General features: G+C 46.1%; 3 protein-coding genes across 3 annotated transcripts; 1 reads left to right on the top strand and 2 right to left on the bottom strand.

The window, feature by feature from the left end:
* The first annotated feature begins 5,789 nt into the window (after positions 1–5,789).
* Positions 5,790–11,089, top strand: LOC122378759. Its single transcript, XM_043360224.1, has 4 exons — positions 5,790–5,969; positions 6,354–6,429; positions 10,594–10,731; positions 11,082–11,089. Exons 1-4 carry the CDS (start codon positions 5,790–5,792, stop codon positions 11,087–11,089), a joined length of 402 nt encoding a protein of 133 aa, XP_043216159.1.
* Positions 11,090–16,812: 5,723 nt separating this feature from the next.
* Positions 16,813–49,715, bottom strand: LOC122378718. Its single transcript, XM_043360155.1, has 3 exons — positions 49,509–49,715; positions 17,612–19,516; positions 16,813–17,261 (listed from the first exon to the last, which is right to left on the bottom strand). Exons 1-3 carry the CDS (start codon positions 49,552–49,554, stop codon positions 17,245–17,247), a joined length of 1,968 nt encoding a protein of 655 aa, XP_043216090.1. The 5' UTR covers positions 49,555–49,715; the 3' UTR covers positions 16,813–17,244.
* LOC122378717 (mediator of RNA polymerase II transcription subunit 15-like) lies at positions 21,213–47,581 on the bottom strand. Its single transcript, XM_043360154.1, has 3 exons — positions 47,494–47,581; positions 23,242–25,398; positions 21,213–23,023 (listed from the first exon to the last, which is right to left on the bottom strand). Exons 1-3 carry the CDS (start codon positions 47,558–47,560, stop codon positions 23,007–23,009), a joined length of 2,241 nt encoding a protein of 746 aa, XP_043216089.1. The 5' UTR covers positions 47,561–47,581; the 3' UTR covers positions 21,213–23,006.
* Positions 49,716–60,948: the final 11,233 nt, after the last annotated feature.

The following is a 60,948-nucleotide window of genomic DNA, read 5'->3' as shown; positions in this document are numbered from 1 at the left end:
TGGCAGTAGGTATACGAGTTTCGTGCAAAAGGCGTATGCTCGTATATAGGTCCTAGTTCAGAAGCCATGTAGAACCGTTTTTCACATTCATTATTCGAGAATAAACTGTGCCGAAAGAATATTGCTAACATGTCTGTGAGTATCGGAATCGAACATATTCTTATTAGAAATGCTTCTTTTTTCCTACAGCAGCAAAAATATTTTCACCATTACAGACCCATTGGATTCATAGTTGCCCGTCTTACCCCAAACTCAATGTCAGAAGTTCAGCATGATTTTTCTCTGTGGACAATTTGATGCAGACAAAGCAAATCCGCGGTAAATGAACAGTGGTTTCCGCATGCGATAGGATGAGCGATAAACGATACCTAAACGATAATTATCGCTGTTAAGTAAATCGGTTATCGTTATCGTTTATCGCTAAATTTTCAAAATTATCGCTCATCCACTTATCGCAAGTTACAAAAGTTATGAACGATAAACGATAAAATATAAAACGAGATGATGGAAAAATGGAAGACGATCGACAGTGTATGCCGCGCGACAGTATTTGTGCGCAACCTGTTGCCATCTGCTAAGTGTATAGATCTGCAAATAAACTTTAAGTACACTTATTTAGCCTGTGTTTCTTATCGCTTTTGTTATCGCTGTTAAAAAACAATTATCGTTATCGTTGTATCGTTTATCGTCTCGTTATCGCTGTTAAAAAACAATTACCGTTATCGTTTTATCGTTTTATCGCTATCGCTGTTAATTTTTTGCAAATTTCTATCGTTTATCGTTTATCGTTATCGCAAACCTTACTTATCGTTTTATCGTTATCGCAGGTCCGAAAATTAGTTATCGCGGAAAGCACTGTAAATGGACACTGGTGGTATATGAGTGTATCACAAGTGATTGCGAGTTTTTAACTCTATAGTGCTGCACACAAAAGCTTGCACAATACATTATGGATGTTTTCAATGAAATGAGTGTTTTAAAGAAATCAAAATAAAAGATTATCGACTGAACACAAATTCACCAGACTTCAATGGTGGTGTGTAGTAGGAAAGCCAATTCTGGTCCCAATTTTTCTCGCTCGTAGTGCTATTGGTTTGGTCTGCAGAAGGGGTGCCCGTCTTACCTACCCTGACCGTCTTACCCCACTTTCCCCTAGGTAGTCGCCATTCGCCAGCCCTACTTAGTAGGGCTGGCGAATGGCGATCATCTCCAACAGGCCTTCCTAGGTATTTAGAGCAAAATGGATGTGGACGGCTTCGTCCTGATGATAAAAAGGACGGATGCGGGCATTCTCTCTTCTGCTCGGCGTCTCCTATGCTTGCCAGATGCTCGCGGTGTGGAATTAGATGCTCGTTGATTTTATTCCTCGGGAGCAGGCTCATTTTTTTTTCGAGTAAGCTAGCCGAAAAGTCAGGAAGAAGAGCAGCCCCACTTCTACCAGGGTCCCCACCTATGAGAATTGGACATTCCTTGTAAGTGAGTTGGGCCATGTATCGTTAAAATCCGAGAGATGAGGGTGTCAAATTGGAAAAAAAGTGGTACGATCTATCGTGGAATGCCCCATTCCACGATAGATCGTACCACTTTTTTCCAATTTGACACCCTCATCTCTCGGATTTTAACAATAATTGGTCTAAGGGGTAATCAGGGGCTCTGAATCCTCCTGTGACAATTTCAGGCTAATCCGATGAATAGTTTTTGAGTTATAATGTATAACGTGTTTTGGATCTTGCGTTGCAGCGCCAAGTTTGGCGGGCTGTAACTCTAAGACGGATAATCCAAATGCCAAATGCTATACGGCATTGAACTTGCATTGAAACAAATAATAATATGCATTTTTAAAATTTTGAAATACAAACTATTTTTGATATATAACACATCGAGTTTCCTTCATTTGCATTTTAATGGCTTTGGGACCAAATTTTTTTGAATTTTTATTTACTTAAAAACATTTTGGGTCATTATTAAGTAGTATGCAAAAAATTAGGAAGGTGTTCTTTCTATAAATGTACTTATTTTGCGTCACCGTAATGGTCTCGAATTGTGATTTTGGGAAGAGAGCCTACAAATGGCGTATAAGCGTACAAATGGCGGTAAAGCTGCCTAGTGACATCATTGTTACTGAAAGTCCAATTGAAGTCATTTTTGCCTCACGTTTGCATTGTTGACCTTGCGTGACGTCATTCGTACGTCACTAGGGTCACAAGAGTTTTCCGTCAATAACTTTCGATCAAATTGAGCTAGAGAGACGGGAAAGCTACCAATGGACTCGGGAAGACCTTGCGAATCGAATGATGTGCAATATGATCTCATTCACCCAGCTTCGTGGCCTGACCCGACTGTTAACCATCTCTGTGGCGGCGCTGTTTGTCCAGCGCCGCGCTGGTTGGCTTTGCCGCGGACTCGGGGCGGTCACGTGATGCCCGGGGGCTGGCTGCCGGCTGGGCCGCCCGGTCGGGGAGCGGAGCCAAATACACCGCAGTGTGCTGACCCGAGGTCAACGACTTAAGCTGACCTCACCAGAACAAACAGTATACCATTCGACGCGCCGGAGCTAGGCAAACACAAAGATGCTAAAATCGGGGCTCTGCGACCATTTGTTGCGAAGTTATCTACCAAAAACCGGACCCGTAATTTGGGTCACTTGAAATGACCTCAGGGGTCACCAATGAACCCGAGACATTAAAATTTGGTATCATTCGATGCATCTTGTAACGGCGCACATGCTCGTTTTTTCCGCAAGGTTCTAGCTCCATTAGAGGCGAAACGGCGAGCTGGGGTCGTACCGACCCCCCGGAAACCCATTTGTATGCATTAAAATGAGGACTTGACAGAAAGAACACCTTTCTAATTTTTTGCATGTCGATTTTAAATGACCTGAACTTTATTTTGAAGAAATAAAAATGCCAAAAAGTTTGGTCCCAAGGGCCGTTATAGACAATTTAAAAAAATATTACGACTTTTTTCAATATGTAAAGCTTATCTTTCCAATTTTAAAATAGCTGTATTAAACTTTGATTCATCGTTAGTTCAAAGCGGTTTACCGTTTGTTGCTTGCTTAGCTCGTTTTTGAGTTATAGCTCATCAAACTCACCCTTACAATCTGAAGTTTAGAAAATATTATGCAATGTAGCTCAAAAAGTTTTCATCTGAGAAGTCTGAAATTTTGACCGGTGTTTTTGGAGCCTATGATTACCCCTAGTACCAATTTTCATTCAAATCTGAGAGATGAGGGTGACGGGCCTGGTACGATCTATCGTGGAATGCCCCAACCGTTAAACCTCCGCCCGTCATGCTCTCCTGTTTGCTGCAAGGTCGTATATTATACACCTTTTTGCAATTGAATTCAACCATTGGCCATAACTGTTTGAAGAGCCATTTCGACAATCGGCATTGAGCACAACTATTCCGGCGTCGTGTGTTTCATTTCAGCCATTCGACAAAACAGATTGAACGCTGAAATGAGCGATCTGCAAAACAGTTTGACACTTCACCATGACTTCGGCAATGAGCACAACTCCTCGGCATTTGGTGATATCACTTCAGCAATGTTCAAAACATAATAAATGGATATCCAGGCTGATTTTTTTAATGGATTTAACACACCTCGACCATTCACCACTTGAGCGTGAACATTATGGGCATTTCTAAGCAAGAAGTCAGCCGTTCCTTAGCTTCTTTCTAAGTGGAACAGTACGGTAATTGTCAGTCAAGCCATGCAGTACGTTTATCTTACCGGTGAGCATTGCCAATCAATGCCACCGACATTTCTTTTTAAATGACCTTTGACGTCATTTAGTCAAGTGTCAACAAGACAAAACAATGTCTCCCTTCGGGTTTTTGTTTCTGCTTGCAATGCTACACATACAGCTGAATTCAATAGGTATGTGAAATGCATGCATTGAAGTCATTTTCGTAAATGCATCATACCATTCCAACCTAGCACGCCTACGTTGGTCGATGGGCACTTACTTAACTACAAAAGTTATAATTATGTAAATAGCCTATTCAAAGACGAGCTCTTTATTGGCACATCGAATAAACAAACTGTCCTCATGGCGGAAGCTGACGAACACCATGCACATCTGCCATGGCGGTCACCTTGCAGGAACTCTCTCACGAGGGCAAGGTTTCGCCAATTTATGAGGCCTATCTAATTTCGAGCCCCAAGGCAATACCGTTCAGCTGACTTAGAATGAGCGCAAGGTGTTGTTTATCTGTTAGTGTTGGACTCATGCGCACAAAGAAATATAGTGAGCTCCCGGGCTCAGCCGAACGTATATGCTGGGTGTGCCGGCTGAGGTCGGTCTCGTCCAGTGAACAATTACATACTGGCCGGCCCGGTGTGGGGTGTGCTTGTTCCATCATCCACTCGGTTAAAGGGGAAGGTGGGGTAAGACGGCCCAGAGGGGCAAGACGGACCACCAGCCCTCCCGGCTGAACCGCTGCTGGTATCTTCTGCTTTATGCACTCACTATGTTTGTTTTCCTTCATTAAATGGCCACCTTGAGCTCATGCTGCTAGGATGCATAGCTTTTGAGTTATTGAGAAAAATCTTGTTTTTCGTCAAACCGATCTAATATAAGAGGTCTACCGGTGATTCAATTACGGCGCCTTTCTTGCATGATTAGTTTCTATTTTGCACTTTTCTGTGAAGAACAAAGTTATAAACTTAGTTATAGTCACACTTTAGGAAAGGCAAGGTTTTGCAATGTTGGGCTTTTGACATATACGTCATGATAATGACAGAATTTAGATTTGGGGCAAGACGGACTACTGTGGTCCATCTTACCCTGTGGTGGTCCATTGTACCCTGCATATGGAAAGTTCTTTTCCAAAACATTGACACAAGTTTAAGTAAGCTAATTTTTCAGGAAGGAGTCTTTGTTGCATGTGAGCCATGCATGCAAGTGCTCAGTTAGCATGCATTCATGCCAAACGACAATCGACACACATGTTCCCAGCTTTCAGCTGTTCTTCCATCACACATGAGTAAAGAATAAAGGCTCATTTTGTTATTTTACCATTCTGGTTACTTTTTCTTACAAGAGTACAGAGCAGAAGTGTAACACACATGAACGGATAGCAGGCACTGCTGGGTGGTCCGTCTTACCCCACGTTTTTTCTTGTCTGAATTTTTGACATGTCCCTCTTTAAGAGCACCCACCACCTAGATGTCTTTAATTTGAAATTTAGTCTTTACACATATCAACAGAGGAAGGATTGAGCATTCCGAAGACTATAAATAATATGAATTACGAGAGCAGTGTAGCAAGATATGCGGCCTCAAACCTTAGCTGGTCCGTCTTACCCCACCTTCCCCTATGAGGGAAATGTCAAGGATTGGGCCCCATGAGCTGCTGCTCCGCCTGCTCCATACCCCCTGCGGCTGTCAGTGCACACGATCATTTGTTTTGATCATTGCTGATCTGTTTTTCTGAATGCTGAAATTTCCATAGACGGTTTTGGCCAATCATGAATTTCCGCCTGCTCAATGACGAATAGTTTCGACCATTGACGATTTGTTTCGCACAATGTTGAACCATTCGCTCAATGTCGAGTTGTAGAGGAGGATCGCCGAACAGTTTTGCACAATGGAGATTCTTTTTGACCAGCCGCCCATTTGTAGCGCCATCTATATGGCGAATGTGTACAAATGTTTTGCCCAATGGTCAAAAGCTAACGCAAAAAGGTGTAGTAGGTGTGCAGGTGCTGTGTGTCCTCCAGTCCTGCCACCTCCCCCAGTGGCGGCCGTTTGTTACAACTCCAGTGTTTACCTTTACCACCAGATGGCTATACCTGCCCGCGGCCGGACCCTGCCGCCGCTGAAGGGCAGCTCTCGGCAGCTCCTCTCGCCGACCGGCCAGGAGATCACGGTTCCACCGAGCTCTGCACGAGGCTCTGCAACAAACGGGACCAGTGGCGAGCAGCAGTCGGCGTCCCCGCCAACCGACCAGAAAGATGAACAGGTATCGGCGCCTGGGCAGCTGCGGAGGAGCCCTGCAGTGTCCTGGGCTTAACTTCGGCTTAGAGAGGACCTATAATTCTAAGACTTATATTTCAGCAACCGCTGAGGCAGTTGACTTGCGTTTTTTGTAGTAGAATAGCTCTTTTATGTTAAGTATCGGTCTATTCTCGATGCACGAAAGAGACAATTAAGCAGTGGGCACCCATGACCCACCGGGCGATTTATTTCCAGCTATCAATGTGGGAGTGCATCCCATATCATGAAAAGCTGGGCGTATTGTGATCAAATTTGTTGCACCGTTGATGACAGATTAGGAGGGATAATAATAGAAAAGGAATGACAACAATACGGATGTTGTCTGCATTTAACGGTGCTTCTTTTTCAGTCGGTTCCGTCGTCGAACAACACCCAGGAAGAGGCGCAGGATGTCGATGATGTCAAAACTGCAGACAATAAGAAAGGTGGGTGATACTGATTTCTGACCTTGATTACTTGCTAGTGAGAGCGCATGTCTTGAAATGCGCTATTTTTTCTTTAACCCTATTAGTGGCAGGGGGGGGTTGTTTTTATCCACCCCTCAGGTTTTTCGGGAATATCTCCGAAACCGCTGAAGCTACGATGCTGAAATTTTCTGACTTTTCCTAAAACTAAATTGGGCACATTCCCTGAAAATTTCAAGTTCATAACTTTACCAGGGGCGGCTCCAGAGCACTGGGAATTGGGGGTCCTATTCGTGAAGCGAGTCATTTGGGCGAAGATCACGATGCTGCACCAGTTTTACGAACAGTGAATGAAAGGTATCATGTGATAACATGTACAAAGTTATTGTGCATCCTCTTTTGACACGTTTTTGCTATAATAGGCGGATCCAGGCGTCCAAAAAGGGGGGTTATTTTTTACCTCCCAACATAGGTGCCCTGACACCGCCTATGCATGACCAATACAATTTTAGTCGTTCTCTCATAAGAAAATTGTAACATAACAAGACCATTGCCACCCTTTTTAGAAACAGTACCAACAAAAACCTTATTTACTATACTTTTTGTGTACCCCCAATCTCAATGATCTGTATCCGCCTATGATTTTTGAAAATGCATATTTTTAGGATCCATGTGAATTCCTGGTTCATTCTCTATCGATCGGCAAAAGTTGCGTTAAGATTGGTTCAGAAACCTGGCCGTGATAAACAGTCTAAAATGTATCTGCAATTTGCCCGTTTTTACCCCCCTCTACCCCCCTATTGACATTTTTTAATTTTATTTTTTTTAGAAATGTAGATCACGTTGAGCCAAATCGAATGCCGTTTGAATTTTGAAAATCGGCCGGTTAGATCTCGAGATATCAAGGGGGGGTCGTAAACAGCCCCCCCCCCCTGCCACTAATATGGGGTAGCCAGGAGCCTGCCACTAATAGGGTTAAAGGGACTATCCCACCTTCTAAAATGTTGTTAAAACCAGTTAAATTGTGCCCGACTTTATAGATTGGATGACCAGGAACACGGTTCTGGCATTTATTTTTCATTAAACATCTTAGGCTTCCCATATTCCAAACACAAACTTTCAAATATGTGACGTCACAGCTCAAAATTACCTCCTTCCCCAGGCCACATTACTGTCATAAAGCTGATTCTTTTTTTTCTGTAGGCACCACAACAAAGTTCAGACCAAGTTTTAAGCGATTTTTCAACGAACAAACCCATTTAAATCAGAATGACTAAACGAGGTGACGTCACACTAACGGTCGCTCCATGTTGAAGATAGGGCCTTGCGCAAGGCCCATTTTCAAATGAAGGGAACGGAACGAATTTCTTCAACACCAAGAGGCCGCGGGGGTTGCAACCTAGATAGATAGTGGTTTCTGAACCTCGCCGCAAACTTGGCTATTTCAACTCAAACCCCATGTTAACCCGCGCCCCGTAGGGCTACCGGCGGACCCTACCACCCGTAGGGGGGGGGGGCCGTTTCGGCCCTCCCCCTAAGATCTCGGAAAGTTACCGGCCGATTTTCAAAATTCAAACGGCGTTCGATAGCCCCACCCGGGAACTACCTTGTGACCAAATTTCATTGACCTAGGTCAAACCGATGACGTCACAGGTCAGGTCAAAGGTCAGATTTTCACCGTTCACAGGCAATTCAAGAAATGTGCTGTGAAAGCGAGTAAATTGGTAATTTATTGAAAACCATCGATGGTACATTGTTCGTCAAACACATACTTTGCTATCTGAGGTCACTGATACCAGGTCAGGTCACAGCGAGGTCAGGTCACCGGGGGTCACAATATGAATGTGTCGTGTGATACATGTTTTATGGTCCATTTTACATGACAAATGCGATTATGTGGGTTAGGCAGCCTTTGGGGCCAGCCTAGGTCACGTTTTTGTGAAGGTCAGGTCAAGGTCAGGTCAAATTAGGTCAAATTTCAAAGTTGATATTTTTGCATAAAATGGACATCGATTCGATGCAGCTCGTCACGGGGAGTCTAATGGTGGTCTTCGTTTTGCTCTACGAGTTCTAGAATTGCTAAAAATTGAGTTTGAAAATTTGACGTCATCATTTTTGAACAGTTTTTTCGCTATAACTTGGCCAAAAAACGAGATATCGATCTGAAATTTGGTATGTAGATAGAAGACGGTAGGCACTATCACATATATTCCGTTTTTTTTAAACTCAAAAAACTTTTTGGATTTTTTGGCGAATATATCCAAAAAATGCTTTTTTGATTTTTGGGGGTCAAAACTCAAAAATTTCAAAAATTCGAGATTGCAGTTTTGTAGCCCTGTCAATTCTACACCTTTTATGTCTTGATCATTTTTCTGTATCTTCAAAGCTGTAGTCCTGACAGGTCTTCTCGCGAAGGTCTTTTTTCGGTCGAAAATGACAGAACATGACGTCACTCTGACGTCATTTGTGGCCAACCTATCATAGCCTCTGGAAAAATTTTTGGTCACAATGTGTAAAATTGATGCCCGGAGGGGTCTTGAAAGTTTGGTGGCGATATCTCCAGCCGTTTAGGAGATATCGACCGAAAAGGACAGGGGGGGCCGTTTCGACCCCCCCCCCCTACGGGGCGCGGGTTAAAGGTGGGATAGTCCCTTTAATACGCGTTTAAAACGGGAAAGCGTTAGGTTAGGTGATTTAGATTAAAAAGGTGGAATTTTGCATCGTTTCGATTAATTTCTTTGTGGTTCTGCGTTTGAGTTCACTTTACATGGTTGCAGTAGATTAATTTAACCCGCGCCCCACTGGGGGGGACTATTCATAGCCCCTCTCCCGTTTTTCTGCAATAACTTCCAAACCGCTTGATGTATCGACGCCAAACTTTCAGTACCTTAAGCTGCATCAATTTGACACCTTGTGTCAAAATTTGAACTTTGTAGCTACCATAGGTCGGCCGGAAAGACGTCAGAGTGACGTCATGTTCGGCCGATTTCGACGCAAAACATTGAACCATGGCAATCGCTCCCAAGAGCTCAGTTTTTTAGCTAGATCCAATTTCTTTGCATGAAAGGACTTATAATTGACTGCTCTATCAAACTGACATCTCGGATTTTCAAAACTTTGAAAATTTCGAAAATTTTATATAATAAAATTCAAAATTTATATTGTTATATTTTTTCAAAAAGTTTTTGACTTTTCGAAAAAAAACGGAATATATGTGACAGAACGCATGCTTACGACTACCTCTAGCAAGTTTTAGCTAAATATCTTCAAAAATGGCCAAGTTATACGCATTATTGCAAAAAATCACAATTATTAATTTTTCAAATCAATTTTTCAGTGCGTATTTGACATCGTACACCAATATAAATAGCACCATCGTGTTCCTGAGCTCAAACTGCATCCCATAGACACCTTTTTTGTTGAAAATTTTTAACTTTAAAATTTGACCTTTTTTGACCTGAAAGTGACCTGACCTAAGCTAAATTCGACTCAAAATGACCGCGAATGACACAGACGACATCAAATTCGAAATCTATGGCCTAAATGGACCATAAAACATGTGTCACGTGACCGACGCATGATATAATATTTCCGTGACCTGTGATGACCTGACCCTGACCTGAAAATCAAAGTACAAGTTTGGTACCCTCAGGGTATCTAGAGCATCTGTTCACGAGTGTGTAAACCAAAAATGAGCCTGATCTGACTCGTAAGACGGCGGCCAGAGCCCAAAATGTGAACAAGCCAAAATGCTAATAATTTTTTCTTTGACCTGACCTGTGACGTCATCGGTGACCTCGAGGTCAATGAAATTAGGTTTCGCTTGACAGGTTTTCCGGGGCTATCAGACGACGCCGTTTGAATTTTGACGATCGGCCCAGTAGTTTCGGAGTTAGGAGGGGGGGGGGGCTATGAAGAGCCCCCCCCCCCCCCCAGTAGGGCGTGTTATACGCAGACCCCAGTGGGGCGCGGGCTAATGAATACGAGTATCGGACTATTTGTATGCGAGACATGCTCATTTTAAGCTGGCTATTTTTTTCGCCAGATGTATAAACTATAAGGAGCCTAAACCTGCTGCAATCTGTGACAGTGAAATTATTTTTATGGTGGCAGGTCATTAGGTGCTTTTCCAAATCGTCCATATTTTTATAGCCATGTGCGGCTCATTTTTGTGTACTCCAACAGGCAGTGCATTGAGCAAGCTTATGAGCAGATTCAAGAGAAAAAAGCTTGAGACAACCAAAAAGGGAAAAGGAGACGAAAAGACTGCGGAAAAGGATTCAACGGAAGCCGAAAATCAGCCCGAGGGAATAGTGCAGCGAGGTGAGATGAGATATAAATCACCCCACTTCATTTCATTAAACTTGCAGGCGCTTGTTAAATACTTGTTTTTTATGTGTGTGCTTTTAGTGCACTTTGACTGTCTGGTGACCTGGTGACCCGTCTGGTGTCCTGGTGACCTGTCTGGTGACCTGGTGCTTTGTGGTGATCTGGCTGGCCCGTCTGGTGACTTGGTAACCTGCATGTGGTGACCTGGTGTCCTGTCTGGTGACCTGGTGACCCGTCTGGTGACCTGGGGCTTTGTGGTGATCTGGCTGGCCCGTCTGTTGACTTGGTAACCTGCATGTGGTGACCTGGTGTCCTGTCTGGTGACCTGGTGACCTGGTGACCAGTCTGGTGACCTGGTGACCCGTCTGGTGACCTGGTGTTGTGCCGCAGTGGTGGCGGTGGCCAGTGCCGACCCTGACACTGAGGACAGTCGGCCGGCCAACCCGTCACCGGCCTCTGAGCCGCGGCGGCCGTCTGCCAGCGCCGACACGCCGCCGCCGCCGCCGCCGCCCCCGCCGCCGCCCCCGCCCCCGCCCCCGCCCGCCGCCGCCGACAGCCCGGCCGACCAGCCGCCACCGGCCGAACGGCCCAACGCTGAGGAGGAGGCGACCAAGAAGAAAAGGAAAAGGAAGGCGATGGTAAGTATCACTATCGCGAGTTGGTGTTATACGTATACCGACCATGCTTTTTCATCGTCTTCGTTCCATATTTCTTGAATAAGAGAGCTTTATAAGCTTAGAGACCAAAAAGTATTAAAAACTTTCTTATTCCTACAGCATAACCACATTTATGTAGATAAATATACGCTTAGGCACTAGTTTGCTTGCAGGAGCTGAATTTCAGGCTTAAATATCTATTATTAATAAGTATCGAGTCAAAATCATTTTGCTTTGCGTTGGTTGTCTGTGGTAACAACTAACAATATTGAATAACCTATCAGAAACGGACAGATTAAACGTTCCACCTGATCGAAAGTACAGTGAGAGTCTTACTCCAATGCCAAACTTACTACTATTGCACACCTGATGACACTTTTTACTGCACATTGGTGCAACAGATTGTATAACCCACCCAAAATGTTTTCAGTCGAAAACTTGTGAAATCGTCTAGCGCATGTATCAAGTGTTTGCAAGACGGCAATTCTGCAAACCAATTGTTACGGTAATGTTGAGAATCACTGAATCCATCCAACGGATAATAACCCTCCCAAGGAAGAAACAAGATGCAGCGCTCATCCGTCCTCGAAATCAATGAAGCCCACCTCCCAGCATCATGTCACAAGCACAACATCATAGTTACAGAACTAAATCACAACATTATTAATAACATCACAGTATCACATTATAGTGATCCATTGCGTTCGTTGTGTTCCGCTTTTGTATGAAGTTGATAGTATCTATGTGTATTTTGTACTGTACATTTATACGTGCAAGTCTTGAATATTCATTAGAAAGGGTCTGGGCAAAGACATGTAACTATACCTGCCATTTAAAATATTGTATCATTTTACTTATTTGGGAGTATTTGTACGTACGTTTTTGAATTAAGATGTTGTGGATGTTGTGTAGTAAGTGTATGTGGTTTTCATGTAATCCATTGTGTGACGAATAGATGGATTAAAATTGCTTAGGCACATAGACCTCGCTACATCTATCAAGAGAACGTAGCTGAGAAGTAAAATGACGCACGAAGAGCTTCCTATGGTAGCTTGGGGACTTTGAAATCTAAATCGACGCCTTAGAAGCATTGAATGTATTCATCGGTGCAGGAATAGCTCTCGTCGAATCACTCAAAATGCCTTATCACCTCTCTGCCTGAGCTGAATCATCATTACGACGGTGGCCTTCCATTACAGTCCTGTACCTGTCCCTGCATCTATTTATTTGAAAGCACACCGATATGGCATTGGCAGCGCTTTGGAAGTGGGTAAATATCGATATCAACTTTTTTTTTTCCGATTATATACATTTATTACACTCAGATCACCTTATCACATTCACAGTCATCCGACATCATCCACTCCAATGATGCGCCACCAGTGGCTCATCAGTTGTTGCATCACGACGCGCAACGACAACTCTCTCCAACAGCACACACGCGCCACACTATCACTGCACCGCTGCAATGGTTGCACTACACATGTCAAGGCACACATGGCACCACCGCGGGACCGGTCTTTGCGGCACTGCTCCAACAGCGCAAGGCAGCCAAACAAGTCAGAGTGAGCAAAACAGCGAGGCAAGGTCCGGGTGAAACGTTCAACACAAGATAAGGATAACAATACTGCAAAAAATACAAATTGTTTAACAAAGCCCAAAGGAATCATTTATCAATACAGAACAGTTTTTATATCAACTTTTATCAACTATCAATGACTATCAACCATCAATGACACCGGCGATGCAGCGGGCGACGCCGGCGGAAGACGCGCCGGCGGCGACTCGGCCAGCCCGGTCACCGGGACGGGCGATCGAGGCGGCGGCGGCGTGACTGGAATCCCTACTTTTTTCTGCTTTGTTTTGCTCCTTTCACACATCACATGCACGACAAAACAGCCGCTAGTCCCTCCCCGCGACCGGCGAGCTCGTGACCTTGGGGATCATCCGGGTGTTTGTGGCATGTTTGTTTTATAAATATCATGTTTATATTTATGTATAATATGTATTTATTGTATGTATTTTATGTATGTATTTTTAAGTGTTTTTACGTATTTCTATTCCTCATGCAGATCAGTTTACATCATGCAATGATGCAAACCGATCTCACATGAGATGTAAATTGCATGAAGGTACAATTCACATGCCCACAAATGCATGCAAATGTATGCATTTGCAGGCAAGAGTGCTGCAAGTGTGCAACTGTGTTATGGATTGACGTACAAAGATTTGGGTAAAAAATTCTCTACGCCAGTTAATGTGCATCGTTTTGTACGACGATGCTTTTTAGTCTTCCCCACTTTTTCTCGAATTCTTTTTGCTTGTTTATGCGATTAGCTGCTTGTTGTTCTATTTCTACAACAATTTTCAGTTTGTTTATTAGGTGTGTCACCTCTGGTGTGATATTTCGTAACCTTGCTTCATATATGACCATTTTTGCTAAAGCCAGTATGTATGTCTGTTGTGGATTTGCATCGATTAGGAAGAACCAAGTTTTGCTGTCTATAGGGAGACGGATTTCGTACGGATCTAGAATTCTGAGTTTGATATCTGCTATAAAGGATTTTACTTTATTACAATGCCAGAACATATGAACCAGCGTTTCCGGTTCTACTTTACAGAACGTGCAAGTGTCTTCGTCTTTAATGTGTATAGTCTTAAGGTAGGTATTCGTTGCTACTATGCGATTTATGAGTTTATATTGAAACATTATCAGTTTTGCTGACTTTGTGACCTTTTTTAAGATTGCAAGGCTATTTTCCTCAAAACCCCCAATATCTCTGATCCACTTTGCTTTTTGGCGTTCATTAGCATTCCGTATTTCTAACTGCTTATGTTTTACATTTGCTTCGTACGCTTGACGTGAAAATTTTTCATTGTTTAACACCACGCACATTCTATGTGGCATTATCGGCCCAAGTGTTTTATCTAATTGTTGGTTTTTTATATAATCAGGTAAGCTCCTGATTAAGCTCGAATAACATAAAAATGTCATCTTCACGTCGTAAGCATTTTCGAGGCTCTCTTTGGTATGCAAGGTTCCTGTATTTTCGTTAAACAAATCATTTATGAGCCGAATTCCTTTTTTGTACCAACTACGTATTATTGAACATTGGAATTTCGTGTAATCTGAAAACCATATGCTTTCGAAAAGTACGTTAGCCTCATCAGGTACGTATACTCTGCTAAAGTTTGCAAAACTTTTTAGTACGTCGCTCCAAAATTTGTTTTCAACCTTCTTCATCAATTTCTCTAGTTGTTTACTGCCAAATTGAAGCACGTTTTCAATTGGTGGTAGTTCAATTTCGACTATACGTGACCATGATGCGTTTGATGTCATTATTCTTTTGAGCCATGTCAGCTTCATGCTGGCGCAGAAGGATTGGACATCTATCATGCGAAGACCACCTGCGGTAAAGTTTTGTATAAGTTTCGCGCGTTTTATTGGATCTCGCTTACCACCCCAAACAAATTCAAATAAGATTCTCTCAAGACTTTTAAATTCTTTTCTGGAGGGGTCAGGTAGGGCCATAAATAGATGAACTAATTTTGACATCAACAGGGACTTGACGACTGTTATTCGCCCTAGCGTTGTAATGTTTCTTCTACGCCAATGTTGAATTTCTGTTTGAATCTGAGTGACTTTTGGTTCGAAATTGACCTGAGTAATGTTTTTGTTATTTTCATTGAACGTTATTCCTAGTATTTTCAATTGGTCAACAAACTTGATTTGGCTGCAACCAACGTTGTTGAACTGCTTTGCGCAGCCAATCTGCAGACAACATGTTTTGTCAATATTTAAGTTAAGTCCTGATGCTTCTGAGAATCTTTGCAATTCTTGTATAGCTCCTTTAACGCATTCTGTTTCATTCTTTAGGAATAAGATGGTATCGTCGGCATATTGAGAAATTCTTACTTCCGCACTGTCTGAAATTTTGATGCCGGTAACTTTTCTTGATTTCTTGATCTGTTGCGTAAGCAGGTTCACTGCGAGGTTGAAAAGGTAGCCCGAAGTCGGGTCTCCTTGTCGGATTCCGCAATTCAGGTATATTTTATCCCCCAAATGCCCGTTTAATATTATTCGGGAGAAGTTATCGTTGTTTAAATATAGAAGTTTAATGATTTCTATGAAATTTGGTCACGACGACGGCAACACGATATCAACTGTTATTTGATTTATGATTCCTTGATTAGCATAATTTAAACATACATATTATTAATCACCACATTTTGTGCTAAATTGCGTCATTGCAATATGCAGATTAATTTCGATGCGTGTCCCTTCTCCCCACATCTCAAAATTGCCTTGTTTTACAATATTTATTGTGATTCAAACTCTTACATTCAATACGAGACCAGATGACGTGGTCAAATTTTAGTTTTCCTCCATTTTTCTTCATGTTTTAGCCAAAGCAAGTGTTGTAAAGCAAATTGTTTTCACAATTCCAAAACGTAACTATTTTACCCATTCCTGTTTTTGGCAATTATGCATTTGTGTGCCATTTATTATACATGCAGCAGATAGTTGTGATTGAATATTAATATTTATTCCTCTTTATTGTCCTACATTATTTTATTCTTCATTCACAGCTGACAATGTGGAGTGTAAAGCTGAATGCAAGGGATATAGAACCAGTGCAGTGGTGAGATAATTATGCTGAAGTGAAATAAGCACGTACGTAAAAAGCAGGACCACTCTGCGTTCAATGTTGCGGTGCTGGAAGCAATGTTACGTCGCTGTTGCCGCCTGCTCGTGAATTAGGTGTGTTGATGCTTATATGTGTGGTGTTATTACCGTCGCTCGTTGTTTCCTGTGTTCAGGTCTTGGATAGTCCTCAGCGGCTAACTTATTGAGCAGTTGTGGTCAAATGCACAATTTATAATGAGCGAAGTGTCGCTCCGTTTCACATAGCTCGTCTATACGTCTCATGTTCTCGACCAAATGTTGGTTGTCAGTTTAATAACAAGCTTTACATGGAAAATCCTAGATCAATGTTTTGCTTTCAAATACATGCGTATGTGAATTGTGTACTAGATAAGTAGGTACCTATTTATGTTACGTAAATTTCTTCACAAAAAAATGTTTTACGTGGTGGAATCATATAAAGCCTTCTTTGTTTTTAAAGCGTTAAGTCTAAGTGTATCGATTACATAATTTGTACTTGGTAAATTTTGCAGAATAGCTTAAAAGCTAGAGGTTGATTATGCAATGAATTTCGTGTGCCGCAAATAACTTATCAGCTGAGGCGCTAAACGCCCTCCTCTTATCCCATCCCCGTCAGGTAATGGTGGGCTAACGACTCATGTTGTGACATTTGTATAAGCGCAAACATGCATACAGATGCACGCGACGACCTATGCATTTAGGTAGTACTTTTCTCAATCAGAAACAAACGTAATCACATACCGAAACGATTAATTTAATCAGGTCAGAAATGTATTTCTAAAAAAAAAACAGACCATCACTTTTACATATGTTCTCCTATATCCCAGTGAGCACGGTTATACAGGGGATAAGGAGAAAAGCCATGACACCTTTTCATTAACGGTTACGCATTACATATTTAACGGCACAAAAAGGAATGTCAAGAGTCAGCGTCAAGATATGTTTATGTAGCTCTTCGAGGCCCTGCACGGGGGCAGTGAACTATACCAATTAACCATCATTAATGTGCAAGTAAATGTCATGCCGGAGGTGGTCCGGTCATGAGGCGAGCTCTGGCTATCACAACCTCAGGCTGGTACAGGCGGCCGTCAAATGCACTGGTTCAACAACGCTAGGGGCACCTGAGCTCCAAACATCGGACGCAGCAACAGTCTCTTGCCCTTTTGACGCTGCGTGCAATGCTCCCTAGACGACGATGTAATCTGAAAGGGAAGGGAATGTCTAGTCAGATAAGCTGTTCACAGCGTGCAGTGTTTACCTATGCATGAAACATGAATGCGTTTATTTTTGTGAAAGCCACTGCAGTTATTTCTTACAGGAGGGGGGCAAGTATGTGGTTGAGGCTTGGCGGAGTTTTATTGTTTTCATAATACTCTCGTATACCATAAGCGAGTCCGTAAACGTACGTCATCTCGTCGTAATCAAAAATATCAGTTCCTCAGATCCGTACAAAAAAAAAACAATAAAAAGTTTTTCTTTCATTAAAAGTGGAAGTCACCAAAACGAAGGAAATTATTTAAAGACGTCTTTCAACCACTTCGAGGTTTCTTACCTTGTCTGCGGAATTTGCCGATCCTCATCTTGTGGGCGGTGACGACGCCCATTATGACCAGGATGACGGCTGCCGTGCCCACCACTATGAGCGTGACTCCCATCATCGTGAGGCTGTTGCTGCGTCCACCGCCAGCACCCGAAACGTCGGCCGATGCGCGCATACGCCCGCCGTCGCCGTGGCCCTGGACGGCACTCTTGTTGGTTTCACCGTCGTCATGTCCGTGAACAGAAGAGGAATCACCATGGCCGTGTACGGGACTGTTGTTGGTTTGTCCGTCGTCGTGCCCGCGGACGGGACTGTTGTTGGTCTCACCGTCGTCCTGCGCTGAAGACGAATCGTCGTGGCCGTGGACTGGACTGTTGTTAGTTTGACCATCGTCGTGTCCATGGACGGGACTGTTGTTGGTTTCACCGTCTTCGTGTCCATGGAAGATATCCCAGATGGATTTGAGGATAGCTCGACTGCCTCCGCCGTTGTTGTGGCCGTGCATGTCACCGGCATACGTGTTTCCATCATCATGGCCGTGAACGATGCCACTTCCTGACGTGCTGCCGTCATCGTGGCCATTGACCTCTCCATTGTACGTGTTGCCGTCGTCGTGACCATGCAGGTCTTGTGCCGAAAGTCTCATGATGCGTCGTAGTCCCCTGGTGTCTCCATCTCGTTTGCTTGACTGTAATTTTTTGTTTCCTGAAGAGTCGTCCAGCTCCAGGCCGGAGTCGTTTCCGTTTGGCTCGATAGTGCGAACACGTACAGGAAGCTTGCCGTACTGATACGTGTTGCGGAAGGTTCCCACGTCATTGATATAGGTGTTGCCGGACATGACGATCATCGGCACCGCCTTTGGGATGTTGTCGAATCCTCCGTGCTTGTCCTCAGAGTCCTTCCAATCGTCGTGCGCTTTAGTACTGGGATCGGCTTTGTCCATAGGGGCACCAAGAAGATGAGTCAAGGCTTTATGGGCCAGCTTCGGTGGCTGAGGCTGGCCTCCGATCAGCGTGCTGTTCTGGTAGCGGAAGTCGCGGATATATGAAGCAAATTTGGCAATGACCCCAGGAGAGGGGGCAGGCGCCTTAGTACTGGTATCCGCCTTGTCCATAGGAGCACTGAGAAGATGACTTAAGGCTTTAGGGACCACCTGTGGTGGCTGCGGCTGGCCTCCGATAATTGTGCTGTTCTGATAACGGAAGTCGCGTATGAATGAAGCGAATTTGGCGATGGCCCCAGGCCCAGGCTTTGAAGCCCTGAGGACATGGTCCCCAGTCGGCTTTCCATCCATCTGTCCGGGGCGCTCATTCAGAGCCGTGTCGTCGGCGACGCTGCCGTCTTCGGCCAACTTGTCGTGGAGCTTCTTCAAGACGTCCTCCAGCCAGGTGAAGTAGTCTGTGCCGTTGCCGAACACGTCAGGCCCGCCGCCTTGCGGGAGAGACGGATCGCCGTCGCTGGGAGAAGGCGCTGAAAGCTGCATCAGACCGCTGAATTTCTCATTCGGTCCAGCGTTTCCCTGGTCGTCGCCTGTCGTTTTCGCGTCGTCGTCCTCTGTCTTATCATCGTCCTTGGGGAACTGCTCGTCTCCGCTGTCCTGGCTGGTGTGGTTGGCAATGAACTGGTCGAGGTCGTCACCATTGACGCCAGCGTTCTTCATCTCCTTGGCGATGATGTCGGCGATCATGTCGGCCAGCTTGTCGAGCGGCACCTTCTCGCTGTTGTCGCCCTGGCTGCTGCTCAGGAGGCGCTGCTTTGCGAAGGGCGACTCGCCGCGGAAGCTAGAGTTCTCCATGATCTGCATGTTGACGCCGTCCATGTTGATTACCGTGCTCATGAGCTGCCAGGGGTTGAAACCGAAGCCTCCCGCATCGTCTGCTCGCCGGCTGCTCTTTTCGGCAGCCACCACACGAGGACCTGTAAAGGCAGTAAATATTAGAATATGTAACTACGAGGAAGCCACATTGAGGAGCAAAGGTGGTACCAAAAGTATGCGAACAGGTCACACCATTTTTATCATGCGTCTTTAATGTACATAGTTTGTATTTAAGTACCTGAGTAGTTTATGTCGCCATGCCTTATGTGGTAGGTAAAATAAGACTTGAAATGCAACGTGAAAGTCTACTTGTACACCATCAACTTACAGCAAAAATGCCTTATCAGATCATCACTTGTGAGGTCAGGCTCATGCAATCTGCATGTGAGTGACGGAAAGAATGCGCCTTGAGCCCTTGAACACCCAAAGTCGCGGGTTTTTGTGCTTAATCATATTTGGCTGGTGCTGGTCACTGTTGTATCGAAGGGAATTTGGGCATTTAACCCGCGACCGCCTGGGGGGGGGGTCGGATCCGACCCCCCCTCCGTTTTTCTTGAATAACTCACGAACCGCTTACGCTATCTACTTGAAACTTGGCATACCTTCTTCCCCATCGATTTGACGTCTCCTGTGCAATTTTGAAGAAAAAATTTCCATTTTTTTTAGATATATCGATTTTAGTGATGTAACTACATGGCGTTTTCAGTCAAAAAATGGTAAATGTTTAAAAAATCGCCAAAAATCGAGGTTTTAAGCAAATTGCAAATTAAGGACATGAATAGACGCAGCTTAACGAGTTCTTTAAAATGGCTATCTCGGATTTTCCATAAAGTGCGTTTTTCACCCCTAAAAATTCAAAAAACTATATTTTTAGGAAAACAGCTAATAAAATCCAAAATTTTGGGAACTTCCAAAAAACCGGAATATATGTTATAGAGCTCTATTAGAACATTAGATGTCCCAAATTTCAACTTTCTATCTTGGTTTTTGACCCCCAAATTGTAAAAAATAGCTCCAACATGCATAGGGCATGGTGACGTCATAAGCATTTTCGTGAATTAGAGGCACTTCTGAACATCGCATGTGAAAACAAATGGCACCACTAGATTCCTGGGACAAAGCCCGTCTAGAAAAGTGCATTTTTATGTCAAAAATAAAAAGTTGAAAAATTGATTTTTTTCTTGGCCCTCCTTTAGTTATGTATGGTATAAACGATTTTTTATGCTTTCAATGCACACTTATCACCAGCACAGTGACTTGGGGTCACATATAACCATTACCATCGGATTCGGCGTGAAAAATAAGCCATAAAACATGTGTCGCACGCCCATGTAGCAGAAAGTGAAAACCGTGACCTTTCGTGACCTGACCTGACCTTGACCCGTACTTAGTATGATTCCTATACGCACATGGTACCTTCACTAGGCCTTTGAGGTCATTTTTGGTGAGTTTCGAGCAGCAGCTATCGATTCCGCTGTCCGTAAGCCTAATCATGCAAAACCCCTGAATTTGACCTTTGACCTCACCTTGACCCGAAAGTTGACCTCAATCTTAAAATCTTAAGGGTGCTTTGGAAAGGTCTCGTAGAGACCTTTCGAACGCCGCCTCGCGGGGCTCGATACGACCATTGGTTCTCGAGATAACAGGGGAGTTGGATCCGACCCCCCCCCCCTCCCCCAGGCTGTCGTGGGTACGGAAATAGCCCAGGCGGTGCCGGGTTAAAGCATTTACCCTCCAGCAGCGTCCAAAAATCGCTTAGATTTGTCGATTTCCAAGCCTGGATAGAAAACGTACAAATTTGATCATATTTTTTCTTTATTTGCATACTTGCATTCATACAGCAATACAAACATCATTATTTCCTGAACGTGTCGGCTTTAACCCTCGCCGGCCGAGGGGGGGGGCGGGTGCCGCCCCCCCCCATAGGGTTTTTTCGCGATAGCTCCGAACACGCTGGCGATAGAGAGCTGAAACTTGGCATACCTAACCTTTGATTCAAGCCGGATCTTTTGACACCAACCGCATTTTTGGGTCAGGTCAGGTCACTGACCTATGACGTCATAAGTAAACCTCTGCACGGCCTTCAGATGTCGCAACTTCACAACGCCCTCACTGCCAGAGGAGATGTCACAGGGAAATGAAACTTGCAGGATCTAGTATCCATTATGAGTCTCACAACTTGTATATCTCGGATTTTTCCTAAAGGTCATATGAGGTCAGGTCATTTTCGTGACCTCACCATTATAAGTCAATGGGGAAAAATTCAAACTGCTATTCTGGCGCCGGGAACGATCTCCAACTATCTCAAGCACACGGAATCGTGATTTGATGCACTCCTTGCAAGGTTAGATGCGTCACTTTTGCAATGTTGACCTTGCGTGACGTCATTTATGACGTCATCAAGGTCATATTAGTTTTTCGTCAATAACTCTTGATCAAATTGAGCTAGCGAGACGGGGAAGCCACCATTGGACTCAGGAAGACCTCCCAAATCGAATGATATGCGACATGACCTCTTTCGACCAACTTCGTGACCTAGGGGTGCTGACCTGACCTTGACCTGAGGTCAACACCCCAAGTTGACCTGACCCGAACAAAAAGTATATCATTCGACGCGCCTGAGCGAGACGAACACGATGCGGCCAAAATCGCGGCTCTGCGGCCGTTTTTTGCGAAGTTATTCACCAAAAACTGAACCGTACCTTGGGGCACTTGACCTGACCTCAGAGGTCACCGGTTGACCTAGGACCTTAAAATCGGGTACCAACCTCTGCGTCTCGTAACGGCGCACACGCTCGTTTTTTCCGCGACGCGCTAGCTCCACCAGGGGCGAAACGGCGAGGGGGGGGGTCGTACCCGCCCCCCCCCCCCCCCTCGGCCGGCGCGTATGTAGAAAACCAATAGGTCCGGCGAGGGTTAAAGAGCTTTTACTTTATGAATAGGAAGTAATCCAGTGAATAACGGGTGACGGTATCACACCTTTCTAAAATGCTTCTCTGGTTTTCATATTGTGTGGTACCCTTCGTTTAATAATAAGCGGAAGACAAGGGTGGTGAAATATGTCAGGCCAGTCTTTCGAATGAGCAAGATAACGTTCTTCAGACCGGCTTGGACTTCATAAATAATGAGCCATAGAACTCTTTGCAGAAGCATATTTAGTTTCAGGATACGGTTAGATAGATTAGCTACAAAATATATTTCATGTACCAATAAACATTCCATAGCGTATACATTTTCCGGGCATCCAACCAATCAGAGCATACCACGTGCTTCATGGCAAATTAAATGGAACGTCCCTGCCAAGATTTACATAAATTGCTCTATGATACACACAAGCGGTTAGCGCTACTCTTCCGCATCGCGTTTCTCAGTTCATTTAGGCTGCAGACTGACTCAAGCATGCGGCCGTAATGTGACGCTGGACATAGCTTATTAACTAAAGCCTCATGGAAACCTGAGCCCGGCACGGCTCGGACGATTATCACAAACACATGTCGATAGCTGGCAGCACAGCGATCCGCTCCCAGCTTTCGTTTCCTGACGTCCAATCCCACAGAGGATTCTCTTCTGCTTATGCCCTCACATCGTCTCTTAGACGACGATGTAGCCTGCAGGCAAAGAACATGTTATCAGTCAATGTGTACATGGTAACAGCAATTTCCGATCATACGCTACCAGTCAAGTTTTGCCAAGCTCAAAATCGTTATCGTTCAAATTGTGTCATTTTATCATGCATAGTTCCTCCCACATCATAAAAGAAGTGTGATTTTATATGTAAATGTAGAAGAGACAGCGAGCATCTTTTCTATCGTTTGTCATATCTCACCTTGTCTACGGAAGTTTCCGACCCTCTTCTTCTTTGCGACGAGGAGGCCAACAGCTACGCTCATCACCACTGCCGAGCCGAGAGCTAGCAGCGTGACGTGTAGCATCGTGAGACTGCTGCTGTCTTCGCCGCCACCTCCTGCAGCGTCTGTCGGTGCTCGCAGACGTCCGCCGTCGTCATGGCCGTGAACGGAGGAGCTGTCATCATGTCCATGCACTGAGGAGGAATCGTCGTGACCATGGACGCTGCCACTGTAAGTGCTCCCGTCGTCATGTCCGCGAAGCGCTTGGGACAAGAGTTTCATGATCTGTTCACTTTCCTTGATATCTCCATCGCGTTTACTTGACTGGAAGCTGCTCTTAAAAGAGTCGGCCAGCTCCAGGCCGGATTCGAGTCCACTGGGCTCAGTTGCAGGCACATTTCCGTACTCGTGTATGTTGCGAAAGTTTCCGAGATCCTTGATATAGGTGTTGCCGGACAGGACGAACATCGCCTTTGGGATGCCTTGCCTGTCCTCAGAGTTCCTCCAGTCCTCGTACGCTCTAGCACCAGGGTCTTTTGTGTCCCTAGGTGCACCAAGAAGATGGGCGATAGTTGCCGGGTCGAACTGAGGCTGCTGGGGCTGCTGAGGCTGCTGAGGCTGTTGGCCGCCAGGTCTGGACGCTCCTAGAAGTTTCAAGAATATGTTGGGGTCGAGCTGCGGCTGTTCAGGCTGCTCGCCAGCAACGGTGGTGTTTTCCCTGTAATTGGTCTGGTTTTGGAACGCCTTGATGGCATCGATCAGCTCTGCAACAAATGATGGGCCGGGACCGAGGATGACCTTATTCTGAGGGGGACCGAACAACTTGTCAATCCACTTGGGATCGAGCTGCGGCTGTTGCGGCTGCTGCGGCTGCTCTGGTTGGGCTGGCTGCTGGGGCTGCTGCGGCTGCTCTGGCTGGGCTGGCTGCTGCGGCTGTTGTGGCTGAGCTGGCTGCTGCGGCTGCTCTGGCTGCTCTGGCTGCTGCGGCTGTTTTGGTTGTTGCGGCTGCTCTCCTGATTTTGATGCACCAAAGAGGCGTGCGATGATAACAGCAGGATCGATCTGCGGCTGCTGTGGCTGCTGCGGCTGCTGTGGTTGCTGTGGCTGGGCTGGTTGCTGCGGCTGTTGTGGCTGCTGCGGCTGGGCTGGCTGCTGTGGTTGCTGTGGCTGGGCTGGTTGCTGCGGCTGTTGTGGCTGCTGCGGCTGGGCTGGCTGCTGTGGCTGCTGCGGCTGGGCTGGCTGCTGTGGCTGCTGCGGCTGCTGTCCTGGCCTTGTCGCGCCGAAGAGGTGTATAAATGCAGCAGGATCGATCTGAGGCTGCTGTGGCTGCTCTCCTGGCGATCTTGGTGCCCCGAGGAGGCGGGTGATCATGGCTGGATCAAACTGAGGCTGCTGAGGCTGCAGCGGTTGCTGAGGCTGGCCTCCGATAACCGTGCTGTTCTGATAGCGGAAATCGCGGATGAATGAAGCAAATTTGGCAATGAGTCCAGGGGAGCCCGGCTCAGACCCCGACTTTGAAGCGCTAAGGACATGGTCCCCAGTCGGCTTTCCAGGGCGCTCATTCATAGCTGTACCTTCGGCGACACTATGGTCTTCGTCCAACTTGTCGTGGAGCTTCTTCAAGACGTCGTCAAGCCAGGTATAGTAGTCTGTGCCATTGTCGAAGACATCAAATCCGCCGTCTTTCTGCGGGGATGACAGAAGTCCGGTGGGAGACGAGAGCCGCAGGAGATTTTCACCCTTTGCCTGCGATTCGCCTGCTGCTCTTTTACCTTCATCGTCCCTCTCGTCAGCGCTTTCAGGGTACTGTTCGTCTCCGCTGTCCTGGAGGGTCCGGTTGGCGAGGATCTTATCCAGATCATCGCCATTGATTTCGGCTTTCTTTAATTCATTTGCGATGAGCTCAGCAACCATCTCGGTCATTTTGTCGTAGGACGACATTTTGCTGTCCACGTTGAGGCTGCTGATGACACGGTGGTCACTCTGATCCTCGGAAGGCGACTGCCCGATGAAGGAAGAGTTTTCCATGATCTGCATGTTGATGCCGTGCATGTTGATGACGTTCGTCATGCCGCTCGGATACGTCGCGTCATCATTCCGCGGGCTATTGTGTTCGGCAGCTACAGCTTGTGGACCTGAAACAGAGAAGAAATGTGAGGGAGCTTGGTGCCATCAGACAGCACCGGTATATCAACGATGTAGACGCTGGTCAGCAGTGACTAAGACTTTGAATGGCAGTGGTGAAACATTGGAGGACAAATATTAACTTTTTCCATTATTTTCATATGGCTATTGAACAATAACGTACACACACGTACGTACACAAAAAGAAAACGCATGCGACCAGCATGCAGGGAACATTTTCCCAACACGCCACGAATTCGATTGCCTACTGGCAGTTTAGTGCGGTCAGATTAGTTTGGTACCAAAATGTGCCTGCCGTGCCAAAAATGTGCCAGTACTCGGCAGCATCAGTCACCCAGGGAACCTGAGAACCGCTCAGAGCAGTCCCGACGAACCGATATCTCTGTTTATAGCAACTGCAACAGAACCGCATTCGCATCCGAATGGTTTCGCAATAGCTGGCTCTTCTGGCATGGAAATTAGTGGCCCAGTGTCACCAAATCTGCACATCCAGCATCCATGCCTTGCATATCCAGCTTTGCTTTGCATGAATCATACGTGTGTCCGGGACCCAAGGCAGTGGCGCAGGAACAACTCAGGCAGGGGGGGGGGGCACACCATAAAAATGATCAACCTAGGGTACCCGGCAATCTAGTTTTCTTACCGGTTTTAGGCCCCTTATTTTTCATCCCTTGGCTTTTCAACAAAAAAAGAAAACATTTGAAAAAGTGCACTATTCCGTTTCAAGGTTGTGGGGCACCGGCCCCCACGACCCCAGAGTTGGGGCGGGGGGGGGGGGCAATCTGCCCCCACTGCCCCCCCCCCCCGGTTCCCGCGCCTATGGCCCAAGGCAGCACGGTCGCGTTACGTCCAGATGAACTTGGCAGCCGGAATGAGTCAAGGAATGGGTCAGCCGGAATGGGTCAATTGTATCGATTGCGGAAACACGGCGAGAACTGATGTTTCCCGTAATAGGTTCTGTTAGGTGTATGGGAAAATCGCGTCGCGTAACTTGACATGGGCAATAGGCATTGCGTATGGCACAATAACCCAATGTCATTTAAGGTCAGGTCACCACACCCAATGAAATGGCTCTGCTTTTATCTTTCTTTTTAATCACAGAGAAATTAAGTTCATGATTGAATAAATTGACTATCTGATCCAGAAAACTGTTCGACGATTGCTTGACGGGTTGCTGAGATATTTAATTGGGGCTATGAAAACCGTAACTGGGCAAGACTGGGCCATACCGAACATTTTCCCTCACCACAGACACAGCAAAATCGCAAGCCATTGTCGCACAAGTCGCACACTCGCAATCTTGATTAAAACTTTGCTGAAAAAGCATTTTTGTGATATCCGGTGCCATTTTTTACCTGCATTTATGTTGCCGTTTTTGTCATATACCTACCTATTTACCTATTTGTGAAAGTTATTTGCTTACTGGCATTTCTCAGCCTCTCGTAACAAAACTGCACAACCCACATGGGTTTCATCAATTAGAAGCCCCGGCAACGTCAGCAGGCTGACAGCATTACGATACAAAAACGGCGTCCGAGCAGCGCTCCGGAAACCGCCGCCCCCAGGCTCGCCCGGCCCTGGCCTGACCTTCAACCAGCGGCCACGTGACTGGTCTCGAATCGGGTGACCAATCCGGAGCTGGTGGTGACGGGCAGGTCGCTGCGGAGTTCAGCGGCGTAGCCCCGGGGCGTCAGGGGCGGTGGAGTTTATATGTGTCGAGGCTCGAGCCAAAGTTTTCTGCTAGTTAGACGGGCCATACTGGACATGATATGCACGAACAGCTGTGCAATGCTATAGTGGCCAAAGTGGTTTTGTTCGCGACCTTTCGGTGACGGAAGAAAAGGGAAACGTCAGAAAACGAGACGTGTCGGAGACATCCAGTTCCTGCGGAGGCCCTTCTGCGCAACCAATGGTAAGCTCGTAAATGCTACCTACTGTTTCTGAATCACGTTGTGTTCGATACTTACTCAACATGAGGCACATGGTACTGGTACACTCGGGGGCAGATTGATGTTCCACAACTCTTTATCCACCGGGTTCCTATGGCTCAGCATTGGCAGCAGCCGCCTGGTACCGGTAGACTGTGCCGCTTCACTTACTTGTCAAGCGGCACAGCCTACCCACCCGTATGACACCGGTCTGAGTCGGTGGCTGGAAGGTGATGTGGGCCGCCTGTGACGTCAGCGCAGCGGTGAGGGCCGAGCCCGGAGGCATGGCTCGGGTCGGCGCGGTGCGGCGGCTGGCGAGGGCTGGGGAGTGAGGTGGGGTGGGAGCACGGACATCGCGCGGCTGAGCGAGTGTAGTTAACTTTCGCGTCTCAAGGCGCCAATTATTCTACCTAACAATTGTGCTAAAGCAGAACGTTAAAATGTCCTATCCCCAAGACAGCGCCTATCATCATACTTGCCATGCACATTACGACACACTTAAGCGTGGCAATGGGACAGCCGATAGAACTTATGTCACTCGTGCATCGAGGTGTGGAGCTGTATTTTGTATAACATATTAGTATTATGGCCTGGATTGAGCAGATTGGTGTCTATTGTTTCGCACGGCAATCGTCCAGAGACGTGGGAACTGGGGGTTATGAGTAGCGCCGCAGCCAACGCCCCAATTTAAAGCGATTATTACTGTTGCTCTTTATGTGGTCGCAGCCCCCAATAGCAAACCGTTCCAACTAGGAGCCAAAAAGTCAGCCACTTAGGGGGGGGGGGGGGGGGGTTCGAACCGGGCTTCTCCAACCGGCCAATTCACGACACGAGCGTTCATCCACTGAGCTACCGAGAATGGTCCTCGTCTGCACAAAACAAAATGACATTCACCCGCTGACCGCCAATGACAGTATTGTGACATTTGATCGCGTTTGACCGCGGCGGGTAGTCGCTGGTTTCGGCAGCTCAGTGGATACACGCTATAGCATCGTAGGGTGGCCGGTTGGAGAAACCCGGTTCGAACCGTCCCAGGTGCGCGACTTGTTTGTTCCTAGATGGAACGGTTTGCTATTGGTGGCTGCGACCACACATTAGAGGAACAGTAAGGCTGGGGGGATCCATGTGATCGCAAGGCACCTCGCAGTTGCGATCAAACGTAAGTTGAATCGGAACAGATATTGGAGGGATCCATCACATCGTAGGCTAAGTAGATACGCAAGTTGTATCGCAAATGGTGAAGATACGAACTAACTTTACGAATCTTCTCGGTCGATCGGAAGGCCGATCGTAGCGAAGCTTTACCTCTTTCTCAAGAGAAAAATATAAGAAATTTTCAAAATTTTCACAAAACCGAAATATATATTAAACAAATATGGTTGATGAACACGTGTGAAAAATTTGAAGTCGATTTCTTCAAAAATGGCTGCGCTAGAGCGTCTTAAATTTACACGTTGAAAACGGTCACTTTCACGTCATTTTTGTAATTTTTTTTCAATTTTGAAATTTAAAAAGTGTTTTGGGCAATTTTTCGCGTTAATTGCGAAAATCTGACCAAAACATGTATCGCACCATCAATGATTCGATACGCCATCAGAGGCCGCGCCGCGGACAGGTGGGCGCGGTGATACCTAGGCCGCGTGGGGGTTACGTTACACTGGTGTTCGGGAAGGGCTATGTCAACGCGAGGCAGGCCGCGGGGGAGCCGGTTGCGGCGCCGGTCCGTATTTGTCGGCGCCTAACAGTGCAGCGGTGCGTTTATGGCGGAGGGAGGGGAAGCGGTGTAGTGTCGGCAAGGCCGCACACAGGAGAGGGCACACGGCCCCCCCCCCCCATTTGAGTTGGGGCCCCTAATCTTTAGACCGCCGAAGACCATGTAAAATGAACTGAAATAATGATTGAAAAGACCGGGAGGGCCCATCTCGTTCCCCAGCAGGCCCATACGAGTCCATAAATGCCCAGTAGCGCAGCCAGGGGTATTGTGGTGAAATTTCAATGGCCCTCAAAAGACCTCAAAGGGCCCACAGATGGGGCCACCGGGTCCTCAGATGGTCTCGAAGGGCCCTCGGTTAGCGTCAAATGGCCCTCATCTGGTGTCAAAGGGCCCTCAGATGGCCAAATGAAGGGCCACAAGATGGCCTCAATGAGCCCTCAGATGGGTTCAAAGGGCTCTCAGCCAACGTTAAACCTACCTCAGAAGACCTTAAAGGGCGTCAAAGGGCCCTAAACCTGCGTCAGAGGGCCCTGAGCTCGCGTCAAACGACCCTCCGAAGGCCTTAAAGAGTCCTTAGCTTGTGTCAGAGGGCCCCCAGCTGGTGTCAGTGAGCCCTCCTCAGCTGGCGCCAAAAGTCCATCTGAAGGCATCAAACGGTCGTCAGCTGGAGTACAACGGTCCTCAGATGCCGTCACGCGGCCCTCAAAAGCCTCAAGGAGCCTTTATAAGGTCTCAAAGGGCCCTCATTTGGCCTCAAAAGGCCCTCCGCCAGCGTTAACCGGACTTCAGAAGGCCTTAAAGGGCCCTTATCTGGTGTCAGAGGGCCCCCAGCTAGTGTCAGAGGGCCCTCAGTTGGCGCAAAATGGCCATCAGAAGGCCTCAAACGGTCCGTAACTCAAGTCCAACCGCAACGGTCCTCAGGTGGCGTCAAGCGGCCCTCAAAAAGCCTCAAAGGCCGCTTAGAAGGCAGCAAAGGGCCCTCATATGACCCCAAAGGATCTTCTGCTGGCGTCAAACGGACCTCAGAAGGTCTCAAAGGGCGTCAAAGGGCCATGAGCTCGTGTCAAATATAGAAGTGCCCTTAGCTGGTGTCAGGAGGCCCCCAGTTGGTGTCAGCGTGCCCTCAGCTGGTGTCAGAGAGCCCTCAGTTGGCATCTACTGGCCATCAGAAGGCCCCAAACGGTCCTCAGATGGCGTCCAACGGTCCTCAGCTGACGTTAAGAGGCCCTCAAAAAGGCCTCAAAGACCCCTCGGCTGCTGAAGAGGCCCTTAGCCTCAAAGGAAACTCAAGAGACGTTAAACGGCCCTAAAAAGGCTTGAAAGGACCCTCTGCTGGTGACAAAGGGCTCGCATATGACGTCAATAACAGCTTTGTCAAAAACGGACCTGAGAGACCTTGCCGGTCCCTGGTTATAAGGGACTCCTGTCTCTTGCAGTAACCTGAGTGGCCCACGTTTACTGAGGGGCCCCTGGTTATTGAAGGAGTCCCTGGTTACTGGAAGGGCCCCTGGTTATCAGAGGGTTGGTTCCCTGGTCACCTGGTGGGTCCCTGATCAATTGAAACCTCCCGATCATCTGAGCGCCCCCTGATTGCCTTGGTCTTGGCGTTGGCGTACAGTTTAAAGTCGTCGGCACACTGCGGCCTCCTCTTTCTCAACAAGTCCCTCTATTTCTTCTACAGCGAGGGCGATTTCGTCAAAATACTCCTCCATCGCGAAGCCTCGTGCGCAAACGCAGTCTTCGGGGCGCTCGCTGCGCCAACTCTTGACGCCAACTGACGGGCTCCAAATGGCACAGATGGACTCCGAAACGAACGTGGGAATGCCGACACATGATCCCTCCAAATTTACAGAGGAGATGTCCCTGACAGCCCATTTGCAATAGGGGTCACTTTTACACTATAGACGTATGGGGAATTCGACCTTATCGACATGGTACTACGAGGTCAGCTTATCTGCTTGGCATTTAAATCGTAGTAAAACTGGCATTTAAACGCTGCGAAACAACTTACGTACAACGTAGCTCCGATGGGCCGCTCTTTCTTTTTCATCCCTCCGATTTTCTTCCGATCAAGAGAAGTTTCGTACCGAGAGAAGTTTCGCAGCCACGTCCGATATAACTTACGATAGCACGGATCCCCCCAGCCTAAGAGTTGCTTAAAGTTGGGACGCCGCGCTATCCAAAAATCCCAGTTCCCACGTGTCTGGACGATTGCTGTGCGAAATAATAGACACCAATGACAGGGCTGGTAAAAAGCGCCGATTCGCTGATAATATCGGAGCCAGAACAATAGCTGTACAAGCGACTTAGGGAGCCAGAAATAAGCGTTTCAACGCAAGTATGCATGTGCAGGATAACTGCTAAGTTTTGTTTCATATGTTCATTTTATTTCTACGACAAACCTCAAAATACAAGATGCCTGAGCACGAATATTTAATTAGTAACAGCATTCAATTTCCCAATGAGGTCTTATGCGCAATGTTTGTCTACAAAGTAAAAAGCTGGTAGCCTATTCAGAATAGCTGTAAATGCTTACCGCGAACAGCGTCAGCATCCATCACCGAAGAGCCATCAGTCGATTTCCAGTTTTAACACTACGGAGAATAGGGCTCCGCAACTTTTATCAGTTGATGAGGACCTAGTGTTGAGCGAACGGGGAGCCACAGAGCCTTCTACCATTGGCGGTTCACTGTATTACCGACTAGTTTAGAACACAAATAATGATATTCAAGTGGACTTTTTAAGAAGTCTCGTGCAGGGTTGCGGCACGGGCAAACTGTACATTTCATGGTATGTTGGTTGTTTTTCGGTTGGATTTGACGTTGCTCCTCTTCTGTATAGTACATCTCAATCTCATAGCAATATCATAGACCACCTACCTCAATATTTTAAGCTGATCAAGCTGTGGAGCTAGACATAAATATGGCGCTTGTTTTTATTTTGAAGATGCATACGGATACCTAACTCAAGTGGCTAACGATACTCATTTATTTGCCAACCAACCAAGGTTAGCATATTTGTTACTAAATTAAATTAAATTTTGTATATCAAGATATGTTCCTCTTCTGCATGTTTTTCTTTTTGGTACGTCATACTCAAAATATGCCTATATAAGCAATCCTGATTTATATTTCAGGCATTTTGTAACTAAAATTAATATTAGACTTTCACTTATAATGCCTTTGTGTTTCAGTTCTCAGCTTAGGACATCATCAATTCAATCATGTGTATCTCAGATGAAGCAGACAATGACCAGCCTGCGGAAGATCTATGCTAGTGGGCGAGATGATGAAATTTCCTCTGTTGGTGAGTCAGTATTATATTTTTTTGTCAACAACATTCATTGCCTTACATGCATTTGTGCCTTACATTTCTGTCACCAACCAGCTTAAACAAAAGTAGAAGAAATTATATACCGTAAAACGGGGTGTTAAGGGACAGTTTTCAGGTGTTTTGTTAGATAACTCAAGAAGGGTTGGAGATAGAAACATCAAATTGTCAGCATTTTATGTGGAATTTGGTGCTTTACATGCCTGCCACATAAAAGTTTTTAAGATTTATACCTGTGTAACAGCTGGAAGCTGTGACATTTTTTTCTCCGTACGTCAAAAAGGACATCTCTCACACTCTATACGTAAGGACGATCGCACTGCCTGCCGCGGCGCTGAGCCGGCGTGGGGAGGGGGTTGACCAAACGATCCCCCGACCCGTCGGCCGGTCACCATTAAGCGAAGATCAAAGGCACGCCGAAGGGTGGAGTACAAACACACCCATCCGGGCCGGCGCAGCTGCCGCCGACAAACGCAGCGCAGTCGGAACCACCTGCCCCCGGTGCTGGACCAGCCACCGACATCCGGTGAAAATCGAGTGTGAAAACGTCATCCGGCAGGAGACAGCTGAGACGGATGAGCCGAGCAAGTGAGGATGACGTCACGTTCCGGCGGAATGGAGGGAGGAGGGCGACGGTCTCGACTCCGGATGCGAGACGGGATGTCGCCAATTTTCAGCCCCGGTCAGGGCTGCCGCCGGAGGTCATGCCAGGAAAGGACCGATTAACTGTCCCGGTCACAGAAATCGACCCCCGCCGGAACCGGATAACGAAAGGAATAAAATCGGACCGCAGAAGAAGCGAGGGGAACAGAGCACGGTATCAGACCACGGGTGACAGACCACGGGGGAGGAGAGCTCATCGGGACGGCGGGTCGGCCGGCACGTCTCAGTCTGAGGCTGGCCGACCCCACCCCTGCCGGAGCGGAGGGACTCTGCTGCCGCGACGGAGATTCGACGTGTCAACCATCATCAACTGTCAAGTGAGTCATCTCATCTGTCCGCCTCATCAAGACTGCCTCCCCGTCATGGACAATTCACCTCCCATTTACCCATCGGATGTCTCTGATCTGGATTACAAATGCCACTCCCTGAGGTCTAACTTGAGCCACCATTAGGAGGGTAATGGGTTAACACCGTGTAGGGGAGGGCGGTAGGATGGTCTCGCGCGCTCCATATTGCGTCCCGGCCGGGCAGGCCGCGGTACGACCTGTTTGTAAGGGAGGGCAGATGGTCGCTACATTCCGCTTCCGACCGAGCAGCACGGCAGTGGTGCGTCTGTTTGAAAAGACGGGGAGGGGTGTGAATGGGTCCGACTAGTCCGGCCTTACCAATGGGGTAGGGAAAGGGTTAGCGAGGCAGCCGGGGCGGGTCAGTAACGGTCAGTGTAGGCTAATGGCTCACCATTACATTGGTGTTGGGGGGGGGGGGGGAGCGCTATCTGTCGGCCATCACGCGCGCGGTCCGGCCGCAGTGAGGTGTGGGATTCGAGGGGAGGGGAACAGGTCAGATGGTGTCATTTTGGGGGCGCTGGTCACTATTGACGCGTCAAACTACGTCAGATGACGTCATGACAGTTCAATTGGCGATGTTTTGTAAAGAATCTTTTTGCGGTTAGGACGTTAGGATTAGATTTAAGGCTAAGTTGGCATTGGCGAGCTGACAATCGATCGTGGTACACCGGTTGAAAATGACCAGTATTGTATCGTCCGTTTGTAAATATAGCGTGAAAATTTAACAATCTGTCTGGGAAAGAAGGGAGGGTTACTTCAGATATGTTGCTGATTCGGATTCACGGAGACCGCTAGCTTAATTATCTTTAAGTTGTCACGTCGACCACACGACTTTACGCCGGCATAACCTTACAGGCTCACCGGGACTGCACCGCGGCGATCTGATCACGAATCAACGGAAACGCAATGATCACGCCCTCACGACGCGACCACCACAAATTCGTTTTTTTTTTTTTTTTGCTAGTAGGTCAATATAAGCTGCTCTACAATCTGACTTGGCTGGTCTCGGTAGATCAGCGTTTCAATCCACTATCAGTCTAGTGTTAATCCAAGGCTTATCAATCGATTCTCAATTCTTACAAAGTGCTCTTCGAGATGAATCGACGGTCAGCGTAGGATTGTCACGTCCGTGGGATAGATTAATCATTTGGATAAGGTTTGATAAGAAGGCGGCCCAAGAAGTCGTAACGTGTTCAGTTACATTCGGATAGGGAGAGTAAACATTGTAAACATCAAACATTATTCTGCTCCTTCGGCAGCTCAGCGCCAGAACAAGAAAGCTGTAAGTCTGAATTGCCTTCCGGTTCGTTATTAAATCAGCAATGAGCCGTTTCGTGACTCGCGTTTATATAAAACCGACACATCCGAATCACCATTTCAATCGTTATAAATTTATCGCTGTTCGTAACCTGTCAATCAATTACTCTTTCTGTCCTAGCATTATCAGTACCTAACTGATATTGATGCTAGCTCCCCCGTCGAGGTATATCAAAGATTAACGTAGAAATGTGACGGTTGTTAAATTGATGCATCATTTGAGGCAATTGATCATAAACATCAAACGAGATACCGTTCAAGGTGACGTGAAAATGTCACCTTGCTTGTACACAACTAGAGTTGGTTACGGAGGGAAGCGAGAAATTATCACCGCCCATTAATCACCATTCAGGTATGATAAGGACCGTTTTCTTCAGATCGGATTACTGAACGGTCTGCAGACCCCAATTAATTGACAGGAACCATGTAACGTGCACGGTCACACCACGCATTATGCCGCCGGGCAGCATTGCCTACACTTCCAGCCAATCATGTTAGTTAACACCGGGATTCGGGAACGTGATCACGCCCACCCGTTCTTTGAAGTAGTTAATGTGAGTAATTTTGGGAGTATGTTGGGCCCCGTAGGTTTTTCTAAAACTGAGCGATTGTAGTCAGAACGAAATGGAAAACGTATGCCCCTTGACCTTAAACAATTAACAGGTTAATAGCTGCACCGACGGCAGCGCCCCTAGCGCCACCTACAAGACCCAACTCTTTCGGTACAAACTCCGACAGCGCTCAGATGCAGCTGACAGTGCCACCTGGCGTGAAATAGGCCGGGCTGGTTCCCAATACGGCCGCGAGAGCTCGCTCGTGTGCACGCATTTATGCGTGAGCTGAAATAAGTGAGTGAGAGGATGAGTGAATGAGTGGGCGCGTGCGGGAGTGGGTGAGTGAATGGGGGCGTGAGTGCGTATGTACATTAGAGGGAGAGAGAGTGAGCGAGAGAGAGAGAGAGAGAGTGAGCGAGAGAGTGAGTGAGCGAGAGAGTGAGAGAGAGAGAGAGAGAGCGAGAGCGAGCGAGAGAGAGAGAGAGAGGGAGAGAGAGAGAGAGGGAGGAGGATGTCGAAGCAAAACGTTTTAATTCAGTCTTTACAAAGATCGACCCCATAAATGAAAGCTTTTGTTACGAATTAGATGCGTGGCACTCTACTGCCACCTAGCCAGTATAACCTATTACATCCACTAGGCGGCGCCAAAAGCGTCGATGAGTCAGAATGGTCGCCGGTCAGGTGTGGAACAAGGTCATGTCACCGCTAAGCTCATAATTACAAGCGTTTAAGGATGCTTATCACCTAACCCTCCACGTTGGCTTAATTTACAAATCTTGTATATGTAGATTCAATGAAATATCTTTTGTTTAAAGGACTCAGACCAACAACAAGCCAAAGGTCTGAGTTTCAACTTCGTTTCAACATCTAAACTTCATAAGATAGCTTTTGATCACAGGGCACATTCTCAAATGATCTAAATAACATTAGTGATCATTGCATTGGAATACGTTCAATTTGTCGAAACCTTTCAAGTAAGGCGTGATAACTCATTTAACCAGCAGGCAAAAGTGACCGTCATGCTAATTTAACCCAGCTAAGGCAAACGGCAAGGACAGTTGAATCTCACGCATGCTATCCGCCATCCGGTCCCCATCGGATTGGAGAGCGCTGGCCCAGCAAGCCCTCAGCTCAGCGGAACCGCGAACAATGCACCAATATGGATCTGCTGAGAGAAAGAAATTATCTGTTAAGACAGCTGGACGAACCCTTCTTTCAACGATTGACCCACGCTGACCTCAGTAGGAAGACGGACAAATTTGCGGGTGGTCAAAAAGGGGAGAAATAGACAGCAGTCACATATGATCAAAATTTAGTAAATCTTGGTGAACAACTCTACAGTCTAATTCTGGGAGAAACTGGTTACCTTTGTCAGTCGAAAGCAAACTGTACACCGCGAGGCATGCTACCAACTCAAATTAGCAGACTATTATAGGCCAAAGGCAGGAATGGAGAATTAATTGTGTTATGATTGAGCGCGCATCACTAAAACTTAGAAATTGAGCGTGGTGTGAAAAGATAGTGACAACTGTACTTACAAAGTTTTGGAGGGACACGCTGAAATTAATGAATTCAGATGATAAATCAGTAACATGCAACAATTCAAGTCCGACTATTCCCAGTCGCATCCAAGGTTGTTTCATCCGTTTCTGTTGACATGATCTATTGAACATGGAATTTCAATGCTAATGACCATTGACCTCTCAGTCACAAGTCACAACTGATCTCATATCTGGCCTCGGATGCTAGCACCACAGTTTCGGACCAGTGTGGTTTCACTTAAGAAGGGGTACCTTGGAATTGAAATTTATAAGGCATCAGTGACTATAACAATCTTTGTCGGGTGACGGAAGAGATACAACGATGATTACACCAGTCTGAGTCTTTGTTGACCCATTAATTTAGTTCAAAATTAGCACCATTCTCCAATGGCCAGTTCCCATTAGCTTCTTAAAATTTCTTATAAATTTAGTCTGAATGGTTGAATGGGCAGCTTTGTGAAATCAGAGCTCGCACTAAGCATAGTTTGTTGTGCTGAATCTGACCTACCGCCCAACCGCGCAATTCCAGTTGTATAGCATAATTTTGTCTTAAAGTTCAACATGTCCTCACGACTGGACACAGCCCCCCTGATTTGATATAAACATTACCCATTGCTGATGTTCCCACTCGAATAATTGGATATCACATTTGCCAAAACTTGTATACCTTCAACAACATAGCAATCAGTAAACCGAGCTTCCTTAAATTAGAACACCACCAGTCGATTGTCAATTGCAAGTTAAATAAATCATCTGGTCGAGTATGTCAATAAAAATCTGCATTATAAAATTGACTCTCATAAATCGGTCCAGTAAGATAACATGAAATCACATGAGTTGGATTGTTTTTAAATAGAAATGCCAAATTGAGACTAATCCGGCGCACTACCTTAGAGTTCCCTTGATGCAAATAGGTACTTACGACCCAAGAGAAATTTGCGACAACGTGGCGAGGGACGCCAGACAACAATCCACAAAAAAAAATATTCATGATCACAAATGATTGGGCACTACCGAGAATTACTTCATTAAATCACAGGTAACACTCAGAATAGTCGAGTTGAAATTCCGATCAAAGTTAGCGTCCCCAAGGTTGAACGATGGGAAGTCAGGATGTACTAACCCGCAAGCGACACGATTTTATGACGTCATTAATGACCAACAAGTGGGAACAGGAGACTTTCCGGGAATATGACGTCACCATGTGAATCGAGCACGCTACGTTGTAGAAGTTTCGGCTGATAGGCGTAAATATCGTGTAGATTAAAGGAGTAGTAGATGGTCTAACATTGGAGACGTTTCGGCTGATAGGCGTAAATATCGTGTAGATTAAAGGAGTAGTAGATGGTCTAACATTGGAGACATTTCGGCTGATAGACGTAAATATCGTGTAGATTAAAGTAGTAGTAGGTGGTCTAAGTATTTGGCTGCGCAGTTTTCTCTCTCCAATGATTTTTTTTTTGTGTTCTGTCGCGGGTAACAACTGACTCGTACCGCGCAGCGGTGCGCACATGGACTGAAGGGATTCTACGGATCAGACAGGTAAGGAGATACAGAAGGAGTGACTCTGAAGTGGTCGATAGATATTGAAACCGGAATTACACAAGGAGGAAAGGATCTAAGGATGGATGCTAGCCGAAGAGGAGGTATGTTGCAACACTTTCATGTGTTTTTGACTCTGCTGATACGTCTAAGTCTTCTAGGATTGGAACTGTCTCACGTTACGGAGGAAGTAAGTAAATATGTTAGGCAGATATCAGAACAAAGAACGCCATAAGACGCCCAAGCTGAGAGGTGAGTCAGAGAGAGATACAGGACGAGGGAGCACACCGCCGAAGGTGGGTGACAAATACGAAGATGATAGAAGAAAGGCGAGGAGTAATACCGCCGGGATGAGGTAAGTGTCCACCGTCGGAAGGATCGCAGCATGTATCACTCATGACGCTAACGCGCTTGAACACACATCTGCAGGACAGAATTCCACGGCGTCGGATAAAATTGTAGGATAGATTCAGTCATGGAGTCTTTCGAATCACACCGGTCAATGATCCGAAGGCGCCACTTGCGGGTGCCATGACTGCATGAGAGTACTGAGTAGGTACCTGTCTATGAGCCCAGTGAGACTGCGGTCGCCGGGCCAGCAGGATTGTGTCCACCGGTTCGTTAGGTGAAAGCGCGTAAGACGGTCTCTCACAGAAGGGCTGCAAGGGTCAGTAACCAACGTCCGGCCGCGGATTTTTTTTTTGTAGGGAGACAGAGACGTGCCGTGAGCGGCAGAGGTTGACGAACCAATCATAGTCACCGAGGAACGCTAATAACTGACGCTACCCGCGTCATATCTTTAGACAAGTAATCGGGGTCAAATGATGTAGGTGTTCGAAGAGAGTGGGCCAGCAGAGATTGATTGAACCAATCACACCCATCGACGAAAGCTAATAATGTAATCGCTACCTGCGTTGCACCTTTAGACAAGTAATCAGGGTCAAGTGATGTAGGTGTTCGAGAATATTGGGCCAGGGGGCCAAAGAGGTGCTAGGAAGAGCACACACGATTCCAATGTTGGAATGGGGCGCGATAAGTCGTTGGGATTTAAGAGTAAGATTAGATGGAATTCAAACTTATCACGGAGTCTATTGGGCAAATTGCGTTTATTGTCCCGGATATGTACCGCTGGAGGGGGTTAGAACAATTGCTGGGAGGGACTGAGAGGTCAACGTGGGATCAAACTTATTGTAGTGGGATGAGAGAGGTATGACAAAGAGAGTGAGTCTGAGAGAGATTGAGGTATGCGTCATATAGTGTAAGGACCAGCGGGAGATCTAATCTCAGCATTGAGGGCGACATTAAATGGGGATGTAATCGATTGTCTTTGGGATGATAGGCATAAGAAAGGGAGAGAATGGTGGGTAGCTATCAGGTATCAGATGGTGGCTTCAGGTTATGTCCTCAAGGGAGCCATCAAAATTATATGCTTTGGAGAGACTTCCGTGTCCTAAATTCCTTATGAGACAGATACCATCCTAGGCAGTGAAGACTATATGTTGACAAGCGACAAGCCAGCCTCATTATAAATATTGTTTGTGACGAGCCCCAGGCGCAAGGAACGGTGGCGGAAGAGAATCGATCAGCTTGAAACCAACGGACCGATCATCACTTGGAAATGGGTGTGTTATTACGTTTGAACAAGAGAAAAATCAAACACCAAGAGAGTCAACTAGTTAATCAACACTTTGTGGATCTACCAGCCTAAAACACTCACCTGAAGTTGTTCCAGAGGACGGCGCAGGTCGGCAACCATCTCGGAAAGAAAACAACCCCGATGAACGAAATTTTATTAAACAATAATTTTTTTTTCAAAACATACTCCCCACCGCTTCCGGACCCCCAGGGGGCCAATCACACCTGCATATTATTTTTTATTATTTTTCATCACTGTCCCTTAGCACCCCAATGTGGGGTGTTAAGGGACACCTATATTATTCCAAGAAATGGTTATCAAATGCCCACAATTGGGATGTGGAAGGGCACACAATTCATTTATTGAAATGTTTTGCATATTCTGTCACAAAACAAGTCAGGTTCATTCACCACTAATGACCTTTTTAGCCAATTGCGTGTAATGCAGTTTACGCTTCTGGAAAACGTGCTAATTATAAGGTAAACAGAACCAAAAAGTACCCTTCTGTCATCAATAAAAACCCATGTTGAAGCTAGTCACTTGTCATTATGTTGCCCTCTTTGTTTTAGCCTTTTTATGATGACATCACATTTACCTACATCAGTCTTCATTGACCCATCATTGTAAAAGAGAGTGTTGAGATGTTTTGTTGGATAACTTAAGATGTGTTAGAGATAAAAGCGTGAACTTGCCAGCATTTTACGTGGAATTTGGTGTTTTCCATGCCTACTGAAAGAAAACTTAATGAAATTATATTTAGATATTATTTTCTATTTTTTCTTCCCTGCCCCTTAGCACCCCACATCCACCTCAAAATATGCATGTATCTGGAAAAGAGGAAGAGGATGATGAATGAATGGGTAGATTTGCACAAGTTTTTCAGGAAACAAGTGCAATACATGTGACAATACACCTATGCATTCATTTTCCCTGTACATCCACTAGTTCATGTGGTACATACAGAGTTTTGGAGATGTTTCAAGTTTGTGAAAATGTAGCATGATTTTCAAATCCATTTTTGAACCAAATCACTTGCATGAAAAAACCATACATTTTTGTCCTATGGTCAAGAGCAAAACAGTGTCAACTACCACACTGAAGTTTTTATTGAACCTTCTCAAGTTAGGAAGTTAATATGACTCAAAATTTTTCCCATGCAACTGTCCCTTAGCACCCCACTGTCCCTTAACACCCCATTTTACGGTACCTACATTCTTTTGCTGTGTTTGACACCAGCCGAGATGTCCCAAAATCAGGATACATCAGTGAGCTATAAGTAAAACTAAAATAGTTACTGATGGATTTTAAGGTGTTCCTGAAAAAGGACGTTGTTCACCGCACTTTCAAGCCTTTTCTGTTACGAGTGTTAGGAGCCACTTTTCATGGCCAAAAATTTGGTCAGAGCCACCAAAACCATTTTTACCAGCCCTGACCAATGAGCTCAATCAAGGCCTTAATACTTATCTGTTAAAAACAATGTAGCTCCGCGACTCGATGCACGTGTGATATAAATTCTATCGGCTGTCCCAATGCCACGTTTAAGTGTGTCGTAATGTGCATGGCAAGTATGATGATAGGCGCTGTCTTGGGGATAGGACATTTTAACAACTGCTTTAGCACAATTGTTAGGTAGAATAATTGGCGCCTTGAGACGCGAAAGCTAACTACACTCGCTCAGCCGCGCGATGGTCCGTGCTCCCACCCCACCTCACTCCCCAGCCCTCGCCAGCCGCCGCGCCGCGCCGACCCGAGCCATGCCTCCGAGCTCGGCCCTCACCGCTGCGCTGACGTCACAGGCGGCCCACATCGCCTTTCAGCCACCGACCCAGACCGGTGGCATACGGTGTGGGTAGGCTGTGCCGCTTGACAAGTAAGTGAAGCGGCACAGTCTACCGGTACCAGGCGGCTGCTGCCAATGCTGAGCCATAGGAACCCGGTGGATAAAGAGTTGTGGAACATCAATCTGCCCCCGAGTGTACCTACTGAAATCATAGAGCCCATTTTCTTTAATATGGTAATCATTGGGTTATTCTTAATGTTCAATGTCAAAATACCTGCGCACTTCGCCTCGCATGCCCACAGTTCAAGCTGTTTTTTAGGTAATTGTCCTTGCTGCCTGGATTGTTCGAAATGCTCATGCTGCCTGACATGCGTGATCTCTTGGAAACGTTACGATTTTATTGGGCATGTGAGCAACAAATTGAAAAATAAGGTTACGGTTGTGAAAAAGTTTATCTGCATTTTATGGTACCTATAGTACCTATTTAGATTATGACCAACACTCACACATGCCTGTGCATTCCGCATTTTTCATCGCGAAGCTTCTTTTGACCCTCGCCCCGCTGGGCAAGAAAACGGCGGCGCCCAGCGCCGCCAAATTTTCAGTACCGTAAACGGGGGTGACTTTGCCTTGCTGGGTGACTTTGCCATGCTTCTCAAAAAATGTTTTAGGGTGATCTCTAGTGATATTTTACGAAGAATGTAATAATTTTTAATGCACAAATGAAAGATAATTGATGGGCCTTCCAAAATAACCAACACTGAGAGATAACTTACCACTAAATACCTAACTGGGCTCCATTTTATTGCAGTCATTGAAATGGTCAAATTTGAAGAGGTCCGAACTTTGTATTATCTAACCATGTTCTAGACCAACCGCGATGCTGAAACTTGGTATGGTTGATCATGACAAGGCTGTTAAGTTAGCATATCCAACAAAAATGGCATTTGTCACTTCATTTAGCTAAAATTTTTGGTGGCAATTCTTCCAAGTGAATTGCAGGCCACATGGGGTGACTTTGCCACCATGTTATCAATGCAAAAATGAAATACTTATCCGATGCAATTCAAAATAAGTTTTTAATATAGCATCATTTTGATCTCCAAACTGGTTTTTAGAAAGTACAAGTTTATATGTTGAAAGCTAGCACAGGAATGCACAGTGGGAGTATAGAAAGGCAAAAATTACCAAAATAAAAAAATGGACGAAGCTGGACCCAACTTTTCAGCAAAGCCATGATCATCTACAACTCCTGAGTTTGCCAGTAAGACTGGCTGAAGAAATCTGTATCATTTTATAGATCAAAACGCTGATAACAATTGTGTCGGTCAGTTCCTGCAAGAACGTCCTCTTTCTGTTCCTCTTAATGCCGCTGGAAAAAAAAGCGGCAAGGTCCTAGTGTACCGATACAATAGTATAGGTATTTGCTTATTTATCGATGCTGAACCATTTCAAGTATCTATTTACTATCAAATATCAATTATTCTCAACAAATATAATCTATTATAAAAAGTAAGGTATCTCTCCTTTTTTGTACATCGTTTAAGAGCAAAAAACCTCGAATTGATTTATTTTTTCCTATAAAACAATAAAGGATGGTTGCCCTTCCCCATACAATGGAACAAAAATGCTTGAAAAGTATTTGTTAGCGTTAAAAAACCATTATTTGGCATAGTGGCAAAGTCACCCCTTTTTCAGTTTAACTTTGCCACGACTCATTTTCCTTAGAAATTTATATTTTTAGGCAAGATATAAATACGATAATAACAAAACCCAAAGAGCTAATCGTCATCCGTGTTTTAAACATAGAGTCATCCCAATAAGTTAACAAGTTTAAAAAATACAAGCGTCTAAAGTTGAAAACATGGCAAAGTCACCCCCGTTTACGGTACCTTACTGGGCATCAATTTGACACCTCCACACAAAATCTCAAGTCTTAGGTCAACTTAGGTCAGGAGGTATTGAGGTCAAACTGAGGTTATGTTCGATCAAAAATGAGCAAAAAAAAAACATGAAATATTGAAGCGCTCACAAAAGCTACAGTTACTAAGCAATTTCAAAGTTCTTTATATCGTCATGTAGAGAAGAGACGGTACTACAAAAATCCTATCTTGGATTTTCACAACTTTGGGTTTTTGACTCCCAAAAATTAAAAAGTTGATTTTTTAGAAAAAACAAAAATTCCGAAACGTTTTTTTCTAACTTCGGAAAAATCGGAATAAATGTGATAGTTTCTGCGCTCTTCTATCTACATAGGTACCAATTTTTAGATCGATACCTCTTTTTGGCCAAGTTGCAGCAAAAAAAAAAACTGTTACCTACTGTAAAAACCAGACATGAGCATGGATCCGAGAGCTGGATCTATGATCTCAGTGGATCTCTCGACAAAATAGAGGGATTGGATCTATGATCCGAGTGGATCTCTCGACAAAATTCAGGGGTTGGATCTATGATCCGAATGGATCTCTCGACAAAATTTAGGGGTCGGATCTATGATCTCTGTGGATCCAGCGGGCAAAAATTTGTGGAGAACCTATGATCTGTATGGATCTCACGACAACATGTAGCCAATGAAACCCTTATCCTACATAATTGTACACCTTACAGTGCAATACAATTGAGAATTGTCACTTGTGGACATGGTTAAGACCAGTTGTAATCATTAGGTATCATCATTAAATTGAATTTAAATAAACAACATTTGTACTACATTTAAAATAAATCAAGGACATGCACATTGCTACTTTTTGTGACCAATTGTAACTTTTTTCATGACAGCACTGATGACAATCTTATCAACAAGCTACAGCCACTTAAATTCAATGAACAAACAGTACAGACAGATGCAGTGGCAGCGGGGCACTGCAGATTTTCATTTTGGTCCCATTCTTTCCATGCAACGCCAGTAGGGCTAATGTTAAAATGCCAAAATCTATGGGGGGCACTGTACCCTGGTGCCACCCCCCCCCCCCTGTTCCGCCGCCTATGGACAGATGCTAGGAAATCAAACCTGGAAGCCAAATAGGTCAGTTTTGCTAAAAATAATCCAGCAATCCACTTCTAACAGGTATGAAAACCCAATCCAGAATGTTCGTATGAGCTATTAGTATGTGCAACACAATTTCACTTTAGTAAGAATAGCCACCAACCTGTAATACTTCCCTAATAAAATTACAAGTTCAAAAATGGCATCAACTTCTTCAGATTACCTACTTTTGGCATCGTGCCACGTGTGGTGCCATGCTGTGCTGTCTTTATGAGAGAGCCTCCCAAAAAAGACAAACGAAATTCACAGCTCACGTTTTGGTAATATTGTTTTATTACGTCATTATCGTTTGACCAATGAAAAATCTTAATTTGACTAAAACCGTAATGATTCCAAAAGATTCCCCGTAATAGGCCCTTTAAACTAATGACGTAAGATATTGTGATTCTTTTGAAAAGTGAATAGAATAAAGATGCAAGGCGCACACTCGCGTATAGCACTAATGGCCATGTAATACCGTTTCAGCTTACGTTTACGTCATTAAATTCAACGCTACAAAGATGATATTCACAAACAATCGTATCGTAAAATTATGTGAGGAGAAAAAATGAACATTTTTTTGAAAAAAAAAATACTCCAGACTTTTGAATTTCCAGTTTGATTTTTTTTTCATTATGCTCGAAGGTAGAACGCTTAGCTCATTTGTTATTTGAAATGACGTCACGAGTTCTATTAAGATACTGAATAATCATTTTACGGTAAATATCCAAGGCCATTACAATTGATATTTCGCTTCCCATCGCTTCCGCAGGCTGTTGAATATTTTTATACTTTTGTTTATATCTCAGTTTATTTTATAAAATATTTCTTTCAATAGATTGAAATATCTTTACCTAACCAAGCCACATGTGTCAGTATCATCTTTTATTGTTTATGAATCAATTCATAGCTGGAGTGGAAACTGGAAAGCCTCATGGTTGTCTAATGCAAGATTGTCTTATCATTATGTAGATTCTAACATGAATTGTGATGTGGTAGGTAGTCAACTAGGTACATACCTAGTAATGTATTGTTCATTAGTCATTACTTTGACTTACCTCTGTGTTAATTGTTACTGCAAACTTTTCTGTTGGTATGTGAACAATCTTCATATCACTCAATTCTCTCAAGTTGTGACCGTCATGAGCCTCCTCTATTTTGTATTCTGTATTATGTAACTGGATGCCTTTACTAATATGGCCTTTGTATAAGATTGTTTGTTCCTAACCATACTTTGGTATTCATAACTTCTTATGAAAGAAAGTTGTTAACATTTTGAGCCCCTATGAGCTATGATCCCATTGGATCCCACGACAACATTGGGGAGCCAGATCTATGATCCGAGTGGATCTAGCGACAAAATTGAAGGGTCAGATCTATGATCCCAGTAGATCTCTCGACAAAATTGAGGGGTTGGATCTATGATCTGAATGGATCTCGGATCGGGATCCATGGGATCGGATCTCAGATCCATTTTTCCGGATCCAAGCACATGTCTGGTAAAAACTGTTGCAAAATTAATAACGTCAAATTTTTTAACTCAATTTTTGGCAATTCTAGAGCACGTAGCGCAAACAAAGACCACCATTGAACTCCATGACATGATATTTTCATATTGTGACCCTCAGTGACCTGACCTCTGTGACCTGACCTGGTATCAGTGACTTCAAATAGCAAAATATATGTTTGACGAGCAATACCCCATCGATGATTTTCAATGCAATGCATTTTACTCGATTTTACAGCGCATTTCTTGAACTGCCTGTAAACGGTGAAAATTCGACATTTGACCTGACCTGTGACGTCATCGGTTTGACCTAGGTCAATGAAATTGGGTCACAAGGTAGTTCCTTGTTGGGGCTATCAAACACCGTTTGCTGGTTGTCGCTATGTTGCGCCCCCCCCCCCCCCCCAGGGCGCGTTGCTCGGCAGACCCCAACTGGTTAAATTGAGTTTGAAAAGAGACCTAATATGACAAAGTATGTAGGCATACCCAGAAATGATTTTTCCTCTTTTAGCTTGGTGAAGTTCCATTGTACCTATGTCAAAATAACCAGCATCACCAAGCGCGTAGAAAGTTATAAGCTTCAAGTGAAATGGTTGCCATTAATCACTAATATGACAATGCTGTTTCCAAGATAAAAATTATGCCTGCCTTACAGTATCTGTTATCGTGAGAATATAAACGGATTGCTAACAAAGCCATCACTAGGTCAAACCGTATTCTGCTTGCCACCGCAGAGAATCAAGTAATAAAGTGCTTGCGTTATAAAAGGCTTGCATTAAAGTCAAATAAATTGTGACGAATGAAGTATCTTCCAATAAAAGCACACAGCTGCTCTTCACCAGCTCTTTGTGTTTCAACAGTGGGAAGCTTCATTCAGTACCTACATAAAACGTGTGTGCCCTGGGATAAACGCATGCAACAACCATTGACCATTGCATGCCGTGCCAGACCAGATAGTCACAGGGGTTCCGTTAGAGACAGCAATCCTCCTGTTTTAAAAGTGTTTCAGTCCACTATAGGATAAATATATTTGCGAACCACTTTCCAACTCCCTCTGGACAAAATGCTAGCCCACGTGCATATCTGTAAATTTTAGTCTACCTCTAGCTAAACCCCGTCGACAGGTATGCTGAAGTCCATCAGCTCATTGTCTACCGTTTGTTAGCCCGGTTATATGGTGCACCCTGACTCGACTACTAACTTTTGGCCATAAGTGTTTGTCCGGGTCCAGCGACGGACCGCTGAGAATCCATCCACTCTAGCACCATTTCCCAGTATTCCTTTACGTCCAGCTCCACTTCTAGCGGCAGTTGAATACCTGAACCCGACGGAGACGTCCGTACAGAAATTTCATCAAAATAAATCAGGTAATGGGCTTTCAAATGCCAGGCAGTTGATGTATGCAGATATAGAAGCATACACGAGGCCTCCTTCTATCAAACACTGCTTGATGATACATTTGGAAGGGTTTTCTCAGGTATATAAATTAAATATCCCCATATGTCATCCCTTTGCACTCAAGCAATGCAGGAGGATACTCCGTCAAAGTTCGACCTTTTGTGAAAGTTTATAAATCGATTCAGGTCCAATGCTTATACGGATGGGAGTATGACCGGAGACGGAGTCTGTGCTAAACAATATTCAGAGCTTGGTTTGACGGTCAAACCAAGCTCTGCATATTGTTTAGCACAGACTCCGTCTTCGGTCATACTTCCATCCGTATAAGCATTGGAACTGAATCGATTTAAAAAACAAACTCCCCCTCAGTTGTTGCTATTTATTTTTTAAAGTAAGATAAGAAATGATAACACGGCTTTGAGTCTCATGATTAAATAAATATCGAAGATAAAAATCCTAGCCTAATGCTAACTATTTATTGTATTGTTAAGAAGCCTAACAGGAGACGTCCGTCTTTTCATCAATACATTAAATACGTAGCATGAGGCCAATGTTTTTATGGTCTATATTCATGTAAAATAGAATTGAAATATTACTTTATTCATTTATATAAAATGCGTACCAGAGAGCTCATTCAGATAACGTCTGATAGGAGTCGTTCGCGGCGACAGAAACTGGAGCCGTCAAATCCACTCTGACTCTCTCGTGACTCTTATACCGGATTGACATGGCGCCGAAATCGGTCCGCGATTGGCTGTTTTTGCCGACCGTGCCGTGCCGGCTGAAATGAGCGCGCTCGCCGCCCGCCCCGTGCGTCCCTCGCCTCACGGCCGGCTTCATCGGGCCATCGCGTCGACGCACGGCGCCGCTAATCCCGATAAGAGGGTGCCGAGCCGAGCTAAGCCGGCCAACTGAGCACCATTAGTCACATGTGCGCCGGTGTTGTAGCGGCCAGAGCGGTGCCGATTTGACACGGATTAGAGCCCGCAGAGGCTGTGCGTGAGACCCGACCGGCACGCAATACACTGTAAAAGATTGCAGCGTGCTTACCGAGTAAAGGTGACGAATAAAGCGACTGGCGTCACAGATCAACGCTAATGCTAAAAGCGTACTTTTGTAGATTGAATTGAAGGCAGGGATCAAAAGGCTTTGATCGCGGGAATGGAAAGGAAATGATAGGTGTGGCAACGATCACTACCCGCGACTTCGGTTGTTGGAAAATCGTACTGGGATAACCGCCAAATAATGTGTGGATTGTGAATGCCTGCTGTATTCAGATGTTTAATGCAACACACAAATATTTTTTTGCGGAGAAAATGATTAGGTGCATTCGAGTTGATCAAAAATATAATACACATGTAGACTGTAGTCATTAATTTCTGGCATAAATCAATCATTAGTTGGTTGTATGTGCAAACACAGTAGCATGTCATTACGTCGCAATGTTAATTAAATATTGCATAATTATGTTTCCTCTTGAGACATCCCCCAAACTACTACACATAGCATAAATTACAAGCATAACTAAACTAATTTCAGCTAACTACATATATGTGAAGCGTTATTAGGTACAAGCGTTATTAGGTATGACATGGACCTGGGAAAGAAAAAGATAAAATTGAAGAGGTGCTTACCTAGTGCATAAGCAATTAACCCATATGAAAGCAGACGATGATAAAATATTTTTCATTCGTGTTTCGAGTCATTGGTATGGTATGTTGACTGTTTTAATGTCTTATTCCGGCTTCTAGCTCATTTTCCTGTGAGGACATAGCTCTCTGATCATTTACCACCCATGCAGCGGTTTTCGGAACTCACCGGCCGCCGATCCGAGCAGCACCGCCAGAAGGACGAGAGCCCTCATGGTGTCGGTGCTCCGCTCCCTGACCTCCGACCGACGCTGACCGACCGCTGACCGCTGGCCGACGACTGACCGCTGACCGGTCGGACACTGCGCTCCGGACCGTGCGCGCGCCTCCGCTACCTCCTGCGATGTGAGGCGGACGCCGGCGAGACGGACCTCCTGGTAATGAGGGCCGCCACACAGGCATCAGTCGATCACATAAACAGAACGACAGGCTGTGTCTCTGGTGCCCCTCCTCCGCCTCATCCCCTCCCCTCCCCTCTCTTCCACCCCCTCTTCTCCGGTGACCGGCGCGCGCGCTCCGGAGCGGGCGCTTTGTAACGCGAGAGCCGCCGGGGGCCCGTCAGCAGAGCCGCGACTGTGGGGAGGAGCGGCGGCCTCCAGAGCAGGCGCGAGATGACGGGAAGGGCACAGGGTGACTGTCCATCCGGAGCTGACCGGATAAGGGTCACCGAGCATGCCAGCACGCCAGCGCCCCCAGCAGGCAGTGCTGTGTGGCTGCGTCTTCTGTTGAAATGTGTGACGGAACTTCGCGACGGCATATTAGGTCAGAGTTAGGTAATAGAAAGGTTTTGACAAGTCTGTATTGATTACGGAGCGAGCGAAGCGAGCGTAGTCTTTCCTTAGATTAACGGAAATTTCTGAGTATGAGCGGCCGGCCGGCCGGCCGTGCGGACGCTTTTGCGAGGCTTATATCTCAGCAACCACTTGACCGATTTACATGCGGTAAATTTTGTAGGGTAGCTTCATTCCTTCTACCAAGTATTGGACTATTCCCCATGTATGTGGGTGACCCCTTATGCACGTGCCACGTGCAAAACGAAGAGGTGTCAGTTTTGTAATTGTTGCAATATCTCGGTAACTACTTGGCCGATTGCGCTGAAAGTTGGCATGTAGATAGGCACCCACCAGGCACTGCATATCCATGTGCCAGAGTTGGGGTGCTGCTGCACGTGCGCACGTGCAGGGGTCGTTTCCAGATCTCGAGAACGGCTGGACCGATGGCGCTCAAATTTGGTACACGATTAGGGACCAGTTAGTAGGGTGCCGTGCACAAGTCAGTTGGGACCCATTTTGCACGTGCGCACGTGCAGGGTGCCGCTTCCAGATCTCGAGAACGGCTGGGCCGATTGTGCTCAAATTTGGCACATCGCTAGAAACCGGTCAGAAGGGTGCCGTGCACAAGTTTGCTGGAGGTACCCCTCGAAATTTCGCACGTGCAAGACTCACCCCCTCGCTCGCTCCGTTAGTCGCCCCAAAAGGCGCTATACTGGTTTTGCATCCTAGGCTTATCACGCTAAAAGGGATTTTGGACACATCCAATGTATTGTTTGTGCATACAAAGCTTATATGCGTTGGAAGTAAGGTTTCCCCACGTGTATACCTAAGGCATACGAGGGAAACAGTTCAAACTTCTTTCGATTTATTGTTAATCTTAAGAATTCTCATTTTTGCATGTCTTTCTCATCGAAGGTTTGCTAGTGCTACCTACTCGCTCTTAATGTGACAAAGCTGTTGGTTAAGCCCGTATGTGATGAACATCAACCCCGGAACGAGCTAAATTATTGGGTAGCCTCACCAGGCTTTTCACCATCTCATTTTTGTACCGAATTGACCAATGACCATGACTCTCCCCATGAAGACGCTGAGGGCTGGATGACGGTAAAGAGAGGCCTTCAATCGGCCGTGTCATGATGTGTCGCGCATTGTCACACCGTGTCACGAGGTGCACCGTGACGCTCTGACGAGCGCCGACACGTCAATGTCGTCCGACCGAGGGACATGTTTGGGCTTCTGGCTGTGTCCGCTGTCATGTCGGACACTCGGCTCGCCCTGCGCGCCGGACCTCCGCGCCGGACCTCCACCGCGGCCCCCCGTGTTGGCCGTCAACGCCTGCGCCCTCCGTCCGAGTCTGTATACACAATGGCTAAATACAGTGGCCGCTGGACATCAAGCTGGTGTACCAAAGCAGAAGTCTGGTAATTACGAGCGAGCGAGCGCAGCGAGCGAAGCGAGTCTTTTCAATATAAGGGGAAAATCTCAGTATGAGCGGCCCGGCCCGGCCCGGCCCGGCCTGTAACGCTTTTGAGAGGCTTATATCTCAGCAACCGCTGGACCGATTGGCATGCGGTCTTTTTTGCTGGGTAGCCCCATCCCTTCTACCCCGTAATTGACTACTTTTAATACACCTCAGTGACCGTCGTGGCACGTGCCACGTGAAAAGTCAAGGGTGTTCAAGCTGTCCTGCAAAAGTAGTGATTTTGAGAGGCTCATATCTCAGCAGCCGCTTGGGCGATTGACTTGCGGTGATTTTTGGTGGGTAGCAGCATCCCTTCTACCAAAAATAGGATACTCTCGATGCATGTGAGTCACCCCCAGCGCACGTGCAAAATACAACAATAAGAGGTGTCAAATTTGTTCCCATTTTAATAACTCGGTAATTACTGGGGCGATTTCGCTGAAACTTGGCATACAGGTAGGCACCCACCAAAAATGCATTCCCATGTGTTGCGGTTAGGGTGCTACTGCACGTGCGCACGTGCAGGGGGCGCTTCCAGATCTCGAGAACGGCTGGGCCGATTGCGCTCAAATTTGGTACACGGTTGGGGACCAGTTAGTAGGGTGCCGTGCAAAAGTCAGTTTGGACCCCGTTTGCACGTGCGCACGTGCAGAATGCCGCTTCCAGATCTCAGGAACGGCTGGGCCGATTGCGTTCAATTTTGGTACACCGCTAGCGACCGGTTAGAAGGGTGCTTTGCGCAAGCCCGCTGGATGTACCCTCTCGCCCTTCCGCACGTGCAGGGCTCACTATCTCGCTCGCTCGTTTTTCGCCCAAAAGGCGTTTTACTGGTTAGTTAAAAGTCCGGTAAAAGAGTCAGCTGCTTGAGAGTGTGCGATGGTCTTCTATGGACTTCTTGTGATTGACAAAAATTCGCGGTTGAACTGTTATACATATAATTCCGTTCATTTCTATACCCGAAATATTTCAGTCACATGCTTTTTTAGAGGACGACAAGGAAAAACAAGGATAATTTTGCCCCTCTAATGTGCTTTAAAGTGTAGCTAACTTTGAACAATTTCAAAAGCCCGTTCTTCTGAGTGATAGAAAATCTCCGATCACCCTGGAATGGACGGACAGACCAACTACCTCATGCCTGCAGTTGTTCACCCATGGGGACTGTGTATAGGCATTTCACTGCCCCGCTGCTGGTACGCTGTAGCCTCAATATGTCCTGCTGAACAAGAAATGCACAACATCGGAAACTAACAAACCTTATCGGAGTATGACAGTGCGATGGTTGCCAGACCAGGGTGCCGTCATAAAGCGCATCGAGTATCTGCATTTCGGGACAGAGACCAGCCGCGTGTATAAACACTGTGCGTTACTCGATACATTGAAGGCTGTACACTGTACAGCGAGCCTGGTGATTAAGTTTTGTTAGCATAATGCGATACATCAGCGGATGTAAAAAGCATGGTTGTGGAAGTCTGAACATGAACCTTTGTCGCATCCTTGTCATGAGCGGCGAACCTGTATTGTCAGTTTCTCAATGAGTTAGGTGCAAATACTTCTCGATCTATAGTTCGTTTCTGTGAGGGAAGCATCACAAGTTTTAGACGATGATTTGTAAAGTTGTTTCAGTTATTTGCGATTTTCCCCCTCAGCTCGCACGGCGCCGTGCTGTCTGGAGGTGATATCCGCCCTCTTCGCACGTGGCTCTGCCGGCCCCGGTCCGGCATTCGTCCATCCCTCCCGTGCAGACCCGACCCGCCCCACCCCACCCCGGCGGCGGCGGGGCGAGGGTGGGGGCGGGATGACGTTGTCAGAGGACCATTCCGAGCGGAGAGAGGCCCCCAGGGGCCCCATCCCTCCTCCCTCAGTCTCCTCCCCACCCCCAGCGTCGACTGTTTGCCCATTCTCCGGCCAGTACTCCATGTTTATATTTCCATATTTTCCCACCTCGGCCGACATCTACTGGCTTCATTTATCTTTGTGCCCATCTGAATTACAGATGGGCCGCTCTGCCCAAAAGGCGCGCGGCCGAATTTTCAATCAGGCGGCCGCTTCACACCTCCAAGTGTTGGTATTGTGGCCCCCTATGTTTACTTATAAATGAGAGAATTATACCGCAACGGCGGGGATTCAATTTAAAAGCCATGACTAAAACATAAGTAACACCTCGCCGGCTGGCGGGGACGAACGAGCCGCGGGAGCTCATCAGTGGGTGGCTCCACCGAGAATCCCGGACCGACGAGCGGCCCGCGGCCCGCGCCCGGCCCGTTCGCTCGGGCGCCACTCGCCGCGGGCGGTAAATCATCGGCCGAGGGCGGAGTAACGGCGTCAGAACGCATGTACGCCCCAGAAAGGTGTTAATTTATGCCGCGGGGCCCATCACGGATGCAGCACGCGGCCGGCTAACGAAACACCGAATCGCCGCCGCGTCGCTGGTTATTAGGTGCGGGGGTCATGAAATGCGGGCCACTCGGGTCGAGAGGGCCGCCTGATCGGGTCGGTGCCAAACAAGATGCAGCGGGTGATAGGAGCGGCCGCCGGCTCACCAGCCGCGAGCCACGGCCACGGGAGCGCCACATGGCTCCTGATGGGCTGCAGGACACTGGAATGAGCGGCGGTCTGTTGTCGCCTACCGGTTAGTGGTGTCGAAATGCAGAGTTATACAACTCCACGAATATTTGCACCATGGACATGCTATTTTATATAATGGTATGTAAAATGCATCTGATTGTATAGTTGTCTCTGCGCAAGTGATTATTTGTTGCATGCAAATGTATCCGGCTGAATGCTGCCTTTACAAAATCATGAAAAGGAATATCGTGCGAGTGTTTCACGTCTCGTACCTAATGAGCATACATTCCTATTTCCACTATGAGCAACTAGACTATATAACACAGAAACAGAAATTCATAATATAACACAGAAATTCATTGCCCGTTGTCGCTGCATAGATAGACCATTCGATGTTTTGTCATGCTTCTAGGTGGCCCGGGGAGAAGACACCTACCTTCCGCCGTTTTTAGTGTTTATCTGAGGGTAATCGCAGTGCAGTCGGCAGATAAGGGTCCAAAAGGACAGGAAATGGTAGAAAACAGAAGCCAGTGACAGTGCCCAGAATAGACGCAGCTATCGGACGTCCACTGGTATTGAAGGAAAGCAGACCAACAAACGAGGGGTTTTATTTGTAGAGACCGTAATTCTTATCATTCAAAATGAACAGACACAAGACTAAATGATAGCGCTGAGAGAGCTTTGTGGAGTAATGTCAACAAAGGATACACACAGATCGGTTACAGTTGACCGTTTGTCAAACAATAAAATGACGATTTCAAGACACCGATAAGCTTTGATTCTTAGAGCTTTATTTTCCCTGCAAACATAATATATCCATAAGAAAGTTCACCAATTAGATACTAATAAGAACGCACAGGGGAGCAGAAATATGGGCTAAGCAGGCTATTTGGAAGGACTTGTGACGTCAAAGCAATCGGTTTTTAGGAACTATTGTCGGTTACGATTGCACTGTGCAGCCTAAAGACCGCAGGAAAAGTGCATTGCATGGGTTATGAATGCTCCTATTAGATGTTGAAGAATGAATATTCCTGTGTTCGGCAGCATAGCAATTGTTCCTGCCTTCTGCTGTTTTTTTTTTCTTTTGAACATAAATTTTGCAATGGATTATGTAGATAATATAACCAGTAAAACGCCTTTTGGGCGAAGAACGAGCGAGCGAGATAGTGAGCCCTGCACGTGCGGAAGGGCGAGAGGGTACTTCGAACGGGCTTGTGCAAAGCACCCTTCTAACCGGTCGCTAGCGGTGTGCCAAATTTGAACGCAATCGGCCCAGCCGTTCCTGAGATCTGGAAGCGGCATTCTGCACGTGCGCACGTGCAAACGGGGTCCAAACTGACTTTTGCACGGCACCCTACTAACCGGTCACCAACCGTGTACCAAACCTGTATGCCAAGTTTCAGCGAAATCGCCCCAGTAATTACAGAGTTATTGAAATGGGAACAAATTTGGCACCTCTTCTTTTTGCATTTTGCACGTGCAGTGGGGGTCACTCACATAGATCAAGAGTATCCGACCTTTGGTAGAAAGGATGCAGCTATCCTACAAAAATTACCGCAAGACGATCGCCCAAGCGGCTGCTGAGATATGAGCCTCTCAAAATCACTACTTTTGCAAAACAGCTTGAACACCCTTGACTTTTCACTGACGGTCACTGAGATGTGTCAAAAGTAGTCAATTAGGGGGTAGAAGGGATGGGGATACCCAGCAAAAAAGACCGCAGGCCAATTGGTCCAGCGGTTGCTGAGATATAAGCCTCTCAAAAGCGTTACAGGCCGGGCCGGGCCGGGCCGCTCATACTGAGATTTTCCCCTTATATTGAAAAGACTTCGCTTCGCTCGCTGCGCTCGCTCGCTCGTAACTACATAACTATAAGTAGATATTGCTTTTTTAAACATACGTAGTGTGTTCAATGTACCTACATATGCTTCTTTGGATTTTTTTTTGTCCCTAACTCTCTGTCTCACCATCCTCATATACCTATTTGCAAATACCTACTCATCCATGTCTAGAAACACAAAATCATACTAATCTATGTGCATTAAAGTTACATTTTAAATCGCTGAATTGAAATTCAGATGACGTGCTCAGATCTTGCCACGCCGTCCATGGCGTTCATTTCATTCGGGAAAATTCATGGGTCTCTGAAATATTCAGACTGCATTTTTAAGTATACGAGCCCACCTGTCTCGCTTACACGTTCTATTTAGTGGCATGATATAAGTTGAACATGTTTCATATATCATAATTGATGTACCTATAACAGAAATGTTTTCAGGACTGTGAACATAAAGCATATGCGATATGATATGCACATAGTGCGGAAGACACACTGTTTGTGCAGTGTGCACAGTACACAGTGCAGCAGCCCAGCTTTCCGCGGACCCGTTGAGCGTCTGGTCTGGTCACTAGACGTCTGCGGTACCTGTGCCCGGCTCCGGCTCCGGCTCCGGCCGGAACGCGACAGAGACGGATCAAAGCAGACCGCTCCTCGTGCGCCGCTGCGTCCGGCAGAGGGGGGAGGGCGGGGAGGGGACACCGCACCACACCACTTGCAGGGACGCCACAGCACGCGTGGCGCCTGTCAACTAATGATCGTGTTCTGAGGATAAACCGAGAATCCTCGCAGACCAGTGTCGCTTTTCACAGACTTCACACCTACCGTGGATCTATGTTTTCCGGTATACTGAGATCCATGCGCCCTCGGTAATGGGCCACGACAGACGACTTCCCAGTGTAGGTGGAGGCGTAGTAGTTTGTGACCTCTCACCTGACCCTGCCAGACGTGTCAACCGTATTTATTATTGTTCTTGGAGCCTGTGACAGTTTCCACTCTGTCAGTGAACATGCAGACGCAGTGCTCGGTGTGCTGGGACAACGCGTAAACGCTGGTTTCCTCGAATGTCACACCCGCGCAGAGCCGAGTGGCGAGCGAATGTTGGCGGCGAGCAACGGGAAATGATGCAATAAACCTGACTCATCATATGTAGTTTGATGAAAGAGCTCGTGAGATGTGAGCCACGATCAATGATTTAATGCACTGTCCTGTTAATGCAGTGCTTAAATATTCAAATATCAAAACTCTTTTGGTATTGAACTGCGGGTTGCGGCTAGTTTTATCCGGTGATTGTATATTGGCTGATTTTTATGCCAGCCGAACTCCATGCTCCTCTCCTACCAGGTGTGTAGGAGATGCACACAAAAGTTAATGCATAGGGGAGGGTGGGGCAAAGCGGCCACCCGGGGCAAAGCGGCCACCCATCGTTTAAGCCCTTCTTAGCTGGCTTCAGTTCCAATTTATGATTTCCAATTATACTTCTCTTCACGGTCGTTCGAATGAGCCAGACCGGGGTTTCAGGCCCATCACCATTGTTCTGTGAAACACGGAAAGCATTTCTTGCCAGGTTACCAACTATGTTTACAATTTTTAAATGTTATGTTATTCCATAACCGTTTGGAATTTTTATAAGCGTTCTTGTCCATGCATTGCATGGTTATCGTACATGTATTCTACCAATTTTAATGTTTTTTTACCCCACTAATAGCTAAGCTGGAATATTGTTGTCTCGGACGGTATGCGCGGGGCAAAGTGGCCGGGGCAAAGTGGCCACCCCCAATTGGCCATAAACTGCTTCCATCTAGATAAAAAACATTATTTATATTCAAATGTGTCGTCATGCATTCATCTTGGCCACTTTTCAGTTGCATGAGTTACCAAATAATGCAATTAAATGTTTATTTTCATGAAAATCCTTTCTTTGTTTACCTACAGGTGGAAGATGATAAAGTAAACATCCATCCTCGGTTAACCTTGTCACCATCAAATACCCTAGTCGTACACGAGGCAACTTTTTTGTTTCTCATATCGGGACTTGAGAAGACGCCGGTGGCCGCTTTGCCCCAGGGTATGGGGCAAAGTGGCCAATATGCATAGGTTTAAAGTTTTGTCAATATCTTTCATATGTGAACGCCTTTGGAAATAAAACGCAGTTGAAATAAAAGGCAACTTAATAGGGATCACATTGGTAACGAAAGAATCTTTCCAAGTTTAAAAATCAAGCGTTGGCATCGTGAGAAGCGTTAGGGTGGCCGCTTTGCCCCACTCTCCCCTACACAAGTTAACCCGCGCCCCGTTGGGCTCTGCCGAGCAACGCGCCCCGTTGGGGGGGGGGGGGCATTTTGCCCCCCCCCCCTAAGATCTCGAGAACCACGCAACCTAGCGACAAGCGGCAAACGGTGTTGGATAGCCCTATCAGGGAACTACCTTGTGACCCAATTTTATTGACCTAGGTCAAACCGATGACGTCACAGGTCAGGTCAAAGGTCCAATTTTCACCGTTTATAGGCATTTCAAGAAATGCGTTGTAAAATCGAGTAAAATGCATTTCATTGAAAGTCATCGATGGGGAAATGTTCTTCAAACACATATTTTGCTATTTGAGGTCACTGATACCAGGTCAGGTCACAGAGGTCAGGTCACGGGGGGGTCACAATATGAAAGTGTCGTGTGATGCATGTTTTATGGTCCATTTTACATGACGAATGCGATTATGTGGGTCAGGCAGCCTTTGGGGCCAGCTTAGGTCACGTTTTGGTCAAGGTCAGGTCAAGGTCAGGTCAAGGTCAGGTCAAATTAGGTCAAATTTTAAAGTTAATATTTTTGCATAAAATGGGTATCGAATCGATGCAGATCGTCACGGGGAGTTCAATGGTGGTCTTTGTTCTGCCGTACGTGGTCTAGAATCGCTAAAAATTGAGTTCAAAAATTTGACGTCATCATTTTTGAACAGTTTTTTCGCTATAACTTGGCCAAAAAACGAGATATCGATCTGAAATTTGGTATGTATATAGAAGAGCGCAGGGACTATCACATGTATTCCGGTTTTTTTCGAAATTCGGAAAATTTTGGATTTTTTTTAGTTTTTCTAAAAAAATCAATTTTTTGAATTTTTTGGGGTCAAAAACCCAAAATTTTGAAAATCCGAGATAGCAGTTTTGTAGCGCCGCTTTTTGTCTACTACACCATATAAAGAACTTTGAAATTGCTTGATAACTGTAGATTTGGTGAGCGTTTCAAGATTGCATGTTTTTTGGTCATTTTTGCTCAAACATGACCTCAGTTTGACCTCAATAACTCCTGACCTAAGGTGACCTGAGACTTGAAATTTGGTGTGAAGGTGTCAAATTGATGCCCGGGAAGGTACTGAAAATTTGGCGGCGCTGCGCGCCGCCGTTTTCTTGCTATTCAGGAAAAACCACAGGGGGGGGGCCAAAATGGCCCCCCCCCCAACGGGGCGAGGGTTAATGGTATTGGTATTTCATTTGGCCTCTAGTGCTCCCATTTTTGTTCTTAAGCTGATACCAAGATTGATTGGTGAGCGTGCACTGGCTAGAACTTCATAACCTTTGCTCCAATATCGTCATAACTGTGTTCATTGGCTCATAGTTTTTCACCCAAGCTCACTCTTCTGCATTATTGTTGCACAAACTATATTTAGCCTTGAGCTGTTTTCCATGGTTTCCATGATCCATAAGTCATGGTCAGTAGCTCGTGTTCTGTATTTCCGTTTTTCAGATTCCGTACTCCCATGATAAGCATTCCTTGATCCTGTAGACCTCACCCGGTAGTTCAGTGGTCGACACTCCAGGTTTTCAGTCGTTTGTATTCCGTAGTCGATCTCGGACTCCCTGCGGCCGTGTGGCGTGACGTCGTCCCCTCTCCTCTCGCATTGTAGCTCGCGCCGGCAACGCTATCGGCGACGTGAGAAGGACCGCAGCCACTGCCGTGCGCCGTCGTAAAATCAGAATAAATCCGCACCGGATCATAAGTTTGACAAACGACACAATCGCGACCAGCCACGCGTGGACGATTCAATTGGCCAGCTGATGCAGGGGAGAGTGAGGGAAGACTGAGGGAGAGGAGCAGGGGAGAGGACTGGGGTGCCTCTCAAAGGAGCGGGGCTCCGGACTGACCTCGCGCGGTGGACTCTACTCATAATTATCCACATTTATCAATAATGTGAAGTGTAGGTATCAAGAGCCACATTTTTGATAAATGTAAACATGCACTGTATAAAATGTTTACTAATTTCCTATAAGTTAGTTATCCGGTCGTTTTTCACTAGCAAAATGCGAGTAGACTTCAAGTCTACTTGTATTTTGTTCAAGTAGACTTCAAGTCTACTCACATTTTGTTAGTGAAAAGTGACCAAATAGCTAGGAAATTAGTAAACATTGTTTTAGAGTGTATAGGTAGGATCGTCATCGCGTGATGGATAAACAGAGACAAGGAGTCCAGTAATTGCAATCAGCTGATCTAACCTAACAAAGTACCTACTTGGCTTATGACCAGCCAACATAACCAAATCATAGCAGAATCAGCATAGATATGTAGATGAGCGCTGAGCACTGGAGCCCTCCATGAGAAATGGTACGTACGGTCGGCATGCCTCGTTAGTTAATAAACACAGTTCGTTATTATCCTGTTTTGGGTGAAAACTAATACCTGCCATATAATCCGATCTAACGGAGCCAGCCGCTCTCATATGTCGGATATCTAACATCTGCAGTTTACAATGTATATGGGATGAAACGAGCCGCCAGCGGGATCGCGTTGCCGCTGCAATGATTTGCACTAACTTCTCTGCGGTCGCGCGGAGAAACGAACCAGACTCTGCAAACAGTGACGTCACACACACACACAGCTTGTTCATTCCGGATCGCTGAGTGCGCTCCCAGCCGCGCACAGACACACACACACACACACCTAACCATCTCGGCGGCACGGCACGTTCCCCCGCTAGCAGCCG

The sequence above is a fragment of the Amphibalanus amphitrite genome, unplaced genomic scaffold (assembly GCF_019059575.1).
Source record: "Amphibalanus amphitrite isolate SeventyFive unplaced genomic scaffold, NRLGWU_Aamphi_draft 000064F_arrow, whole genome shotgun sequence".
NCBI classification, from domain to species: domain Eukaryota; kingdom Metazoa; phylum Arthropoda; class Thecostraca; order Balanomorpha; family Balanidae; genus Amphibalanus; species Amphibalanus amphitrite.
Note: the sequence above shows the minus strand (reverse complement) of the source record. Positions and strands in the feature narration are given on the sequence as shown.

Coding starts and splice junctions, on each gene's coding strand:
- LOC122378759 (XM_043360224.1), top strand. CDS start 5,790: ATGGCTATACCTGCCCGCGGCCGGACCCTGCCGCCGCTGAAGGGCAGC. Junction 5,970..6,353: donor CCGACCAGAAAGATGAACAG/GTATCGGCGCCT, acceptor CTTCTTTTTCAG/TCGGTTCCGTCGTCGAACAA. Junction 6,430..10,593: donor AACTGCAGACAATAAGAAAG/GTGGGTGATACT, acceptor GTACTCCAACAG/GCAGTGCATTGAGCAAGCTT.
- LOC122378717 (XM_043360154.1), bottom strand. CDS start 47,560: ATGGTGCTAGAGTGGATGGATTCTCAGCGGTCCGTCGCTGGACCCGGA. Junction 25,399..47,493: donor ACAAACACTTATGGCCAAAA/GTTAGTAGTCGA, acceptor TCTCTGTTTCAG/GTCCACAAGCTGTAGCTGCC.
- LOC122378718 (XM_043360155.1), bottom strand. CDS start 49,554: ATGAGGGCTCTCGTCCTTCTGGCGGTGCTGCTCGGATCGGCGGCCG. Junction 19,517..49,508: donor GCTGCTCGGATCGGCGGCCG/GTGAGTTCCGAA, acceptor CTGCCTTTACAG/GTCCTCGTGTGGTGGCTGCC.